Genomic DNA, 57,187 nt, shown 5'->3' with positions numbered 1-57,187 from the left:
TGGTTATCTATTTGAGTGTCTATATCTGTTATAAATAACAATTGAGCATCATGGTCAGATAATCCGTTATATAAAGGAGAAACATTGTATTTTGTAAATTTTTGCTTATCTATAAATATATTATCTATTGCTGTACTTGTGTGATTATGAACTCTGGTAGGGAAATTCACTGTTGCCCTTAGGTTATAGGATAATAATAGAGCATCTAATTGCCTTCTCCTGTCACTGACTATGAGATAGTCAGTGTTTATATCCCCACATATAACCAAATTCATTTCAACTTTATAGATTGACTTAATAATATTATCTAGTCCTTTAAGAAATGAAATAAAGTTGCCACATGGTGCTCTGTAAACTGTGATTATATATATGATAACTGTAGATAGTTTTAGTTTTAGTGCACAAGTCTCGATCTCTTGTTCATTACAATGTTTGTTTACATCCAATGGTCAGAGAACTGTGATAAAATAGCCATTTCCTGGACCAGTGTACAGAAGACAAAGAAAATAGCTCTTGGGGGCCAATGCAGAAGAATATTGTATTGAGAGGAAGTAACTGTGGGGTGTTATGTCAAGAAGCATGGCTTCAATCTACAGGATGGTGCATGATGAGCCAGTATTTTATTTAGTGTTAATTATTGAACCATGCAGTGAACAATGTTTTGTAAGATAGTAACACAATAGATCACAGAAATTAATTCTTACTCTTCCCGACTATGCTAGTGTCACACTCTTCGTGCTCATGTGCCAGTTTACACAAGGTGACTGACAAATGAAGACTGTCTATAGAATAGTGCATAAAAACAGTATTGTTCTTTACTGAAATAAGAAGTGTTGTGGTCACACAGAGGCGGTTTTGTGCCCATTTTCAAACACGATGAGCACCTTCATTCAGAACAATTCATGAACTTTATAATCATGTAAGATTTGAGGTTTTCACAGCAGTGACTATGAAGAATGCCGTCTTCTGGGATGTGGCACCATGTAGATTTTGTGTGAACTGACATTCAAGAGGAATGTATCACCTCCGTCTTCAGGCAGTCTGCAGCCACCTGCTCACACTGGTTCCTCGCTCGCAGATTTCTCTACCATGAGAATGGAGGCAATATGTTCCTCCTAAACGGTGGTTCACACAAGATCTACACAGCGCCACATCCCAGAAAACAGCATTCCTCAACTTTATAACCAGTTTAATAATGATGGTTCACCCTTGGAGAGGAAATATTGCTGGCTTTCATCTAAGCATTCTCTGGAGAACCTTGGCGCTGTTAGAGTGGCGGTGCAAAGAAGCCCCAGTAAATCAATAAGGAAGGCTGTAGCACAACTAGGGATATACAGACTATCAGTACAACAAATATTGAAGGGTGATTTGAATTTGTGTCCATACAAAATGACAGTGTTTCCTAAATTTACAGTGAATTTACAGCGAACAGTGATCTATATATAAGCATGTTGTGCAATACTTCTGTGCCTCGCCTTCTTGCTACAGGTTTGCCATTACAGACTCAGTGGTTCATGCAGGATGGAGCCAGGCCACACACATCGAATGTTGTTTTGGACTTCCTGTATGACACTTTTGACTTGCTTGTCATCTCAAACCAATTTCCTAATCGTTTCGCATGTGGAGAGAACTGGCCTTGATTTAAACCAATGTGACTACTTTTATGGGGGATTCCTTAAAGAAAAGGTTTTTCAGAATAGGCTGCAAACAATACTGGAATTGAGCGCACTAATCATTGAGGCCTGCAGCGAGATAACTGAGGATATATGCTGTCGAGTAATCAACATCACAGTTCCTGTTGAAGAAGTTTCCAGCTGTAATGGTGGTCATATTGAACACTTGATTCAAAGGATAAATCTCCATGCAGTGGTCCTTCTTTTTGTATGTTAGATTCTAGTATTATAATTGAAATAAAGATTTTATTAATAAATGAAATACTGAATCATTTTGTGCACTACCCCTTATATGCAGGACCACATCATAAGGGAAGCAAAAGACACTGAGTGCTACACAAACAACTTGAACAGAGAAGGAGGTTTCTCCCTCAGTAGGTCATGGAAGCCTTTTATCCACATCCTGAAGGGATGGAAGGTTCTCTACACAGAAAAAACAATGACTTTCTCTGTGCTGCTCTAAGAAGCGCTGTTTTCTTACTTTCCTGTCTGCAGCGGCCCTGAAAACTGTTTTTTTTTCTGATTCCTGTTCACCATTCTTAATGATCACATAACTGGCAACATTCTGACTCCTTTCACTTTTGTCCTGAAGATGGAGGCAGTAATTTCCTACCTACTAGATTTAAGTCTCATAATCCAGAAGACTATAATTGGTATAGCACAAACATGTGAAAAACATAAGTGCTATTTTTGTTGTTTCTGAGATTTTGTCTTGGGGCAGTAATGTAATATCACTGCAGTCACGGTGCAAGGGCCAAGAAGGCCCACCCCTCATACTTTCAGCTACTATTATTTTCATGTTATAAGAATAGCATTCTGTTTTTGATGTGTTTTATGGAAAGGTAGTGTAGTAAAACCTCTGTAACATTCCTAGATACAGTTTTACGTTTCTGCTCTTATAAATACTATTATGTTTTCTGAAATGGAAGTAATTTATATTTTGGTATTTGAATGTAAAGACATTTAACTCATTTGCTGCTGCTAACAGTGCATCGCTATAATCCTGCCTTGTGGTTTGTAAGAGCACTGAGATTTTGTGGACTTTGCCCTCTTTTGTTTTTCTTTCCCTTTTCTTCTCCTCCTCCATGATCATAATCATCTTTAGTCTTGCATGCACTGTAACTTTCTTACAACATTAGAAGCTTTTGCCATGTGCAGAAATAGTTTGTAACTGCTACCACCTAACATAATTTAAATAGTTTCTACACTGAACTGTAATTATATTGGATAGTGCATCAACTGTTTACATACTATTATAAGGTTGTAAATACACTGATGAAAATCTAAAATATTTCCAGAAAAGAACACACTGTCTATGCATTTCAGATGGTGTCTATTCATTGTATTTTGTACTTTAGTACTATTTCATTCATTCACAGAGCTGAGCCCTTCTTGAGAAGCCACCAATTATGCAGTTACTCAAAAACTTCCCAGCATTTTATGGAACCTTGAAGGTTCATTACCGTGTTCACAAAACCTGTCCACTGGTCCCTACCCTGAGCCAGGTCGATCCAGTCCACACCATCCCATCCTCTCTCTCCTAGATTCATTTTAATGTCTTCCTAGTGGTCTCTTTCCTTCTGGCTTTCTTACCAGTACCCTACATGCATTCCTCTTCGCCCCCATTCGTGCTACATGTCCTGCTCATCTCATCCTCCTTCACTTGATCATTATAATTAGACTTGAAGAGTACAAGTTATGAAGCTCCTCATTATGCAGTTTTCTCCAGTCTTCCATCACTTCTTTCTTCAGTTCAAATATTCCTCAGCATCCTGTTCCCGAACATACTCAATCTGTGTTCCTCCATTAATGTCAGAGACCAAGTTTCACACCCATACAGAACCACAGACAAAACTGTAGTTTTGTATGTTTTTAGACAGCAAACAAGAAGACAAATGCTTGTGGGCTAAATGGTAGGAAGCATTACCCAAAGTCAGTCTCCTCCTAATTTCCTCCTGAATCAAATTTTGATTTGTTACTGTTGTTCCTAAAATTTTAAATGTGCCATATTTTGAAGCATCTGTTATCTATCTTTATGTCGTGATTCTGCCCTGCATACTTTTCTGTTTACTTCTAGACGTTCTAAACCAACCTCCTCTCTAGCATCAATTAAAGTTTCTGTGTTTTTCCCATAAAGTGACATACACTCGATGCACTCGACTAAACAAACTTTGTGGGAACATGCATACTAATGGGGCACATAAGAGTAAAAATAACAATAACATCATGCCGATATTCATGTGGCTGAACAAAACAACACAGAAAACACGGACAGCGCAAGAAAGGTTTAAGATTTAAGTTCTCAAGCAAATGTATTTTATTGTGAACAACGAAAATGCAATAAATCTGGAATATGTTGGCTTAATACAGTGTAGCGGTTTCAGCAAATTAAAAGTTTCTTGAGAAAGGCCAAGACCGAAACATATGGCAGTTTAATTTTAATTTAAACATTTTAAATTAAGGAGAAATTGGAAACAAGGTTGCATTAAAGACGGAAGTAAATGTGTAGGATGGGTAAGTGTGTTGATCCTTGAGTGGGGCAAGCCCACGAGAAAAATATATAGTTGGAACTCGCCGCGCGTTACAACGATAAACCCCACAATGCACTATACTGATTATACCAATCCACACGTTTGGCTTCATTTTATGTTCAAAGACGGCCTTCGTATTTTATTCATACAAACCAGTGAGTTGAAATTAAAACAAAATTGCACAGCAACAATTCTTTTCCCAGAAGAACCCTGTCAGGCCCTGGCCTTCTAGCAATGCGCAGTAACGATTTGCGCATTGAATATAAAAATAAATGGGTCGACATCTGTTAGCTTGATGTCGAATGAAGGTGTGTTGTAAGATACTTTTTTAATTTTTCGGTTAGTTTGATTTTGATCGAAGATGTTGAGTTTATGTCAGCAGAGACTGATGTGCAACATCCAAAGGTAAGTACATTTGTTGTTCCTTCTTCTTGGTATGATAGTAGTAACAACATAATACAGATAAGCGAGTGTTTGTGTTTTTATACAAATTTAATCACCCCCATAGTTGACCTCACGTCCATCGTGATAAGATAGAACGAAAGACGGATTTGGTAGTTTGTCTTATTACAGATAGCCTTTTGCACTTATCATGAGGTCATATGTCATGGGGTGAACAAATCGTGCAGTCACAGTGTGTGGAATAATGGCCTTGATTTCATTTCCGAATAAGTATGTTGCATTTTGAGTTATACGGATATAAGCATTAGATCGTGTTAGTAATAACTTGCGAAAACGTTTTACTCATTGGCAGTGAAGTAATCAAAATGCACTCTTTGTTGAAGTTACAGTCGCTATTAAGTGTATTTTCGATAGGCCTTTTTTAACATAAATTTTGCACTCGTTTTGTAAAGTAGAACATCATTTAATTTCTCGTACTGTAGGCACTCACCCAGTAAAAATTGTTTCCTTTATGAATACTGTTGAGTGCAGACCATTGAAAAGAAATAATAACTGGATTACAGGAGGAATAGAAATACCTTGTAAATGTAAAAGGAGACTTTATGTTGACAACGTGAATGATAGGTATCCAAAAACGAAAGCATTTCATATGAATACAAGAATTCAGACAGTTATAAAAGGCTAAGAGGTAGAGGTGGACCCTGAAGCTGGAGCCAGCAAGTTCCTCCAAAACATTAGTAGCTACCTACCAGACTAAGTGTTTATAATAGCACAGAAGACCACAATCTAAACCTGCACTGCCATGAAAACTTAAGATCTCGTATAAGAAAAGGAACAGTTTGTAAATACAGTGGTCACGCACTTAGCTGCTTTGGCATACATCTGTATGACATTGTCTGTCAACAGACTTGTTGGAAAATTAAAATTGTTTCACTTTGCTTACTAGACGCAATGTATAGAAAACATACGTGTGTGAAAATAGCCGTGTTTTTTTCGTCGCTCTCACTGCAGTACTTTAATAATGCAATATTATCGAGTTATGCACACTATCCCCCTCCACTCGTCATTACGTTAATACAACATGTTTCAGTTTTCATATGAACACCATCAGGTACATCCATGCAATGTGCAAGGCAGTATACAGTACAAGGTAGTGGTAGTTATCAGTAGAGTTAAACTATCTTTCTTTTGTTTCAGTTATAGGTAAAAATGAAGTTACAATTATAATTAAAATGTAAATCAAGATTAAACTGATTCCCTGCTGGTGGTATTCACATCATTTAGGTCTGGTTGTTTTTGTTAATGGATAAGAATGGAAGGAAACAGTACAGTTTGTAATATAATGCAATGGGATGCTTCAGTACAGGATTATACATAAACTTGTTATCTTGTCACCAGTTTTAGATTTATTGGAGTGTGTGCCACATGGGTTTGTTTGCATGTGGTTTTTTTTATGATGCTGTCAGTAGCAAGACTGTATAAAATTCAGTGGTAAGGTTAGTAGATTGATAATTTGGAATAAAGTGGTCGTAAACCTAATTGAGGTACTGTCATTGCATTTGCATAGAGGGACTAAGGAAAACCATGAAAATCCTCAGCCTGATAGGTGGTGTCCTGGCCAGGGTTCAAACAGAATATCTCCCAAATATGAGTGAACAGTGTTAGCGCTATGCCAACCCATTCGGTTCATGGTATCACAACCCAGATGACATCAGTCTGTACTTTCATTTTCTTGATACATAACTGTTTTAGAATTGTTTGATGGTTGATTAGTTCGAACATCTGACAAGTCAACAGGACACTGCTGTGTACTGAATGCTACTTATGCTTGGTATCAGGGGTTCTGCAATTTAAATTTTTAATGAGGGATTTGTTGTAATTAAATGATGTATCTTTACAATATGATTAGTTTACATATGTATTTACATAATGCAGTAAACTCCATGTTATCCATCATCCAAACATCCATAATTTTCGCAAAACTGGCAAAATATGTCAAAGAAAATTTACCACATCTGTGAAGTTGCTTCAGAAACAAAGTTGCAGTGTACACATGTTCACCTGCTATGGGCACCACCAGCAGTGTTGCCTGTGGTCTTCACACTATAGGTCCGATTACAGTTGTAGTCATCTGTGATTACAGTAGAGGCCAGTTGAATATGTGAATGAATACATTACTGTGCCACTGGAGAAGACTCCTACAAAAGAACCAAAGCAGAAATATGTTGCTTTGCGCTTAAATGTGAATGGGTTGAAGGTAGACTTCCAGCTCCTTAAACCATAACTTCTCATGATGGAACATGAATGAATGAATGAATGTATGTATGAGGGGTAGGCCTCCTCAGCCCTTACATTGTGACCTACAGTGGTCTATTGTGCTTCCCCTTTTGATTATCCCCTCAGCAATCCTGCACTTTGAATGAAGCACAGGATTTTACATGGGGCATCAAGATAGTCACTTGGTTCCATAAAGTATTGACCCAAGTGATGTAATCTTAAATAAGCTAAGGCCTCACATTCACACAGGATATGTGAGGCTGTCTCGTTTTCTTCTTGACATCTCACAAGTGGGACTATCACTTAGTCCCAGTTTGAAGAGGTGTCCTTTAAGGTGACAGTGTCCTGTAAGTAGTCCCGCCACCCATCATAGCTGGTTCCTGTTTAACTTCAACAGTTCCTTCGCTCTTTTAGCTGAGGTCCTCGTATGAGTCCCTTTGCTTGCCCGAGTCCAGTCAAGGATCCCCAGTATTTCTTGTGTTTCATATTTGTCCAGTCCCTGATTGCACAGGCCGCTTCAGGTCCTATGAACGGATGTTCAGCTCCAATCTTAGCTAATTGGTCTGCTGTTTCATTTCCAGCAATACCCTCATGTCCCGGCACCCATATCAGTTATACCCTGTTATGTTTGGCCAGTTCCATGAGGGTTTGGTGGCAATCCCAGACCAATTTTGAGTTGATCTGGTGTGTGTCAAGCGCTTTAAGTGCAGCTTGGCTGTCAGATAGAATGTAGATGTTCCTATTTCTATAGTTCCTATGTAAATGCTCCATAATACATGCCTTAATTGCATATACTTCTGCCTGGAATACTGTCTTGTACTGCCCAAGGCTGAAACTAAGTTTCCGCCTCGTGCCGTAGCAGTATACACCAGCTCCAGCACCCTCATTTATCTTGGAACCATCTGTATACCAGATCAGTCCCCTTTTTCTGTTGGGCCGAAACCCGTCTTCCCATTCACTCCTGTCAGGCAATCTGACTATGAAGGGTTTTTCATATACATGTCTCAGTATCATCTTGTCAGACCCCATTTGTAATATGGGTTCTTTTTTCATGTCCTGAGTTATGTATGCATGGCCAAAACCATTGGATCTAGACTCCAAGCGGAAAATTCTGGTTGTCCAGGATTCAGATTTTCTTCTTAACACATTCATAGTCATGAAAACATAAAAAAATTATACACTGTACTTTTGCATTATGTTGTGGTATCACAGGCTTTATATTGCACCATTGTCATGCAGCAGTTAGTGTTGTACTTATGTTTAGTGAAGCTGCATGCAGTATTTGTCATATATAGGTGATATGTTTTGATCAGAGTTGGTTATCATGAGGCCATACATTTCATTAACCCATGAAATACTCATCATAGGTACATCAAACTGTATTATGTCTAAGAAGTACTTATGGTGTCATTTTTTAGGATAAGGGAATATAAGGCTTGTTGATGTCTGTATATCGAAACATGTAGACTGTAAGTGTGAATAGGCCTACTGTATGTAGCTTTAGTAAGGTTTATGTATGTACAGTATTGATTGATATGTGGAAATGGTGCAGTATGAAGCCTTTTATTAAGGTACGTTTTCTTGTACAAGGGATGTTAGACCTTGATACTTAACTTATCAAAGCATTGGTCAGAAGGAACTGAAAGAAACTTATGCTGTGGGCCTATAATGTTGACTTTGTATAGTAATTAGTAGGTGTGAAGTTATTAAGTGATATCTAGCCTATCAGATTTTGAAAATTGTAAAGCATGAATATTTGCGTGAAACAAAATGAATGAAAGATCGCAAAGGTTTGAAAATAAACTGCTTACTATGGTAGTGGTTTCATGTATTAATTCCTTATATTGTTATGTTTCTAGGTTTAATTACCGACTTCTTAGTTCAGTTGTGCCAGAGGTGAAGATTGACGATTTCCATGTTAAAAATGAACCCATTTTATGTAAGTTTCAATATATGGTGTACAAAATCTATCATCTTATGCAGATTACTGAAAATTGTGTATCTTTATTATTTGTGTAAAGTAACTAATTGATATTTTTATTCTCATTATAGCAGAGTTACCATTATTTGATTTTAGTTTTCAGTACAGAACTTCTTTTTAATAAAGTTACTGTTGTAGGCAGTACTCGTAACGCCAGACTTTCACTCTAATTAGTATTCTCTGATGTGTACTTCTTTCTTCTGCTGTGCACGTAGACAACTCAGTCCTTTCAGTCTTCACAGTGCAAACATCATTTATTTACATCTGAGCTATCAGCATGGACTTTTGACCTTGCAGAGAAGATAGTAGTATGCTCAAGAGTAGACATTAAAGAGAGTGGAAGGTCCAAGTTCTGGGAAGGAAAATAACCATTGGGAACAGCAAGAATTTGGGGGAGGAGCGACCATGATCACATCAAACCACATGCTTTCTGATTCATCATTCAGTGGTCTCAAAGTGCCTCATACACATTGATATGAGTGGCAACATCATCTGTTGCCATACATCTTGTGAGACATATACATATCTGTGTAGGGCACACACATGCTGATAAAGAATGACACAGTGAAGCCATGAGTAGCTAGCGCATTCCATCACAATTCTATATCAATAATAGAAGTGTACCTGTCTCGCAAGAATTTCTGGATTTATACCTCTTAAATTATCTGAATGCGCATTCATAGTGCTTTGAGTCTGACAGCATGTTTGAAAAAGAAGAGGGAACCGAAAGTATGTTGCATTTACTATGATCAAGACTGAAAAGAAAATAGTGCCATGAAGGATGGTGTAAGTTTGGAAGAAGACTTTTTATGCCATTAGAAAATAGCTATAAAACTTGAAATTTTTTGCTGCTAACTAATCTTAGTTACTGGCTTAAATTGTACGTGAACCATGTGCTTCTATTTATAAGGAACTTTACAGACAAGTTTGCAGGTAATACCAATTTTACTTGGATCTCAATTAATTAGGGGTTAGAAATGTTTTGAAAATCTGGTAGCCAGACAGATGCTTTGGTCACCATAAAAAGGTGAATCGTTATTTTCCTACAACCTGCTGCGGCTCTCACTTATGACTGTTGTGCGAGATGCATTTTTTCCTTTTGTACTGTTTGCCCTAAACACATGTAGGCTAGGCATGACATAAGGAAAAGAGCAAAATTTAAAAGGGAAATTAATTATTATGGCTTACCATTTATATTGGTCTTAACTTCTTTGGATGTGGTTTTACATTTCTGCTGTGCTGTAAATAACCAAGTGGCATTACCTGAATTCTAAAAGCAAACTGAATGTGGAATAGGAAAATTAATTGCCAGCCAACATTTTTTTGTTGCCACTGGCTACCAGCTGTTGTTGAAGTAAGTTCTAAACTAGTAGTTTGGTGAAAAGTACTGCCCACATGTATGCAGAAGTATGAGTTTGTGAATAACTGAACCTTGGATGAAATTCATTTCTGTCATGCCCTGGATTCAGGGCTGGAATCCAGTTGTCCATGCAACTAGAAGCTAGTTGAATCTAAGAATTCTGATTTCAGTTTTTAAGTTTTCCATGATAAACTTCATTGCTTAGAATTTCTTCCACAATTACTCATTGTCTTAGGTTACATGTGGATTGTTTGCCTGCCATGCCAAATTTAGCTTGCATGTTGTTCTCTGATGGAGGTGAACAATTTTTTTTTTTGCTGTGACACCAGCAAGGTTGGTTAGTTCATTCAAGTTTGAAGAAGAGAGTCCTTTGTTTTGGAGCTCGGTGTTTCTGAGGAAAGTGGATGCATGCTTCCTGGAGAACCAACATGTAAAAAGTAAAAAAAGTAAAGCTATCCCTGTACCAGGCCGTGAAGACCCATAGGGTTGTGAGACGTTGAGGGTCCCACATTATCTAGATAATCAGCTCAAAGATGGTGGTAAGATTGTCAGCCTTACGCCCCGGCTGTGCATTACTCCCCAGGAAAATTATTTAATTAATTCCTGGTACACATTTCTGTTAGAGGCAGAATGAACCCCAGGGCCATAGTGCAGCTGGAAGGGTCAGGTCAATTGAAAAAATCCAATAACCTCATCGGGACTTGAACCCGCGACCTTCCGGCTTGTAGCATAGCCCCTCAACCGACTAAGCTACCGTGTGCATCATTGCTAATACTGTTGTGGTTTTCAGGGCTTTCCTGAAGTCAGATATGTAAATAAAAAATGAAGAACACCACCTTTAGGACTACATACTGTAGGATGTTGAGATGGTATAGTCTGGTGAAACCACTGCCAGCACTACCTTAATCTTCACTGCCATGAAAACTGCAAATGTTTGATAAAAAATTTATGTTTCAGGCATGAAAAGTGAACACAAAAATAACATGATAACCATGCACATATGCATAAAACCACACGAGGATGATTGGTAGATTGAAACATGTCATAGTGAGAGTAACAGTAAAGTTAATATTGTCATTGTCTTAATCTCATTAAATTTATATCCATTTGTTGCATAGACTGGTAGCCATACCACAATTCTCTCATTTGCCACTAAATCAAATTCATGTATGTTTTTTTTTTTTGCGGGGGGGGCTATTTTCAAATTGTCGGTAAAGTTCAATGGGGCATAGTGCAATGAAGTGTACTTATGTCTGTATGTATCCTTTGCAGATGTTTTGTACTGTCATTCTGCCCACCCCCTCCCAATCATAAAACTGCACTGAAACCCATGACCACTTCTTTCTACAAGTGTTTGTTTGAATGTTCTTTACAATTCAATTGTAAATTCCTCCTAGAATTCTCAGTCACTTAATATAGTCCTGCTTCAGTAGCTATATGGTACATTTTGGCAAGTTGGCAGAGGTACAGGCAAGTTTCACAACAGTAAGGTGAAAGTTGAGACATGTTTTGGTTTTGGTTTCCGTTTCTAGGTTTCATGGTGTCCTGTCCATGACAGGACACTGATACATGCATCACATCTGACACTGAAACTTTTCACATGAAGCATCCCCACACAGTCTGCATCTTGACACACGTATTGCAACATGTATCAGTCTGCAGGATGCCCTAAATATATGACAATATGTATCTTATGTAGTGCACAGAGCATCACTAAATGATTTATGACTTGCTACTATGTGTATGTGCATCTTTTGTAGTTCACTATGCAGTCATTCTCATCACATTTTGGTCTATGTGAGCTCAAAAATTGATATACCATCATTAAATAATCTGCAGATATATAAAAAAATTAATAATCTTGTTTCTGTAATGAATAATTTATGATGGGGTATTATACAACAGATTTTCAAGTACTGATAATTGTAATTCTTAATGCCTAATGGTTTATTTATTAAGCTTACCTGAACGGGAGCAGGGAACGTAAAGAATTGGTGGCAGCATTGCAAGAAACTGCTGCTACTTGTGAGGATGTGCCCATTGTTATCGGAGATGAAGAAATTCGAACAAATGATGTCAGATATCAAGTTATGGTGAGTTAAATGTTTGATGATATCATTAATTAAAATTAGGTTTCAGTAGAACTTAACTGTGTTAATGGAAAACTGAATTGTTTTTGTCATTCGTTTTATAATGTGTAGAATGTTAGTTGATTGAACTTATTGAGTGTGATGGTGGTGTGTTCCCATTATCGTTACATATTAGCGGGAGTAAAAATCAGGAAGTGAGTAGCTATTTCAAATAATGTTAAACATGTGTATACAGTTTTTGATGTTTAGACTTGTGATTCTCAAATTTATTCTGTGCTTGATCATTTTTGCATGATAGAAATCCCAAATGTCCAATGTCGTACTCTCTAAAATAATGTTGGAAATAGTGATAGGAATTATCTGTGCCGTAGCTAAGGCTGTTAGACACCAGTTTATCATCGTGAAAATGTGGATTCAGATCAAAGGCAGCCTGTTTGGGTATATGATAAACAGAGTGTCCAGCACTGGTGTAGGTTTCTCTGTGAATACTTTGGTTTTCTCCTTCCAGGAAGCATTTCATCCGTGTCCCATATCTCTGTCATTATCATCATATTGGGCTGGTGCAGAGGCTGATGCATAGTTAGGTAATAGTAAGGTGGTTGGTCTAGAGGTAGATGCAGAGAGGACTGAGCGTATGTTCATGCAAACAGAATGTAAGATAAAATCATCATAGAGATGGGGAATTAGTGTCTCCAAAATGTTGCAGGGTGCAAATATTTGGGAGTGATGCTAGCTTGGTTGGGGCACTATGCTACAAGCCGGAAGGTCGTGGGATCGAATCCTGGTGAGGTCATTGGATTTTTTTCAATTTACCTAATTCTTCCAGGTGCACTCTGGCCCTGAGGTTGACTCAGCCTCTAACAGAAATGAGTACCAGGAATATTATTGGAATGTTCTTGGGGCTAAAGGCCCAGCCGGCTGGCATAGTGCTAACAACCTTACCATCTATGAGCTGATTGTCTAGAAAATGTGGGAACCTCAACGTCTCACAACCCTATGGGCCCCCACGCCCTGTTACAGGGATACCTTTACTTACTTGTACTTTGCTAGCAAAGCAAAATTTTATTGACCAAGAAATTAAGAGGAGATTGACTTTGAAGAATGCCTGCTACGAAGCAGATAGAAATGTTGTCTTCCAATGTCCTGTGTAAATGTGAAAATGAAAGTATACAAAACTGTAACTTTAATCTGTTTAGTGTTGGTGTGAAACTTTCTTTTTCACTATAATAGGAGGACATAGGTTATGGGTGTTTGAGGACAAGATGCTGAGGAGAATATTTTGGTATAATAAAGGGGTAGTGACAGAAGATTTGAGAAAGTTGCATAATGAGGAGATTCATAATATATACTCTTCACCAAATATTACAATCTTCGAAAAAGGGAGAATATGAATAGGAACTATAGCACACATGTGAGAGATGAGATTGTGTACCAGATTTTAGTTGAAAACCCAGAAAATCACTTGGAATTGAAATATTAAAATGGATCTTTGATGAATCATGTATGTGTGGACTTTAGTCATCATGCTCAGAATAGAGTGTAGTAATAGATTTTTGTGATTGCAGTAGTGAACTTTAAGTTACATGAAAGATGGAAAATTGCTTGACTAACAGAGCATTGTGCTTGATGGAGTTTTAAGTACAGTGGTTGCATTGTGAAATATATAGGGAACTTAAGTAGTTGGACATACAAAGAATGAATGCTTACTGTAGTCAGAATTTACAGAAAATGAAATTTTACCATTTTTTCTAAACTTCACAACACCCTACATCTTATTATGTTGAACTTTTTTGTGTTATTAATGAAAATATCTGCATTTTGGTGGAATCTTTTACATTACTAAAGTTCAGAGTTAGGTGAGTTTAAAGGTATGTGAAAATAAAATAGTGGGTGATTGTTAAATGTACATGGAACTTAATAGAGAATGAAGGGTTCTCTTAAGATACCTGCCACTAGGCAAAAAATTTTAGAGCATCGAGTTCATATGGAATGTAAAAATAAAATTTGGTTTGGAATGGGAAATTGAAAAGAAAGGTTTGGTTGAATTTTGCATATTCATTTGATGATATTTCTGTTTTATGTTTCCAGCCTCACAGTCATCAGAAGAAAATAGCTAAATTCTACTATGCTACATCGGTGAGTACCGTTATGTAAACATTTGCTTTTGAACATACAGAGCTTCAAATTAAATAACAGTGAAAGGTGCTTTGTTAGATAAGGTATAACTTTAGAAGTTTTCTGTAAATCTGTAAAGATGTTTAACCAGTAGCAACATTTATGTGATCTTGGTGATTACTCTCTTGAAAGAAATCAACAATGTCCAGGCATATGTTTATAAAATGTGTGTAATTGGGATATTTAGTTTACTTTTCCAGCCATACTTCTGACTTCCCGTTCATTTATTCATATGAAAGTTTATATTTTGTGTTACCAATAGCAACTTATTATGTTGACTTTGCAACAAGCAGATGCTTGGAACACTTCATAATACAAAAATTTCCACTTCAGAATATCCTGATCATTTGACAATTATTTGAAAGTTCACAACACTGCATTTATGTAGTTGTGTTTATATGTGGTATGTATGAGGAATACGAGAAGGACGTGTAAAATGAAGATTATTGTTTTTCTTAAGGTTACTTTTGTCCGGAATGTGATGCTATGTAGCCCTTCAGAAAAGACTGACATTTCAAAGTAACCTGCTCCCTTCATCTCCAGATTGCATGGCATCACATCCTGTAAGACAGTACAAGAGAGCATAGGTTGCCTTATGAACTTCTGTTTCAAATGAAATGAGATAAATGGAATCTTATTGAAATAGGAAGGATAAGGTGCTGGATTCTCAGTCCAGAGGACTTTAATTTAAGACGAGCTGTTTCCATTGCAGATTTTTCTGCATGACTTAACCATCTGCTATCCATCACAAAGCCTGAATTTGAGAAATATAAGATGCTCCCAGGCAGACATAGACCAGAATTGACAAAAACATGTATGGCATGTAGCGCACATGGAAGAAACAAAAACGAATTCAGAAATTTTGTGGGAAAATAATATAAAGTGGTCACTTGCTAGACCTGATTGTAAATTGGAGGATAATATGTAATTATGTTGTGTGGGAGGTAAATTTGACTGAACTAGATCAAAGTAATAGCCAGTTTTGAGTCTTGTGATGCTGAACCTTTGGGTTTCATAACAAGGAATTTGTTGAGGACCTAAAACCCATCAGCTGGTAAAGGGACACTGTGTTTCAGGAAGTGGTATAGTTTGGCGGCATGATTTCATTTGGTTACAATTTCTTAAAGGTTGGGAAAGTATATTATTATTTCTTCCTTATTCCATTACATCTGTAGTAGGCTATAGCCTTAGATACAGAATTGTGTCAATTTATCTTGCTAATTCTATCAAGCAATTGTCAAAAAGACTTATAACATATGACAGTGTTTGTTTACATCATAATACAATTACTCTCTGGTACAATACACTCAAAATTATCATTTAAAATAGAAATTTAAGATAAAAGTTTCCGTCAAAAGTAACGGATATTTTGGTCATATGGCTTTAACATATACAACAAATCCAACATATAAAAACATTCAGTTATAAGTATGGTTATCGTACATTCATGATACAGTATAGTTAGCCATGTTTTAACTTAAGAAATGACTGCACATGAATTTAAGGGTGCACTCTGTGAATTTCCAGTGTTATGCTTACAATATCAGATTCCAAATGTGTTTTGCCTAAGAACTTGATAAGAGTGCAAGTTATTTCTTTAGTTAATCTGTGTAGTTTATACCTGTATGTTTCATATGCACTGTTCTAATTTTTGGGATAGGGAGCAATAGATTCTTTATATTTTGACCCCATTATCTTTGGGGATTTTGACTTTATTGCAGTTGCATTATGAACTGAGGTTGATGCTGCCAGCACTGTATGCAGAATTCACACTTTTTTGCATGTATAGCTTTGTATCCAAAATATGATCTATAGCTCAACAGAAATTTATTTAAGTCCCAATTTACTGCGGAGTCTGTCAGTGAGAGAATTGAATATATTTGCCCTGAAGGATATCAATTTGCAATATTGTGGGACTAAAATATGGCAGTTTCATCCAGGCACCACTTACTTTATTCCATTTCTCTTACTATGGTAAACAGACAAGTTTTATAGCTCAGATTATGCATGAACACAAGTGTATTCCTTAAGAATACGATCATCGGGATTGTAACGCCATGTAGTGAGGCAGAATTCTACTGAACTACATGGCGTTAAACCAACAAGATTACCCTATGTATAGTCACTGGCAAGAGAACTTCAAATTCGACAAGCATGTTATGGTTTACATTGTTACATTATGTAATGAGCAGTTTTCTGTGTAACCTTTTAATTGCAGTTTTAATTTGCTCATATAAAATGCATTTGGACAGAGCTTGTTGAACATCCAGGAGAGTAGAACATGTACTTTCAGTGTGTACAAGAAACCACCAGTGGATGGTGAGCATATAGAAATGGATTTCTTGAAGATGCGAAAACTGTTAGGCTTTTGTTATAGGCAGTGTAGGTCTGTATACAGTACGAGGGGCATTCAGGTTCTAAGGTCTCCAATTTATTTTCTCAGGACTGGGAGCAGATAGACACATGTGGTCTAGTTTAAAATACGCGTGCACGCTTTGTGAATGCATGACAGAGATGGCAGCACTGTATGGCACACAGAACTCTAGTGGTGGCGGCGAGAGTGAGGAGTGTTTTTGATACCTAAAATTGTGATGTTTTCGTTACAAGAACAGCGAGTAATCATTCGTTTTCTCCACTTGCGTGGTGTGACACCCATTGAAATTCATCTCCAGTTGAGTGAGACACTTGGTGATGGTGTCATGAATGTGAAAAATGTGCGTTCATGGGTGCAACAGCTCAAAGAAGGCCGAACATCATGTGGCAACGAACCAAAACAATCTCGGCATCGCATCAGCCGGTCTGACAGCATGGTCGAGCAAGTTGAGAAAATTGTTTTGGAGGATCACCGATTGAGTGTGGAAAACATTGCCTCCAAAGTTGGCATTTCTGTGGAATCTGTGCACACAATCCTGCATGAAGACCTGTGAATGCGGAAAATGTCCTCCAGGTTGGTGCCAAGCATGCTGGTGGATGACCACAAGGCTGCGCGCATGACAGTTTGCCAGGCGATGTTGACACGTGATGAAGGCATGAATGGGACTTTCTTTTCATCAATTGTGACAATGAATGAGACATGGAAGCCGTTTCTCAATCCTGAAACATAGCGCCAGTCAGCTCAATGGAAGCGCACAGACTCACTGCCATCAAAAAAAATTTTGGGTAAGCACCAGTGCTGAAAAAATGATGGTGGCCATGTTTTGGGACAGTGATGGCGTAATCCTTACGCATTGCATTCCAAAGGTAACTACGGTGACAGGTGCATCCTACCAAGATGTTTTGAAGAACAAGCTCCTTCCAGCACTGCGAGAAAAACGGCCGGAAAAGGCTGCATGTGTGCTCTTTCACCAGGACAATGCACCAGCGCATTGGACGTATGCAACGCAGCAGTTTCTTCGTGAAAACAACCTTGAAGTGGTTTCTTATGCTCCCTACTCACCTGACCTGGCTCATAGCGATTTTTGGCTTTTCCCAACGATGAAAGACACTCTCCGTGGTCGAACATTCACCAGTGCATCAGTGATTTTCCAGTGGTCAAAACAGACTCCTACAAAAGCGTTCGCAGTGGCCATGGAATCATGGCGTCCACGTTTTGAAAAATGTGTATGGCTGCAGGGAGATTACATTGAAAAGTGACAGAAGTTTAAAATTTTTTGTTTGATTATTGTGTGAGAAAAAAATCGGAGACCTTAGAACTTGAACACACAACGTATTACAGATTTGTACCAGGGCCAAGATATCAGTTTTACAGACAAGTTTTCTAATATTCTTATCTCATGGAAAGAAGCATAATATACGAGTATAAGCATAGAAGTGGGTTACGCACTTTCATGACTTTAAGAAAGAAGTTCTATCTACATCTGTTTTCAGATTTTATGATGAGGGAGAATTTCTCACTGCAAAGAAACTTTCTTATAAATTTTGATACAGAATGTATTATAGTGGTTTTAAATCATCAGTATACAAAATTTTGAAAAGCACTGGGTTCAGGTAGGGGAAAACCATTGGTTAACGTAATATTGTGGCTGCTCAAACTGTTCCTAGGATAGTTCACAACCTCAGAATTTCAGGATATGAGCATCCTATACTCTATTTAGACAGTAGGTTCCTGACTTTTTTTTTTGCAAGTGTCCCAATTTTGGTTTTCACCCCCTTCCCCATTTTTGATTCAAATAAATTTATTTGTATGTTTTATAATATTTTTATGATATAAATTTGTAGTATGTTTTTACTATATTATTGTTCACAATCATATTATTTCTATAAAACACATGAGCCATCACACTTTTTTAACAAATTAATAAGTATCATGGTCCATTGGGTGCAACAATTTAATATTTAGTAAGGCCTTTATATGTTTTGGCTACTGTTGGCCATTATTATAAGGCAAACCAGCACTATAAAGGCAACACTTTACATGTATGATAAGCACATGTACCATTATAAATCAGGATATATTAAAATACTAATGCTATTAAAACAAAGTTCCAAATCTCAGTTCTCAATTGCAAGGTGTTTATGTAAATTCAAAATCACGTAGTTTAGTGTAGTAAAACAAATGAATAGAAGAGCTAATTACAATATGACATGAGCCTATTTTTAAAGAAAACTGTTTACAAGCTTGTAAAAAAAAAAGTAAAGCTATGGCTGTACCACGCCATGAAGGCCCATAGGGTTGTGAGACATTGAGGGTCCCACACTATCTAGACAATTGGCTCAAAGATGGCGATAAGGTTGTCAGCCTTACGCGCCGGCTGCACTTTACTCCCCAGGAAAATTATTTAATTAATTCCTGGTACCCATTCTGTTAGAGGCTGAGTAAACCCCAGGGCCTAGTGCGGCTGGAAGGATTAGGTCAACTGAAAAAAAATCCAATGACCTTATTGGGACTTGAACCCGCGACCTTCCGGCCCCTCAGCCAACTACTGGAAATAATATATACCAGTCTGCTTCTGGCTCACAGGCCATATAGATTGTACATGCCAATGCTGTGATGTCTGAAATTACAGTAGTTTATAGAGANTTTATACTCTAGTTTTATATATATATGTGTGTGTGTGTGTGTTTGTCAGCCGTTAGAGGATATGATTTTTCTTATCAGTTTGGGCAAGAGGACAGATTCAAATTTCAAATGCTGTTTTATTTTGTTTACATATAGCATATCGTTTAGTTTAAAATCACCACTACCGTACATATCTCATAAAGAGATGAGATGTAATATTGAAATCTTGCAAATCAGCTGTACTGGGGATACAATTTCAGGTACATCATGTAACAAGAAATGTTCGTTTTATATATATGCATAATACGGTCTTGTAGATGCAACACTTCATAGATTGTTAGTTAAAACACTGCATGGGCCATGTTTATGACAGGTTTTGCCCATATGGGGCTATATATGATATACATGATGATTCATAGGAATTGCTACATGGTATTCTAATACTTCATGGCATGCAGGTTGTGTAAGTCTAAAAGTTTATTAAAAAAAAACAAGTTTGATTTTTGTTAAAATAATTTAAAGTGATATATTGTATGTTTTTCTATATTTTGTCTTATGTTCTTTTTTAATGTTGCTGGCAGCAGTGTGTGTGTTTCAAGGATGTCTTCAGTTTCATATGCTGTGGTGGCAGGTGTGTGTGGTAGTAATAAATACATCATGGCACACACTAGTTCTAGTCCGCAAGTGAACTATGCTGACTGAGAAACCAACACTTGTCAGTGAAGTTAGTGCCAGCTTTGGCGGATGGAGGGTGTCGCGTGGTCAGCACAGTGAATCCCCAGGACTTCATGGCACACAAGACATGGAAATTTTGTTTGTTTTTAAAAATCTTTTAGACTTACACATCTTGCATGCCATGAACTATTAGAATATGGTGTGGCAATTTATATGAACCAATATCATCATTGCATATATCCATGTGGCCGAAAGTTGTTGTCAACGTGGACTAAGTGGTATTTTAACCAACAGTCCATGAAGTGTTGCATTTACAACACACTATTACACATTTATGTCAAGTGCTCAACTAATGCAAGAGGATGCTCAAATCCAATAGAAGATCATACAATACTTGCAATGAAATATAAAATTGTACATCAGTTGCCAAACATTATTATATAAATATAAACATAGATTGAACAGTTTGAATAAAACCACATATTTAGAATGCTGGCATTTAAAAAATGATAGGGAATTTAAAGGCAGAGATGGCCACATTAAGATTAATAGTTGCAGAGGTAAGCAACAATAAATTTGTTACAAAATTCATACACATTTACTTAGCTGAACAGTTATAATTGTATACTTCTATTTTAACTTACAGTGGAACTACATAGCTGGTCTTATCAGCATGTCAGATAACGTATTTCATAAACAATACGTGAAGAAGTTGAAATGTGGCATTTACCATTATTCACTTCTGAACCCAAGGAGATATTTGAAGGGGCTCTGAAAATTAGAGATAACTGTATCTCTCTAATGATGTACCAGCTTTCTGTCTTAGTTTAGCCATTGGTAAGTAGGTTCAATTTAAAGTCATACCTTTAAAAGTAACACTTTTAATGTATTCCTTCATAACACTAGGGGGCACGTCAAAAACTGATGTAAATCATTTGTTCTGAAAATTGAACTGGTTTAAATAGCTCTTGTTGAGAGGGTCCAAGAATTGATTACCTGACTGGCTGTCCTCACTGAGGCTTTACATGGTTTTCTTTAGTCATTCAAAAATCTTACCTATAGTAACTGACTTCTGTGATGTATTGTCTAGATCTGTCTACAATAAGAGTGATTGTAGATTTCATATGTGTGCTTCCATGAGGCTCCTTAGGTTAGTTATTGACGGTCTTATTAGATAAACTTGTGACATTGTAATAAATTGTTACATAAAATAAATTATTTTCCCAACACAGCTAGCCAGCTATTTGTAGGCCTCAAATTAATTCATTTTCATCTCTTGGGATATATACTAAAAGTTGTTAGGTGAATTTAGTTTGGTATTTACCTGTAGTTATAATCTCTAATTTGTATGATGCCAAAATTGAACTTCTGTCAAGTTTGTTGTGGTATCAAAAGATTTTACCGTTGCCTAAATTATTTTTCCACTCACAAGGATGAGTCTGGTTATATTACAGGAGCCATCATTAAATTAGGTTCTTCAGGGTTATGGCAAATTTGTGCAGTGTCTGCATGTTCACAGCGGATCCTGGGCCATTTCGGTAGAGTTGAGCATTTTGTGGGAATTCTCAATCCAACCTGCCGTAACATTTTCATTTTTAATAGGATCATTTAGATGTTTTGACCACTTCATTCTTCTGGGCTTTGTTAATGTAATCAAACCTTTTGTAATATATTTGCTTTAGCTTATTATTTTAATAAATAAAACATATTTCTCTGCATTTTGAATTATTACTCACTGTATTCAGTCTGCACAGTAGAGCTGGTAGTGCTGCACTGTGAGTGTGTAAACAGATTGGGGGGGAGGGTGCTCATTTCTTGGTATTCAAGCATGATAATTTTATAATTGCTACTGTAGGAACAGTGTCATGAAGAATGTTAACTGTCTGGTTTCTCATTTCTCCTCACGGGAGAATCTAGTTGATTGGTTAAAATAACACGAGGGATAAATGTCCAGCAGTAATATTATATTTCAGAATGGAACTGAGCAGTAGCTTTCTGGGCTTGTATTTAGGAGGTACCCAGTTAGAATTTTTGTGGGTTACAGCATATCCATACAGAGGTTTGTTATGATTTCCATGATGTGTCTTCAGCTGAGTACTGGGTTAGTGCCTTAAAAGTGGCCTCCGTAGTCTAGAGGTAACGTTCCCACCTCATGACTCGTGGTATGCGGGTTCAAACCTGGTGGAGGTCGTGGAATTTTTAAGGGCGAAAAAATTCAGGGAACAAGTCCTCCAGGAGGGACTTTAAGCCATGGGTTCGGTGTCAAAGCTTTACAGCACGTAAAAGAACCTCATATCTCCAAAGGAGGTCACTAAGCTAAATTCAAGGACATTTCCCGCCCAACAGTAGTCTCTAACGCCTCTGATAGATAGGGGAAGCATTATAGATACCGACAAGCCAGTAGAGGCCGAACTCGCTGGCTCGGGCGGGACTGATGATACACACCAATATCAGTAGGGTATAGAGACTGATAGAATATCATAGAGGGAAGCACAATGGACCAATACTGGTCGTCTCAGTGCATGGGGAAACCCACCCTCTCCAATAACTAACTAACTAGTGCCTTAAAATAGACTGCCTCAAATCCAAATTTCATTCATGATCATCTTGCCATCATGATTGATGCTTCCAACCTCTCTGTTTTAAGTACGTTATTAAATGGTCTAGGAATTCATAATTTTACATACAAAAATGGCTGTAATATTTGATAGTAAATAATGATAAGCTATTAAGATGTTCTGATGAAATTGATTTCATTGGAATTAAATACATAACACTGAAACTTTGAAACTATTTAAAGGAAGATATTATGTACCTGCTAATAAATCTGGGGCCTTGTGAACTCTGATATTGAGATCAAATAAAGTTTTACTAGTTATCAGTTCTTATGTTCTTGAAATGTTTATTATTTGTATCAGTTGTGTATTCATATCATTTTGTGTAAGTAATTTCACTGCACTTTATATTTGGGTGGGTGCCAGAACTTCATAAATCGTAATTCAGAGTACTTCCTGAGAAGTTGCTAGATATTCAGTTGTTCAGCAAATTCCGTGTTGTTATGGAACTTGAAGGTTCATCAGTGTCTCTACAAACCCCTGTCACACATTTTTGTGAATTGCCACAACCCATTTTCCTAAGTTTTGTTTTAATATTATCCTGCCAGTTTCATCTCATTCTCTTAGGCCCTGGAATGTGATATAAGTTTCAAATACTGATAATTTCTAATACCCGTTTTATCAGTTTGTAGTTTTATACACAGTCTTATTCAGGTGGGTGGTGTAGTAGAATATGACCAACAAGTTATGGCCTTCACGTCTGGAGTGCTAGTGTGCCTTTAGCATAGTCAAGGCCTGAATGGAAGTATAACTGCTCTCTGTAAGCCACGGCTGCTATTGTTGCTTTTGTTGGCAGTGTTATTTGCTGTGTGTTTTTTTATCCTTAATATTTGTGGATACTTGTATATTATCCAAACCAAATGTTTTAAGACTAAGCTTAAGCTATGGAAAATATGAGGAACTTGAAAAGGCTTTGTGTTTGCTGAAGAAAATGCTGAAAAGTAAAGCCTTGCTTTTTCTCCTAAGGAAGAAACACTTGTTGCAGTGTGAACTAAAGTGCGGTCATTCATACTTTACCACGCACTTGTGTGAAGTTTTGTTATTCTGACACTAGAGGTTTCTGAATTACAGCTGTAAGAATGGCACACTGCAATGAGATTTTGTCAATGCAAAATAAAACCTATCTTCAGTGATTTAATTTAAACATTACATCAGTTGGCATTCCTAAGCCACAATCTCCATGCCATGATCACCATCACCATTACAGCAAACACCACCATAATATGACTGTTATAACCATCGTCACTTTCGCCACAACCATCATCATCAATATGACTGTCATCACAACAATCACCACCTCAGTTACTTCTTACCAGGCATTTGAGTGATGAATATAGGGCTCTGTCCACAAGATGTTGAGTTCTATTATGATGGACTCGTGAAACTACTGTCTTGGTGCAAGTGTGGACTGTAAATGTCATTGTGATGAGGAAGCTATGGATTTCAAAGAGTGCAAGAAAAGTGATTAATTCCTTTGAATTCAAATGAAGGCGCTGTGAAGATTGCCAGAAATTAATAGGCATGATAGAAGAATGATACATGTATCCCTTCGTAGAACTATTGCCAGATGTAAGAAGGAAGGCAATTTATATTGATGAGACACAGTCCAGACTTTGCACACTGTGTCCGTAAAGTGTAGACTAGTGCAGTGAGGACCATAAGACCCATGAAGGCCACATGACATGTTGAGAGTGGAGCCGTGACACTATTAAACAATACAAGGATCAGCATGAACATTATCCAGTAGACAGGATTCTACCATACAGATCTCAGTTAAAAATAAAGGACTGCACTAATAAATAAGTAATAAATATAGTTATCCTGTAACAGGCTGTGAAGGCCCATAGCGTTGCGAGATGTTGAGGCTCCAATATTTTCTAGACAGTCAGCTCATAGGTGGTGGTGAGGTTGTCAGCCCTATGCGCCAGCCGCCCTTTACCTCTGGAAGAATCCTGGTACTCATTTCTATTAGAGACTGAGTTTACCCCAGGGCCATATGCGGCTGGAAGGATTAGGTCAATTGAAAAATCCAGTGACCTCATCAGGAATCGAACCCATGGCCTTCTGGGACTTCATAACTCAAACATCAATTTTGATGGCAGTATGTCTTGTAACAGAGACAGTCAGATGGATAAAATATCCCAGATGACATGGGAAAAGTTTCCTGTCATGTGAAAGTGAAGGAGGATGCACATTTTACAAGTGATTGCATTCTTGATGATATACGTGTAAATGAATGACTCATGGTAAATCCTTATTTAATCGAGAGTGAAATTAGTATGTGTGAACCACTTAATGATTTAGGATGTCCTCCAGTGAAGAAATATATTGAATTTTTATAAATGAAATAATAATTTGCATTCTTTTTAATTATGATTATTATGATCTGTTATTTGCAGTTGTACACACTGTTTGATTTTGTTGTTCATCTTTTTGTGTAAATAGAGTATGATGTAAGTGAATGAATTGTGAAATCTTCAGTAATACCATGCTGTATGCTACTTTTGTTCAGGCACAAATACTGTCACGTAGTTGTGGCGTTACATTTTATTTAATATTTGAACTTTGAATCAAATATGTTGAGGGAGCCACAATGGCTACAATTGGGTGGGTTACATTTTTAATATAAATTACTAGAGTTTTCAGTAGAGAGATACCGACTCCCATTTCTATTGCATATGGACCATAACTTGTTTGTTTTGCTTTAAGACAAGTAAATTTAACAGTGAATTATGCTAGATGATTTGTGACTCAATATGTTGACTTTGGGAGCTTGTACTTGAGGTCGTTCCCAGTCAGAATTGTTATATAAACATAGGACAGATTCTCAATGGTTACAGAGCAGTGGGTGTTCGAAATTCGAGGACATTTTGGATGTAAGTCACAGTAATCTCATGTTTGCAGAAATGCATGATGTCATGTGCATGGGCAGTCTTGAACAGAACCCTCATATTTTCACAATTACAGTTGCACATAATTGTATAATTGTATTGTTAATTTTCCAGTATTTAAAAAAAATCTCATTAGTTACTGTATAGCTTTTTATTGGTGTGCTTGTTTACTGTAGGATATTGTGCAAAGAGCAATAGAAGTGGCCACTGCAGCCCAGGCAACATGGGATCGGGTTCCTCTGGAGCAAAGGCTGCAGATTTGGCATCGGGCTGCTGATCTGATGGCAAACAAGTACCGAATGAAACTGAATGCGACAACTATGCTGGGCCAAGCAAAGACAGCAATTCAGGCAGAAATTGATTCAGCAGCTGAACTAATAGATTTCTTCAGGTAACTCATCTCTGTATGTTGATAAGCAAAGAAAGATGTAATAACTCTGTGGTCTTAGTCTGCAAGTGAACTATACCGACCAAGCGACGGCCGTTTGTTGGCGAAGTTAGCGCCAACTTTAGCAGATAGAGAGAGGGTGTTGCGTGGTCAGTGCAACAAATCCCCACGGCCGTTAATTTCGGTTTTCTAGACTGGAGCTGCTATTTCCTTGAAGTAGCTGCTCAATTATCCTCACAAGGCTAAGTGGACCCCATTTCAGACCCACTTCTCAGAAAATCTGGTAGCGCTGGGAATCGAACCCAGACCTCTGGATCTGTAGCCAGGAACTCTGACCGCTAGACCACAGAGGCGGTCAGAAAGATGTAATAACATTTAATAAATAATAAATTTCTACAGAATTATTACCTGTACATGGTAGGATTTCAGCCAGGTCCAAAGAAGTTTGTCTTCCATACTTTAGAACTCCATAAACTCCTTTTATTGGACTTTCTTGGATGGGTAAGTAAGGTCTAGTAGGACTGGGCACAGATGCAACTCCCAGTATGACGAAGCATTAATGGACTACCAACAGGTTTGAGAAATGTTTTAAAGTATGTAGTTCCTGTGCACTGTATTGCACGTAAGCTACAACTGTGCATTGAGATCTGTACAAAATGTTCCTTATCTTTCACAAGTGGATGACTTTGTGATTGCAGTTTACAAGTTTTATAGTTCTTACAGATGACTGGGTGAAGTAAGGAATACTTATATATTGTGTCTGCCAAGATTGTAAAAGTAGATCATGTTCATCATGTTCAATGGATGACTAGTTAAGTTGGGACTCTTACAGCATTTGTCACAGACTGAAACTCGTGTTTTTAAATAAAAATCTCATGCAAGTTCACGAAATTCAGTTGAATGAAATCAATGTTTGGGGCTAAAGAACTACAATTTCATTCTTTGTTGAAATTACCCATTATCCCTTAGAGAAGCTGGAAGATGCTGTAGGACCATTAGAGGAAAACATTCTTTAGAGTATTTCAGTGTTAGGAGAACTTCAAGACATTTAGCTGACTGGAATAACAGAGGCAAAAGCAAAATTTGAGACGGGTAGAAGGATGTTCATTAAATCAAGAATAAAAGTCTTGAAATGAAAGGTTTCTCCTTTTGTATCACCAACTGTGGAGCAGCTGTTGCACCTTCTATATTTGACACTGTATCATGGCTGACTGGTGATGAGATGAGATGGTTTTTGGCTTGGAAATAAAGGCTTTCATTTACCACTTTCTTTCATATCTTCACTTGAGGGGGTTGTGGCTGATATCCTCATGAGGTAGTATGAGGCCAAGGCAGTGTGCCAGAGAATAAAGCTTGAGGGTTTACTGATATCTGTTTTGTCTCAAGGAAAGGGATTCATATTCCACAGCAAGATAGTATCAGTAATTGCTGTCCTTGCAACTTCTACAGCATCTTGTGAAAGATGATTTAATAAGATGTAACGAATAAGCTTCAGTCGCTGTTGCATAATGGTAGTTTAGCAGACTACTAGTGATAAAAGTAAGTGATCCACCACCAATTTCAACCATAGTGTGCAGTTGACTGCGAGTACTTAGGAAATTGGATTGTATGAGAAGAATTACTGAACTTTGTATTGGGAAGTAGGTTCTTGAAAAATTGTTCAACTCCTGTTTATTATGTTCACAAAAGCCTGTGATATACCTTATATTGATCCAGCTGAATCCAGTTAATATCCTGGGAACCTGTCATGGTATTATGCACTTTTTCTGCATAGATCTCTCTCAACTGGCCCCTTCCCTTCAGGTTTTGCAGCTATCATTTTGTCAGCATCTTTTTTTCCCCCCTGTGTAAGTTGCTATAATTGTAGTTCATAAAATTTGCTGTATTGAAACTGAGGTTAGCTGTTATTATCCTTTTGTGAGTTTGATCTATAACAAAATAGAAATTATTTAAAGTTGAAAGTTGGCCATATGCTTTCTAATGCAGTTTTCTGTGTATAAGTATCTTAAGTTCAAATACAGTTACAACATTATGATCACAGTAATGATCTTTATGAGTGATGATATCTGTGCTACAGGTTTAATGCATATTCTGCAAAGGAGATAACTAAATACCAACCAATTAGTGAGGAACCGTCAGTAACATTGAACTCCATGAGATACCGAGGGATTGGTGGTTTCATTGCTGCAGTGTCACCATTTAATTTCACAGCTATTGGTGGCAACTTAGCCTACACACCAGCTCTTATGGTATGTTTATTGCAATTAGAAATGGTTTAACTCCTCCCATAGTGCAAAAATTTTTCAAAATTCCTAAGTACTTCTAATTTTTTCAGCCAAAATGATTTATTTTTATGCATTTTTAGGCACATTTGCAACCTTGCATAGTGCATATTAATTTCCTCTGTTTGGCTAGCTGGCTGTCTGTGTGCCAGCAAGTATGAAACAACTTGAAAACTTCTGAATGGATTTACATGGAATTTCATAGTGGAGAATTTCACAAAAAAAAATTGTGCCATTTCAGTTTTCATTTAGATCTGACAATTTTATGCCCATTGTACATGAAGATCCCACATTTATGTGGGTATCTCAGGTGTAACTCATTAACTGTTTATCAGGGAGAAAAAGTGTTTCAAGCAAAAGTTGTAGGAAAAAAAATGAAGCACGTATTTTATATCTAGTATACTTTTCTGAGAGTCCTATGATTTTTTAGATTGCTATGTGTACATTTTTTAAATTGCATGTACAGTGATCAGTAGTGGCCTCCTGAACACAATCACAATTGAGAAAAAATATAAGAAGGTTTCATAGAAATTATTTTTCCATAGAACTCAGATTTATTGTATTTGTTAATGTGATGATCCACTGAAGCATGATTTGAAACATATATTAAACAATTTATGTATATTTAATTTTCTTTTAATATATTTAGTAATGTGGAGCTTGGTTAGCTCATTCAGTATAGCAACAGGCTACAGGTTGGATATCTGGTGTTCAATTCCCAGCAGAGACTAGACATTTTTCTCTACTCCACTGCATCTAGACTGGCCCTGGAGTCCACCCAGCCTCCTACCCAATGGGTACAAGGGACTGTTTCCCTTAGGAGTAAAGCAGCCAGGCCATGAAGCTGACCACTCACCTCCATCTAATGCCATTATCAAGAATGCTGAGCTTTGCCTTCACTCTGCCATATCTCTTCATGGTGTGGTCTTAGGCAGATTAAGTACAGGAACACTTTTACCTTTATGTGTAATAACAGTGAACTGTAGAATGTAATTTAGTTAATGTGCTGGAAAACTTGATACTAACCCTTTCAAAAGTGAATATTGAAGTTAATAATGAAATGCATTCCATGTTATAGGGCAATGGCGTATTATGGAAACCCTCAGATTCAGCATTACTTTCCAATTATACTGTCTTTAAGATTGTTCGTGAAGCAGGATTGCCACCAGGTGTGGTAAACTTTGTGCCTGCAGATGGCCCCATTTTTGGAGATTCTGTTACCTCTTCCCCGCATCTTGGTGGAATTAATTTCACAGGATCTGTGGCGTAAGTTTGCCGTGTCTTTTGTTCTTACAGATTTTATTGAATAGCACATGGTAGTTTCACTTAATCATACTTGAAGAAAATTCATTTCATTGAGGAAGTTCTGTCCATTTTCATTCATTTGATCCTACCTTTATTCACTTGCTATCATCCATATAATGATCATTATAGCATTTTAATAACTGGCATAGCTTAGTTAAATAAATATAAATATTGGCATGCAAGGTAATTAACATTCTTTCAGATTACAGACTTTCCAGATTTTGTAGACCAAGTTCCTTTTTATCACTTTTACTATATTGAAATCATATTCCTCACAGCATTGTTTATCTCTTTTCTGGTAACATGTTTCAGGAAATATAAGGAAAAGAACGCTGAATTTTGAAATATAAGTAGTCATTTCTAAAATCCATATCCATAGTGTCATGTGAAAATGACTATGACATGGAGTCTTTTAGGAAACAGACTTATTTGGCACTGTCTTACTTTATCTTTAAGTGTTTACAAATATTTGCAGGTGTTTATATCCAGCTGTTCCACTCCTCTTACTTGCATTTTGTCATCCTTATAGTCTGCTTCAAGCATCCTGTTCTTAATTCATTATTGCATCTTAGTCAGGCTTGAATGGTGATTCATCTGGCATACTTCTTTATGTAGCTGCGTAGCGGACAGCCTAGGTGGTGCCATTCTGGACAGTACCTCAGCTGTTGATACTGCACCTCTTAAGATTCCCATGCTTGTGGATTTACTGTCTCCTGTCTCAGTATGTTATAACAAGCCTGGGGAAGTCTCAAGGTTTTCACAGCTTTGAAGGCCCATATTAAAGTCTTCTGGGTTTAACACCATGTTGTAGTCTTGTATGTGAGCACCAACATTTGGGCAAGACATACTGAATCCAGAAAGGTGCCCGAGTTAGGATCATTGCTAGTCAGGGTGACCATCACAGGAGAATTGAGAGACATACAAATCTGCCAATCACTGTAGATTTTCTGCCTGAATGTAACTTTGAGGAACTCCAGTTCCTTGTGTGGTCATGTCTGCATTGGCCATTCAGTTGACACAAGGGTGAAGGAATATCATGTGCATATCCATCTAGATCATTCAGATGGTTTGGTCATGGCAGGGCACAGCATCACATTGGGACACCGCATCCAGCTCCAAAACACCATGATTATCTCCACCAAATCCAGATTCATGGACTGTGTTTTCAGGGAGGCAGTTGAGATTAAGGTTCATCCCAGCAGCATGAATAGGAAGGTTGGCTTCTGTCTGAGCAAGTCATGGAAACCTCTGATCTTCCAAAAATTGTAGGGAACCCCCTTCATATCATTCTTGTGAAGGGTTCTGAACCAGACCATTTGGCATGGGCATACTGCCCTTATCTTTACACAGTTTCTGCACTTTTGAGGTTGACCTCCTGCTGAGTATTCCTTGCTGCTCTTATACGGCAACTTTTTCCCTCTTCCTTTTCCCAGTCTTCCTTCTGCTGCCTCTTGTTCCTTCTTATCCCTGTGCCATTTGTGTACTACTGTTACTTCTACTATACTTCTGCTGCAGCTACTACCACCACCACTACTGCTACTAGCAGTAGTAGTAATACCAGTAGTAGCAGCTGCAATAGTAGTAACAATAAGATGATGATAATAGCAACAGTAATGATAACAAGAGCCAGGATAGTTCAGCAGGCTACCGCTCAGACATCTGATGATTGTGCTTAATTAGGCACAGAGATAACTTTACCTTTATCTTTACAGTAACAATGTGTAACATTTACAGGTTTGAGCCATACATAATCTTTATTTGTGAGATTCACTTCTGTGACCATCCACACAGGACCCAGCATGCTGACCCATTCACAGTACACAAATATTGCATTAATAGCACAACATTTATAGGACTATGCATAGCTGCTTGTTAATAACATGGTTATGTTTGTAGAACATTTAATCGGCTTTGGAAACAAGTTGGACAAAACATAAACTCCTACCGTAGCTATCCAAGACTTATTGGAGAATGTGGTGGTAAGAACTACCATTTTGTCCATCCATCAGCAGATGTCACCAGTGTTGTTATGGGTACCATTAGATCAGCATTTGAATTCTGTGGTCAGAAATGTTCAGCCTGCTCTCGAATGTATGTGCCACAGTCGTTATGGCCGAAGGTAGGTAGTTCTGTATATTGAGCAAACTGAAACAAAATAATTTTTCATTAGGCAGTATGTCTTTTGCAATAAAATATAAACATTAGTGTAGAAATACATCTAAATTGCTGTTTTATTTTCTATACCTACAGTTCATTAATTCTTCCCTGTTATAGATGCAGTTGTCTGCTTAAGATTAGTAGCAACAACATATCTCGTAATTGTTTGTGAAAGAAGCCATGTGGAGGTTGTGGTAACATAATCATCTTTTTATGTGAATTTTAAAAAAAGGGCCATTTCTCCATATGAGGTGTGTTCAAAAATTCTCAAAATTATGGTGCAGAAGCAGTAGTGCATTGGACATGTTAGGTGTTGTTTGAGTGACCTTGCATCCTGACCACTAGTTTTGCAAGTCATTTTGTTCTAAGTAGATCAGACATTCTGTTTAGTTTTTATAACCAGTTTGGTGGTCTAGTGTGTTGTTGTCTTGTTGCATTCAGTGTGGAGTCAGTAAACGAGCAAGGAATTTATGTTAAATTCTAATTCATAGTAGGGAAAACCACTGCAGAAACGTACAGCATGTTGCCTGAAGCTGATGGTGATGATGCCTCAAGTCAAACGATGACATATGAAAGATTCAGGCGTTTTAAAAATGGAAGTACTGCAACATAATGAGAAGTCTGGCAGACCTTTGACTTCAGGATCCAAACATCTGATTGCCCAAGTGAAAAAAATATCCATGGAAATTGTCACCTGACTATCCAAGAAGTTGCAGAAGAGATTGGAATATCCACTTGTTCGTGCCACACAATTTTAACAAGATTTAGGAATGCATAGAGTCTCAGCAACATATGTGCCAAGACTCTTGACTGAAGATTAGAAACTCCAACAATTTTCCATCTGTGAAAATCTCCCCCCAAGACCAAATGACAAAAATCTTTTGAAAAATGTCATTGCCAGTAATGAGACTTGGGTTTACAGTTATGATGTTGAACCAGACAACAACCCTTACACTGGAAGAGTACTGCTTTGCCTCACCCCAAGAAAGCATGACAGGTGCTTTCACAAGTAAAAGCAGTGCTGCTTGTTTTTTTGATCATCGAAGCATTGTGCATTATGAATTCCTGAAGGTCAGTTAATCAGGAATTTTATCTGGTAGTTCTGAGACATCTGCATGATGTGCTATTAAGATAGTGACCTGGAATTTGGACTGTGGGAAGCTGGCTCCTCCATCACAATAATGCGCCTGTTCACGCAACATTGTCAGACATTTCTTGGGAAGACCTTCAGTTCCTACACTTCCCACCTGTTCACCTGACCTCTCCCATCCTTACTTTTTTCTACTTCCTAAACTCAGAATTACCATCAAAGGATGAAGATTTCAGACAATGAAAGACATAATCACTAATGCGATGAAAGACTTGAAGGTGATACTACAGTCATCCTTTGAACAGTGCCTTCAGAAGTGGGAGAGGTGTATTGCTGCAGAAGGGGATAATATTCAATAAGCTCTAGGTAGAGAAATATATTATTACAGGCAAATTTTGGGAACTTTTTGAACACACATCTGTCTTTATGTGGATGGATGGAAGGGGCCCCAACTATTTGATAATTTTTATGATACTCAGTGTGTAGATCGATACAAAATTGCCTGGTGTTTCATTCACTTTTTTATAAACTGCATACAGCAATATTGGGATGTGTAAGTTATGTTTGCTAAAGTGAACTTTCCAGTCGTGTAACAGATTTTTATTTTGATTATGTTGTAGGATTATTGCCCTATGTGCGTTTTCAAGCATTTTAATTTGTTTTAAGACTGATATTATTCTTGGACAAAATGCATTTTTGGATTCATTTCACTAAGTATTGTGTTTACCAAAGTGTTTACTTTTATAATTGTTCACAGGTAGTGAGTGACTTGTCTTGCCTTTTTGAATAAAAAAGAATGCATACAAAATAAAATAATTTTCTGAGAGAACAGGCATATCAGTAACTGTATGGTATCTTGAAAATTGCATATCCATAGAGTATTGTATAAGTATACAAATATTTTAGTAAATGTAATTGTTAGATTTTCAGTACGGCTATATTTGCATGCAATTTGTCCTGTTCAGAACATATTTTTTAGCCCTGCCTTTGCTTTTGATGTTCATGTTTGACATGACATTCATCAGTTGTGAATCAATATGTCCATAGTCTTTGCTGTCACTTAACCAAACAGGATGGTGATGAATCAGAAATATTCTTTGAAAATAGTTTAATTTTTTCTCTCTCTCTTTATATGTGTGAGTATTGAAATATGACATGGTTGTTCATGTCACTTTTTTTGTGAATAAATGTTCATAAATGATTTATGGAGCTGGAATAACTCAGTCAGTATAGCGATGGGCTGCTCAGTACCCACAGTAGTTGCATACAACTTGGTGACTATGGGAATCATTTAAGTATAATAATTGCACACAGATATGCACTATTAGTATTTACCAACTTACAGTCACTTTGCTGTGTATAGGCCATGCCTTCTCAGTTTAAAGCACATTGCATATACATAGGCAGCAGAAATATATTATGTGTTATTGAAAGATATATTTATAATGGCATGCTACGGCTGTATATGACGGTGTATGATAAAAGCTTGCATAACCACTACTCTTGTCACCTGGTTTAATGGACTACTAATATAGTTTCCTTCATAATCTTAATGTTTTAAAGAAATTGCCACCTGTATGTAGAGTAGCGTAACATGGATTTTATCAGAACTTTGCTTTAAAATTTCAAATTCATAAGTTTCATGCATAATTTTCTGTAACAAAAGTATGTTTTCTTCTGCTTAAATCTAGTGAAGTGCAAAACTAGTAGTAGTGGGTATTTTTGTTATGATAGAATGTTTATTTGATGATTTTAAGTGGTGAAATGTTGTGGTGCAGAAGTGATGTCAAGAACATCAGGCAGCCAATAATGGGATTGTCTGGTATTTTGTAATTTTTTTACAGATCAAGGCAGGTCTTCTATCGGAGCGGTCTAAGCTAAAAGTTGGTGATCCAACAGAATTTGACAGCTTCACCTCTGCTGTCATTGATGGCAAGGCATTTCAACGAATTACATCGTATATTGAACATGCAAATAGCTCAAAAAATTTAACAGTGATTGGAGGTGGCAAGTATGACAGCAGGTGGGTTGCTTATTCAAAACATTAAATTTTTAAGGAAAAGCTCATTTGGTATATGTAACGGTAGTAGTACAGTCCAAAGTAAGGACTTAATGTCGTTATAGAAGATGATGATAATAATATATTCACACTGTCACGTTACTGAGAAAATGGAGTAATGCATTGAAAGAGAAGTTCAGTGAAAGAAATAGTTCAGCCTGCTTTTCATTCTGTGCCTGTAATGAAATGCAGTGGGCACCTCCTATTGTAATCATGGATAATGTTATCATTTATATAATGTCATAACTTTTATGAAGTCATGATCAGACATATACTAATACACAGAAAAAAAGATGTTTATTGTAATCAGTGCTTCGGTTTTTGTTTTCACTTTTTTGTCTTAATGCAGCTGTGATGCATGTGAAGTGGAAGTGATTACATAACATCCTGGTTTGTTTTGAGCCCTGATGTGAGTATGAATGTTTCATTAATGACCTCACAGAAGACAATAGACAAGCTACTATAAAAGAATTGTTTTATTTCTTGATTTTAACGTTTTCTTTATTTGTTTTTAATGGTGTGTATGGATTTCAAGAACCTTGAAATTTTCTTTCCATCTCTTTCCACCTTTTTATTTCCACTCTGCATCAGTAAGCAATGCTGAACAGCTGCATTCTTGTTTCATTGTTTATTGTTATTGGTTGAGCTGTCTCCTGAAGTTGTCACAGTAAGTGGCATCCACTGTAGTAACTCCATGGAGCTGAGTTTATCTTCAGCATCTTGGCCACTCAAGAAGTTCCCAATATTTTATGGAACTTGAAGTTTCATTACCGTGCTCACAAGAGCCCACCACTGGTCCCTGTCCTGAGCCAGATTAATCCAGTTCATGTCATGCCGACCTATTTCTTTAAGAAAGATTTTAATATTATCTTGTGTACATCTAGGTCATCTTAATGGTCTCTTTCCTTCAGGCCTTCCTGCGATAGCCCTGTCTGCATTCTTCTTAGTCTCTCCCATATGTGCTACATCCCCTTCCCATCTCATTCTCCTTGACTTTATTCTGATTATGTTTGGTGAAAAGTATAAGTTATAAAGCTTGTCATTATGCAGTTTTCTGAAGTGTTCTGTTATTTCATCCCTTCTGAGTCCAGATACTCCCCTTAGCACTCTGTTCTCAATACAACTACAAATACAAATAATTGTATTTATTTGCATAGAAACAATTTCTGTAACTACTTATATAGAGAAGGAGCTGGGATACTGCAGTCGATATAGTGACTCGCTATGGGCTGTATGGCCAAAGGGTCAGAGTTCCAGGCCCCATGGGGGCAAGGTTTCCTCCTCTCCATGTTGTCCAGACTGGTTCTGGGGCCCCCTCAGCCTTCTATCCGATGGGTACTTGGGGCTGTTTCCCCGGGGTAAAGTGGTTGGGGCATGAAGCTGACCACTGACCTCCAGCTAGGGCCGAGGTCAAGAATACATCAACTCCCCCATGCGTCTTCATGGCGTAGTGGTTAATTAGTTAAGCACAGGGACAACATTACCTACCTAACTTACATAGAGAAGTTATTCTACCAGTAAGTCTTATGGGCAAATGAAGAGTTTCTTGACGTATTTTTGCGTAACCCCATTTAGTGAAAACCTTGATACAGTGTAAAAAATCTGTTTTCTGAGTGATTCTTTAATTGGGTATTTCACATTATCTTGAATCCAGACACTTGAATATGTGATTAGTTGCTCAAAAAGAAAGTCAACATAAATATATGAAATTTTGACTTGCCTTGAATTTTGATTCCATGCATGTTGTGATGATTTTTCAGAAGTGAACTTGTAGGTAGCTTCATGTTTGTTTGGATGTATGCTCCACTTCAGTACAGCTACCAATTTCAGAGGCAGTGGCCAGTTATTTGTTATAAATGTGATATAAATTTTTATTATGTTAATATTGTCTTATAATCTTTAGGAAAATATCAACATTAATTTGTTGCCATATGCACACTTTGCATTTTTTAATAACCTGAAGTTATTGTTTTACAGCAAGGGTTACTTCATTGAACCCACAATTGTGGAAACAGTTGATCCTGAAGATCGAATCATGGTGGAGGAGATATTTGGCCCTGTCTTGTCTGTATATGTTTACCGGGAAAAGGATCTTGACTCAACCCTGAGATTAGTGGGTGAGTCAACACCCTATGCCTTGACAGGAGCTGTATTTGGTACGGACCAGTAAGTACCTAAATTTAATTCCTTTGTTGATTGGTGTTAATAAAGTATACCTTGCTTTTCATTTGTAAAATAAAGATCCACAATGAAATTGTTCATCTGTAGATGGGCACAGAACAAAAATTATAAATTTTCTTCAGAAGTCCAACTTTAGAATAAGTACTTTGTGCTTTTAAGACACTATGTGTATTTCTGTGATGTGAAAATCAGACATTATTATTGCCAAGCTGAATGCATCCAAATGTATGTTAAAGTAGTCTTTTGTCATATATTTTTAGATATTATCTGTGGCAGAGGAATATAATTTTGGGCTTGTCTAAAACAAAAGAATTAGTCTATATAAACGGCTAAAATGAATGCCATGATATATATTTTTTTTAACATATTATCAGTGAAAGTTTGAGGCTGTGAAATCAAAGGAGTAACAGATTTTGGAAATGCAACTGTGGCAGGAGTTTGCAGAGGCTGGTAGTCTCTTCAAAATTTGATTCTCTGTGTTAGATTTTAGGTTAGAAAAATTACAGCTGCATGCTATTGAAGAAAACATAAATTGTGTGAGATGGAAGGCACAAAATTGATTCTTTCAAATATGAGTTATACTGTATTTTCTTGAATACCCCATGTTCTCGAATAAGCTGTGCACCCCAGTTTTTAAAATGAAAAAATATAAAGAACTATTTTTAAAAGAAGTTCAAGTTTTAAAACAAACTAAACATAAAATATTAATAAAAATATCAGTAATAAACATACCATATTGTGACAGAATATGAAATTAAATCCAGGATTGCCATGGCAAAAGCTGCATTTAGCAAGAAGAAGAATCTTTTTACCAGCAAATTGGACTTAACTTTGAGGAAGAAACTAGTGAAATGCTACATTTGGAGCATAGCTCTGTATGGGGCTGAAACATGGACACTTAGGGCAGTAGATCAGAAACATCTGGAAAGTTTCGAAATGTGGTGTTAGAAGGATGGAGAAGATCAGTTGGACCGATTATGTGAGAAATGAAGAAGTGTTAATTAGAGTCAGTGAGCAGAGGAATATCCTACACGAAATAAGAAAACGGAAGGCTAATTGGATTGGTCATGTTTTACGCAGAAACTGCCTTCTAAAAGAAGTTATTGAAGGAAAGATAGAGTTGCGGATAGAAGTGACAAGAAGACGAAGAAGAAGACGTAAGAAGATGCTGGATGACCTTGGGGACAGAAGAGGATACTGTCATTTGAAGGAGAAAGCTCTAGATCGCATTAAGTGGAGGAATTGTTTTGGAAGAGACTGTGGACCTGTCGTCTGATAGATTACTGCTGCTGCTGCTGCTGCTGCTGCTGATGATGATGATGATGACCATTTACTAGACAACAGCTGTCATGAATCTGAGAGTAGTAGAGATCAGTCTGAGATTAATGAGAGATTCTTCAGAGACATTCTTCATAGAGCATTCATCATACAGGAGTTGTAATTCATTTGTAAGAGAATGCCTAAGGAGTTATAATTGTTATAATTGACTGTATTATTATTATTATTATTATTATTATTATTATTATTTCCTTATTCCATTACATCTATAGTAGGCTAAAGCCTTAGATACAGAATTGTGTCAATTTATCTTGCTAATACTATCAAGCAATAGTCAAAAAGACTAATTATATATAACAGTGTTTGTTTACATCATAATACAATTACTCTCTAGCACAATACACTCAAAATTATCATTTAAAGTAAAATTTTAAGATAAAAGTTTCCGTCAAAAGTAACAGAATATTTTTGTCATATAGCTTTAACATATACAACAAATCCAGCATATAAAAAAATTCAATTATAAATATGGTTATCATACATTCACAGTGATTATTCATTTACTGTATTACTCAACTGTAATTATAAAGAAGTGCCAGTAAACTCAATCATCAAATCCAGAACCCATTATTATTAGTCACTAACCAGTTTTCATGTATTAGCATGACTGATAATAATAGGTTCTGGATTTGATGACTGGATTTATTGGTACTTATTTATTGTAACAGCTCACATATTGAACTCCTTCTGAATGCCATATGAAGAATCTCACTGATTTTGGACTGATCTCTACTACTCCTGAATTCACGAATGCACTGCCTTTTATAACTGTCATGTGGCCGGGATAGAAGTCACCATGTCAAACAGTTCATCTGTTCTTTTTGTGTTGTCATGAGAATGACTTCCGCTTCTGTTATTATTTCTGCTTTTAGGTAGTGTTTACCTAACCGTTGCCTAGCAAGTGGTCATATTCTGTACATATAAAAGAACACTTCTGTGTTATTTCCAGTGCTGCTGCATTCACAGTTCCCAAGACCTAATGTTCTGCAACATGAAAATGACGCAGTATTAGCGTTTGTTGTGGTACTTCTACTTCATTCTGTTGCAGCTTTGTCACATATAACTTGCTAATCAGAAACAGTGATTATATACCTACAGCACTTTATTCTCCAGTCATTTTGTCATCATCATCAGCAGCAGCAGCAGCAGCAGCAAAGCTCACGAGGTCGTCGTCACTGTACCAAATGAAATTGTCATGTTTGAGATGCTGCACTTTTTTAAATTCTTCTTTACCACCCTAGTCACTCAAATATGTTCCCACACATCCTTTATCTTTTATCTTTAATTTTTCACTCACCGTGAAATACTGTAATTGCATACCCTTCATTCAGGGAGATTATTACCTTTGTTGGTCAGTTCATGGTTATGCACTTCATGGTGACCAGTGCACTGCTGGCTGTGAGCGCATACTAATTTTGCAGATGAATAAACATGTCTGTTGTCTGATAACGTTCAGTATGAAGTAGTTACAATTCATAGATTACAAGAGGTATTGAAAATGCTATCCTACTACATGTAGACATATTTTTTAACATATTTCTGTATGTTTGAAACATTTACTTATGTGTCTGTGGTGATCATTATTGCTAATTTAACATAAGACAGTAGAATCTTCATGAATATACAAATACAGCAGGGCAATCCAGTATGTAAGATGTTTGATTTGGGGGGGCACTAACAATAACAAAACAGTTTTATGACAGCTTACACTCCTAAATCTGTCTTCAGCTTCCTGGAAGTGCCACCTGTGTTCAGCAACTGGGATCAGTCTCAATGAGACTGAAGAGTAATATAATTAAAGATAAAAGCATGCTGAAACTGACAACCACTCCTGGTCAGAAATGGGGATAGGATTCATGTGTAAATTGACCTGTGATATCTTGCATCATCAGTGCACTTTCATTTTTGGGCACAGTCCATTTACTCATACAATTGATGAAACATTTGTTGATGAGGTTACAGCCTTTTTTTGCACTGCTAAACTATGGTGGAGTTCCAGTATAGTCAAGGTGAAGAATATACCACAGTAACAATTTACAGTCAATGGTCTTCATCCCACAGGCATACTTGACTGGTTGCTAGTCACTCAGTCTGTTCCCTAATCTTGGCCTGTCTTTAAGTACGATCAACAAAGGTAGCGATATTAATAGAGAGTGAATGCAGAAGGATGGCCAGTGCATAGCAACAGCTTTATCTTTATTGAAGGTTTATAGGTTTGTGTAAAAATCTCATGGGCTCAAAGCAGTTTCATGCTTATATAAAAATCAGACAAAACCTAAATATTTTAAATCTGTGTTCCCATTCTCAAGGGAGAGCCTAGTGTTTATTTTGACCTTAATTTGGCAGTCCTTAGTACTGACATCATCTGCAGTGCACACAATAACAACAGCAGCAGCAGAAGATGTATGAATGCCATGGATTGTGATTTCTTCCAGAGTGTTTGCCTTGTGGCCTGTCCCTCTTTCTTGTCTTTACTAACTGCCAATGCTTGGGTACCTGTGGAAGGACATCGGTAGGTTCCCATGCTGATGAATCCTAAATGCTTGTTTGCATTTCAGCACTATATGTTTTGTGTGCATGCATGCATGCATAGCCCCTAAAAGAAATTGTAAAATAACGTTTTATATGGGATCCACTTATAGAGTAAACAGATATGAACGTGTTAAAGGAGGTTTGAGGTGATGGCAACATTTTAACTTTTTACGTTGGAAAACTTCATACATGGGTAAGTCTTATGTGAGTTTTACTGTGCTTGAAGTAGTCAGTCAATAATCTGTTGCAATTTGTTATGTATTTCAGACACTTCCTGCAGTATGCACTGGAAGAACTGAAGCAAACAGCTGGTAACTTTTACATCAATGACAAATCCACAGGTTCAGTGGTCGGGCAGCAGCCATTTGGTGGAAGTCGTATGTCAGGTGAGTTTGGCAGAGCATATTTTAACCAACTTTACTCCATTTATGTGTGTACTGATGGTTATCCAAGAGATTGAGCAAGAAGACAGATACAAACACAGACTTTGAGCATGTTCAGAAAGATTCTTAAAAATCTGTTACACTATTATATTTAAGCATCCTGTTGCACTCCATACGATAAATGATATAAACTCCGTCTCAAGTGCAAACAAAATATACTGTTTGCACTTGAGACGGAGTTTATATCATTTAATCTGTTACACATCATCTATCTCTCTGTATGTAGGCACATGCCATGTTATCAGAGAACAAACATTCCACTAAATTGGACAACAACAAAAATTAGCTTTGAGTTGAAGATTCCAGAGCAAAAGAGTTGGTATATAAAATGCTGTTATAAATGGATAATCTAAAAAAGAGAAATTATGTTACAAGCATCAGAGTTACCAGCCAAAGTTAGTGATCATCTGCCCAGTACCGAATAAGATTTCTAAAGCCAAAATATTAGTTAAATTGTATTTACTCGTATACATAATTTGCATGGCGCTCAGATCAAACTTTTGTTACTGAACAAAACATTTATACATTATGTAAGATATGAATCTTATTAATATGTAGAACTTTTATTTGAAATACTTTTCAGTATGGTAAATGTTTCACATAATTTAAAGGGAAACAATTTCTGGCCAGCATGTTACATCTGTAATATAGGCTTTGCAACAGCAGACTTTTATCTGCAAAAGATGAAAGTCATTACCATTGAGGTATGCAAATTTACAAAGAAAATATTTAAAATCCAAATTGAAGAACAATTTTCCACTCATGTTTACAAATCAGGGACATAAATCATACACTTTGTTGTTAACATTTATGTCTGCATTGGTTGCACTCAAATTGTAGGTGGGGGGGGGGACAAGTCTCTCTCTCTCNCACACACACACACACACACACACTAAGCACTGTGTGTTAATCCAATATAGAGCATGAACATGTGACAGATTGGATAAGGTATGATGTTAAAGTGCCTGGAAAAGTAAAAAATTGTATGTATATACATATTGTGACATGTTGAGCTATGGATGATGCCCCCCCCCCGCCAGCCGTGATGCGCCAAGCGAAGCCGAAGATAGCCGAGTCCTAGCATCCTGGTCGCTATGCAACGCGAGTCAACAGCGATGACGTCACCAAGGGTACCGCGGGTTGCTAGGCAGCGCGGGTAACCACGATTGCGAGAGACGACGGTAGTAACAGCGGTACAGTGGTTACTACTGCTAGCGTTGCTAGCAACACAGCGCCAGGCAACAAGGGTGCTTATTACGTGGCCGTTTTCTGTATTGTCCGATCGAGGCTACATGAGGAGCAGCGAAGGCTATTCACAGTTAGTCCTCGAGCTACCTCCGAGTTAGTTCCGAGTTAGCCAGCAACCAGTCAGTTGTATTCTGGCATTTGGAGTGTAGTGTTTGTGATACTGCAGATAGCAGTAATTGTGAATCTGTAATTTGGGTGATTGTAAGAGCGAATGTGAAATAAAATTCGCTATATCAAATACGGCGTGAAGTTATTTGTCGTGTATACACCCAATACGCGACAGTATATATATTGGTTTTTACTGTCTACACCACAAATATACCAATAATTCGCTCTCACTTTTATCATGTTAATTGTGCGTTTATTTGGGTTAAAATACAATTTGTTTTGGCTTTTCATGAAACCATCTTCAGGTGATACATTCTGCAAACTAAAATTATTGCATTTGTAATTTGTGTATGGATCCATATATTATAATTGTGTCCATTAGTATGATCAATTCCTAATGCTTTTATGAACAGTATCATTATTATTCTCACGTGTTGGGTGTATAACGCGACAGATAATTTCACGCCTTATTGGATATAGCGAATTTTATTCCACACTCGCTCATACAGTCACACAGTTTACAATCTCACAACTACTGCTATCTACAGTATTTCAATTACTTGGCCTCTGAAGGCTAGACTACAACTGACTGGGTGACTGACTCACTGCCTTTTAACTCGTAACTAACTGAATAGTCTTTGCTGCTCCTTATTTAGCTCCGTTATGGACAACACAGAAAACAGTTACGTAATAGGCACCACTGTTGTCTGATGCCGTGTTTGCCGATAGCCTAGCAACGCTGTTGGGAGTTGTTTACGGCTACGTAGCAACTGCGGCGTTCCGTGTTATGTAATGGGTACCACTGGCGTTCCGTGTTATGTAATGGGTACCACTGTTTACTCACTTTGCATAGCGACCAGCGTGCTTGGACTCGGCTCACTTCAGCTCCGCTCGGCATGTCACCACTCACGGGTGGGGGTGTCCTCCATAGCGCAGCACATCACATTATTTTGCTGTGTAGGGCTGTATCGATTAAATAAAATATCTTAATAGTAACTAAGATTAGTTAAAAATAAACTAATTAAAATGTAATGTGACTATAAATTAATGTAAATGTTTCTATACATCATTGTGTTATGCAAATTTTCTACTTGAATGCATTATGTTGTTCATAGCATTGCATTGTTTGTTGTGTGTGGCATCATTAGAATGATTAGTCCTAGTTTGTTATGTCTTCCTGTTGCTACCATGGTACTTTATCCTGTTTATGTGTATAATGGGCGCTGACTGTGTTTATTCTCATCTGCGGATCTGTTGAATTGATGTTCCTTGTATTATTTATTATATTATGCTTAGTTTTTCCTTATTCTCTGTATTTGTATGTTGACTGATTATTGTCATAGATCCCTATTTCTGTCGTTAGACAATGAAAGCTGACATGGGGATTGTGAGTGACTTGTAGATTTGTTGTGTCAATGGTAAAAATAAATATATATATATATTTATTGCTAGCGGGGTGGGACTAAGTCCCCTGTACTGTGGCCACTTCTGGCCTATTGTACCAGCCCCAGATGATAGGTGAGGGTGATTGTAGAGCAATTGGTGTAATGAAGATTGGCAGGGGAAACTGAAGTACTTGGAGAAAACCTGCCCCAGCGCCACTTTGTCCACCAGAAATCCCACTTGACCAGACCCAAGATCAAACCCGGGCCACCGTGATGGGAAGCCAGTGACTAACCGCTTGCACTATGGCGCAACCTATATATATATATATAGAGAGAGAGAGAGAGAGAGTGAGTGAGTGATAACACAACAGTATGCACTCCTTGAAGAAAGTAAATTAATTCTTTATAAAACAACCATCACCATACTCGTATGTGTGTGTGTGTGTGTGTGTGTGTGTGTGTGTGTAAAAGTTCAGTTTTTTGTATAAATAGCTTAATTTTGGAGTCCTGACCAGTATCATTCCAATTCTGAAAGTTTGGTTTCTGTTATTTGTCTTTTAAACAGGAACAAATGACAAAGCTGGTGGCCCACACTATGTGCTTCGTTGGGCTTCGCCACAGGCCATCAAGGAAACATTTGTGCCACTTAAAGAATGGAAGTACCCATACATGTCTGATTAATACAGACAACGGTGGGCTCTTGTTCAGCCAGTATGAAGGTGTCCTGACCATAAACTGACCAATAGCATGATGCTGGCAGTACTGTGATAGCGCCAACATACATGAGGAAGTTGGTGTATTACAGGTATATTAAGAATGATAATAATAAAAGTAATGATGATATTAATCCACATGGATTCTGAAGAATTTCTTGATGATACTTGTTTCTTTGGATTTGTGACATCTATCAGTTACAAGACTGGAAGCGTAGTATTTGTTGAGAATGGGAAGAAATTCCAGGATACAAGTAATTCACCCAATTACTTAATAGTTTCTGCATTTGAAGTTCTGTGTGATAAACCAAAGATAAGCTGTGGATGATTTATTTCTTTCTCCCCAGCCGGTGTTGGGATAACTGAAAGCAATATTGTGGCCAATTACAGTATTGTTGTTTTAACAACTGCACATTTACAGTATTAATGCCACAGTTAACCTTTATTTCAAGCCATAATGAACTACTTAACTACAAAACTCTTATATTTCTAGCAAGTGTACATGTTTTGAAACTTAGATATTGTTGGTGACAAAGTTACATCTCCCACCCCAAGGTTTTATTTTATTAATTATTGTGAGTATTATTCTGTCAAATAGTACCATTTTTCTGATCATTGGTATTATTTCCGTGTAATCTTTTTCTCACATTGTTTTGTACATATATAAAATTTGTTCTCTGCATTAGATTCATGTAATTTAAACAAATATTTAAGTCTTGCAGTAATAATTGTTAATAAACTTGGTTATTGTTGGTGACAAAGATACATCTTCCACCCCAAGGTTTTATTTTATTAATTATTGTGAGTATTATTCTGCAGCAGGTATAATTATATGTCAAATAGTACCATTTTTCTGATCATTGGTATTATTTTTGTGTAATATTTTTATCACATTGTTTTGTACATATATAAAATTTGTTCACTGTATTAGATTCATGTAATTTAAACAAATATTTAAGTCTTGCAGTAATAATTGTTATATTTATAACGTTAGATAATGGAACAGCTTTCAACATTTGATTATCCCAACACTGTTTCCATCTTTTGTTCATCAGGTTAAGTAATCCATACATACAGTTACATAAATTAATTTATATGCCCACATATAGAGTGAAAATAATATGTATCAAGATTATCAGAGATCACAGTTGTATGGTGCGGGAAACCATTACTTTTTAAAACAAAATCTAAAATTGGATGGCTTTTCAGATTTGAGTGAAACTCATATAAGCTTTGTAGAACATACTGAAATATATGACCAAAAGGATTAGTCTGTTCAATTGATTTGTTATACATAAAATTATTTTGAATGTTAAAAGTAGGAATTTTGTTTATAATTCCTTCCTTCCCCTCGGCGCTAGAGCTCAGGGTGAGCTTTGACCTCCTGAACAGTCAGCCTCCATTTCATGCTGTTCTTCACCCCTTCAGACAATGAAACATCAAATGTTAAGAGTGAAGAAGTATGAAAAGTGTGGATGGAAGAGGTTGTGGCCCACTTATTTCTGCTCGCTGATTTTCCTCCATCCATCCAATGCTGATATCTGGTTTCTAAACAATATAATTTTTACGGTTGGAGGTTGTTAGCCTCACGCCCAACCCCCAACCTGGAGGACCGGGGTATCCCTCTTTGTCTGGCTCCTACCCTTTGACCTGTCTGGCATGGGTGCCCCTACCAGTAGCTGTGCTACTGCCAGCATAGTTCTCAGGGTCTCAGGAGCACTTAAATCCCACCACCACGATAAGGTGGAGACACCGTTGGTGGGATGTTTATAAGTAAGTCACAATTTATACTGGAATTAATGTTGAATGCGAGATTTACCATTTTCTTGGGTTGTGGCTCTAACCAATCTGATCAGATATTGGCTTTTAATATGAGGGGGGTGGGGCATATTTTCAGTTCTTTGTTGCAGTAACTTTAAAGGACTGAAGCAGTTCTTTATAGTTTTTGTAAACAAACTGTTTAAGTTTGCTCCAAATATGGCAACCTAACATTTAAACCTGGAGAATTTGGAGGCCTTAATGTAATTTGATCAGTTTCTTTCTAGTGTTAGACCAGGTGATATGAATGTAAAAATGCCTAATTTGACANCTGCTTCCCCTTGGCATGTTCACTCTTCACAATTTTCACGAGGGCATGTTTCCGCATATCACCCGAGAGTCGCCCAGGGGGGTCAAAATGAGGCCTGCGTGGGGTGGGAGTAGATGGCCCCGGTCGTACTAAGAGTGTGTCTGCCGCCACCGTGTGGTCTGTAGCCCAGGCTTTTGCCACATTCAGCAGAAATGCCTTGCATTTCAATTTTGAATGAGGATTTAGATTTTTGAAAACCAAAAATGAATTGAAAATGGCACAATGTAAGATTATCTAGGTTAATTTGTCGCAACGTGATTTTGCCCATGATCAGGTTTTATGGAATTGGGACAGTGTATAAGTGTAGCAATGGGGTCAAGTTTTCATAAAGATCACGTGGGTTTTGGTGGCCACAAACTTTACTGACTATAATCTATTTCTTAGGTCTCCCAACAAAGTACTCACTGCTTTAATGTGAAACTTTTATACACACGACACAGACGCACTGTTTTTATGCCATTCCTGCTTACACTGGTAACAAATGTATCCTTTGCTTACCCCTGGATTTCCAGTAAACTGTCCCAAAGCAGGCGTTTTGTCTACTTTTCCCCATGTGGCTCTCCCCGCAGTGTTGCTACCCACACTTTCCTTGGAGCTACCGTCACTTTCACTTTCACTGTCTGGCCACAATTTTTTGTTCGCCCCTGCCACACTCACTATCAGATTGTGAGTCGCTATCACTAGCAGACTCACAAGGTACGTCAGATAGCTCATCGGAGAACAAGTCAGATATTTCTTGTTCTCCGCGAAAACGCTTCAACCTCAACTTCTTCCGACCTTGATCCATTTTGCACTAGTAACCTCCTGCCTGGTGCATGCAGCTGGAAGATGAACAAAGGCATTTTCTTTTGGAGTGAGAAAGGAAAACAGTTGGCTCGTAAACAGCGGGGTCATGTTACTGACTACGAAGCAAACATTCAAGAGGTCTGTCACGCACCAGTCATGCGTCTGCCTGGCGCCATTACAAGGTATAGTGTTTCAACATAACGTGTCCTAAAGCCATAATAATATGCCACTGGTCCGCCACATTTAAAAGCGCTGGCCATAAAAATATGCCACCGGTCTGCAAAGCGTTAAAATGGAAAATATTTTTCTGCATATTGGATCAGCTCAACTGAATAAACTGTTAAGTCAAATCTGAAGAGCTGTTCATTCTTTTTAACTGTGTGTAGTATATATATATTCAGTAATTGGAGATTGTGTTTGTATCCATTCCCATATCCTTTTGAAGCTCATTGCAAGCTCTGATCTGTAATCTTAAAAGTATGCATCCTGTTGTGTGTTATATGTAGTATATGTGTGTATAATGGGGGCAGTCTGCACAACTATTCGTGAAAAATAAAATAGACACTATTGTATCAGCATCTGTTACACCAGATAAGCATATTTATTACAAAATGTATCATTTCTCTACAACTCTAATGTTAATTTTTAAGTCTTAATTTTTAATTTTAAATTATACTGCCTAAGTATTTATGTTTTAACTGAAAATTCAATTTATGCATTTAAAACTCAGAAGAGCGCAATATGGATCCATACTGAAATTAGACGCAATTCCAGAACTAGGACTAGCATCAGTGTACTCCTGATGATTGCTCAATATAAGGGCTGAAACATGTAGTGTCAACAGCAAAATAAAACAAATGTTGATACAATAGTGTGTATTTTATTTTTCATGAATATTGTTGTGTAGATTGCCCCCATTATACGCATATATCCTACGTCTGATCTGTACCCACCAGTGCTGATAGAATGATGATAAATATGTTAATCCTAGAGCTAAGTATTCTGAAAGGTCCAGTATTAAGTTACCCTTGTTGCTGTGAATTTTGACTTCAGTTCTTGTCCACTTTAGTTTATTAGCATACTAATTGGCTTTTTTACTTAACCAAAACATTGATTGTGTTTAGAGTCGAGATTTTCACAGTGAAGATTCATATTGTCATTTTCTGAATTATGGCACTCTTAGTCTGGTAGGTGGTTGCCAACTTTCTGGAGGAATGTAGTGCCTCCATCATCAGGGTTCTACCCTTTAGAATGTTGGTAACCATCTGTGAAGGTTCATAATGTCATATTACACAGAGGCCACAGTATGAATTGGTGCTTCTGGTTATTGTATAACTGCTTATGCAGGTTAAGACAAGGCTTTTCTTTTCACTGCTGATAGGAACTATGCTTCAGATTAGAATACAAGATTGGATTTGGAATTGAAGTCCGGTGATCAATATAGAATTTTTCATGGTGTATTATTTTAATTTTTTCCTGTTGATTGAAAAATTTAAATTGTGTATGTTTATGCCTGTAATGTGGATAATCATTTTAATCTGTGGTTAATTTGTTAAGCTTGAAAATAATGAATATTATTTTTAAAGAATGGCAAGACTTAGGAAGCCAAACTGCAGCATAGCAAAATGTATACATATAATGACAAGATTGTATTTGTTACAAATATCAGGTAGCATATTGTATAATATACTACTTAACAGTGTAACTGTAACCTAGGAGTCTTAAATCCTGCAGTCCCTTTTAGTAGATACCATACTTGAACTTAAACATCAGTAATGGCAATAGAGAAGGCAGTGATGTCTAGTCCCAAACAGGAAACAAGGTAACTGAAGTGCAGGGAAGGGACTGATTGTGAATTGTCTAAATACGCAGACATTTCAGATGTAATGAATTTAGGTTTCATTTTACTATCATGTGTGGCATGATGTATGTAGAGACCAAATCTTGTTAAGTTATTGACTGTAAATAAACATTTTATTACATTATTATAATCAACACAATATCATGTATTTTATGTAAGAAAAGTACCTTTTTAATTCTGTTGATTTACATATGTTGTGTCAGCAATAATATATATGTTATAGAAAACTCTACTTCAGAAACTGTGTGATCAGTGAAAATATCAGTGTACAAATGTGTAAAATATAACAGGATGGTAGAACTTAACGTTATATTTGTCTAAGCAGCTTACAGACTGAGGTCATCATGAGTTGTCGGTGTTATTTCATGTCCTCTGCTGAAAACTGTTAACTAATCAAAGCATATTTTATGTTGATGCATTTTACAGTATAATTCAGCAGCTTGGATACTTGCTAATAATTAAACGCATGGAAGTTGACAACTCATGCTGTAGATTATACTTCACCAAAGGAACATGAGTATAGAGCCTGAGCATTGATTTACCCAGTGGAAACTTTGAATCTCGTCTTGAATGAGGAACAATTTTCTGCGAAATCTGTCAAATTCAAAGTGCCCACAACTTCACTATTTGTTGAATATCAAAATTGTAATTTTGACTCCAAGTTACTCTAGAATAGAGCATTATTTGCTAGGAATTTCAAATTTGTCAGAGCTTCTCCACTGGAGATATGAGATGTTAAAAATGGTAAATTTTGGGCACAGAGCAAAGTTTGAAAACTCCTGGAAAATTCTGGAAACTAGATACGGCGTTCAGCCTACATCATTATATTCCCCATGTAGGTAAAAAGAAAGGGTAGAAACCACAGATCTGATACTTTCCCCCTCCCATTGGTTTCTGAAGGTGAAAAATAGTGTTTATCCCAAAATCGATAGGTAAGTCCTAGCAGCAGGTCTATATGCCATGATATCTTAAGGGGTATTTTAATGTATTGCTAGTGTTAAGCATGCAGTTTTAATATTTGTCCTGTACTATACATAGTAGAGCTCCAGAATTGAGAAAATTTTTAAAAAACATACCGCATGTATAGCTGCTCAATTAGATTTGCATTACTTTGTGATGTGTGGAGACTGGCTGAGAAACCAGCTGGTAGTGTCTAAGAGAGATTCTGCAAGAAATTCTGAGTTTAATATTTAGATCTGAGATGCTTATTCAGTCTTCTAAGAAAAGAGTTTGAAGTCTAAAAATAATCGGCAGATTTTGCTACACACAGCAATATGGCAATGTATGTGCATTGCTGAAAATTAGTGAATCTACAGTTACTTTCTCTACATGCAAGTACATGTCTGAAGTGCACCAAATTTAATGTTTTCGCAGAAATTAAGGTTAACCAACCCTAAACATATTGTAACACAATGGCTAGAAGCCAGAATAACGGAGCCAGGAGAATAGGCTGTTGCTAGATAACAGACGGGAAGTTCCTGGCGACAGGTACATTATCCATTGCTAGACAATGTCACAGTAAACAAGTGGGCCATTGCTAGATAATGCAGCCACCTGCTCATGCTGGTTTCTCACTCGCGGATTTTTTCTACCCTGAAGATGGAGGTGATATGTTCCTCTGAAACGTTGGTTCACACAAGACCTACACGGCGCTACATTCCAGAAGACAGCATTCTTCATAGTGACTGCTGTGAAAACCTCAAATCTTACAGAATAACTAAAGATATTGTTCATGTTTGTGAAGGCCATTCATCTGTACCATGCACCAGAGAAGAATATTGATGGTTTATGAACACAGTCTTTTATGGGAACTCTTCATACTGGAATAATGTTAGCATTGTAAACAGAAATGACACATGTTCTGTGATGAGGAAAGAGATGGTTGGGGTGTGAGATTTGATGTAAGTGGTTGCTAGTATTTTCATTACACAGTAATGACTCAGCAGTAGAACAAATGAGCTTATTGTATGTAGATCAGAGCAATTAAAAGAACTTTAGCAATGGTGAACAGATGGTACTAATAATGGATTTCCCAAGAGAACATAATGTCATCTGGAGTTGTTTACAAAAAATGTAGCACATGTGTTCAAATTCTCTGTAAAAAGATTTATAGGCTGGCAGATGTTTACCAAACAATATCAGAACTGCAGAATTAAAGTTTGATATTAGATAAATATTATCTCCAAGCAGAATAACAAGATTATTCCCAATCCAAGTAATGCAGTATGTTAAAATAATTTCATAACACTGTTGCATAATGCATTTACATTGGCCCCACATACCCATTGTCATCTACTGAGAAAAGAATAACCCAATATGTCTGAATTTCCCACTAGCATATGAGTTCTGGAAGTATGTTGAAAACAAAATCTACCAACTCTTAAATGATTTCAAGTCACTAACTGGTGATGTGTGCTGTTTGTCCTGTGGCAAAACTTTAACTCCGGTTATATAACTGATGCATTAATTTATGACAGTAGGAACAGGAAGATCCTATTCCAGACTTTGATCTGGAGGGATGTAAGTAAAAAAAGAAAAAAAAAAAAATTGTCCCTGTAACAGGCCGTTTGTGAGACGTTGAGGGTCCCACATTATCTAGACAGTTGGATCAAAGATGGCGGTAAAGTTGTCAGCCTTATGCGCCGGCCGTGCTTTACTCCGCAGGAAAATTATTTAATTCATTCCTGGTACACATTTCTGTTAAGAGTCTGAGTCGACCCCAGGGCCATAGTGCGGCCAGAAGGATTGTGTCAATTGAAAAAATCCAATGATGTCATCGGGACTTGAACCTGCGACCTTCCAGCTTGTAGCATAATGCCTCAACCAACTATGCTACCGTGCCATTTGGAGGGATGTGATGAGAGAAAATTTTAGAGTTAATGGATTTCAGAACTCTGGAAAAAGCATAAGGAATTGGGTGACTGTTTTCTTACTAATTTTTGTGAAACCTTTCCTAGAGATTATAAGATATGCCAATTGTTATGCTGAATAATATCAAAGTTCTTCATTGGGATGCCTGTCTGCATGCTGAGAAATTGTTACATTGCAGACATCGGTGACAAAAGGGCATAAATGTTGCATTGTGGTTTATTATTAATATAATGAGTGCAATTAAGACCACTCATATTTCATGATAAGAGAGGGTTCTTCTATCAGTGCTAGGCTTTGGTGATATAATTGCAAGAGGGTGCCCAGGATTTATATATAAATTCCATAATTTCATCAATAATGGCAGAAGTGGTACATGCCATCAATCACCTAAGCTTTTAATTTTGGAACCTGTTATGCTAAACGAAGACACGAGGGTAATGTAAAGTACGAAAAGTAATGACTCCAAATTTTCCCACCTTTCCAATTCTCCTTCAAAAAATGGATGAACTTGGCGGTGTGATTTGACAGCACTATGGCCCTGGGGTTGGCTCAGCCTCTTACAGAAATGAGTACTAGGAATCAGGAGTAAAGGGCGACCGGGGCTAAGGCTGACAACCCCACTGCCATCTGTCAGCCGATTGTCTTGAAAATTTTGGAGTCTCGACGTCTTACAACACTATGGGCTTCCACGGTCTGCTACAAGGCTAGATTTACCTTTCTAACCGAATCAACTACAGATTTCTTTCTTGCTCTAACGGGGCATCGTTCAATTGAGGTTGCGTTCATAAATGGCAGGAATGTCCGATGTGATGTGAAGATTATTGACCCGTGGAGTCATGTAGTTTGCTGGATAGGTACCTGCGTTTCAAAGGAACATGCTGCCCCTTCCCTCACAGTACTATTTGTTCATTCTTAGCTCGACACTCCTCTACCCTTTCAATATCACTGACCCATTCCCGACTGGGCTTAGTTCTGTACCCTGAAAATGAAGGCAGCAGTTTCCTCCGAATCACTGACGCCCACATAACAAATGCACGTCATAATATCCCAGAGAAATTCATCATCGTTATGGCACATATTTCCATGTTTCCTACCAACAGATCCAAATCTGCAGTTCTGATCCGTGGTCACCAGCTCAACTACCACGGATTGTAGATATGATGGTACGGCTAATCTGGCAACATTCCCATAAGTATTCGTAAAGATCCGTGCTACATGTGTTAAAACATGCAGTGATCCATGATATGAGGGTATGGTTGCTTGTGCGGTATGTGTTTCCTAGAAATGGCGTTGCTGTGGGGTGATGCGCTTTTTTCGAGTTTTCTCTGCCATTAACTTCGTATTTTGGTTAAAGCCGAGTATTTATGCCTGGCGATAAATTATTTGGAAATGGCTTTGTATATGAGTAATATATGTCGTCTTTGTATGTCACGAAAAGATGTATTAACCCCACTCTTCGGTAATGACAACCGGGGTCAAACTCTGTCACTGCCGGATAAAATAATGAATTTTGTGCCTGTAATAAAGGTATATTACAGAATATTCATCGCACATATCATATTTGGTCATGTGAATACAACGAACGTTCTACAGAAATGGGAAGTTTGTAATTCTTCATTTCAGTTTGTGATTTATTTCCAGCTTTTTGTTGGTGATGGGTTGCCAGCTCAGATTTGTGAACCATGTGTTCGCCTTGTGAACACTTCCTACAGGTTTAAGGTGCAATGTGAAACAACAGATACAGCATTACGTCAATACCTGAGTACTCATTCGCTTCAAGTAGCTGCAAGGAATTTGGTAAATTGAATTTCGTCGTCCATGTATTACAAGGTTATGGAATTCTTTCTTGAGATATGCTTGCATGTACCTAAAGTATCTGGATATTTATTGTCATTATTTTGAATTAGTAAGGAAATGAGCAATAATACGCTTTCAGTACAGATTGGACACAATTCCATGTTTGGCTAACTTACAGCACCACTTTTGTATTACCAGTTTCCCTTGGTACTGCTATGATAATTTGAAACTTGAACAGAAGATGAGGTGTGGTTATAAGATAAAGGTAATGTTGTCATTGTGCTTAATGAATCAGCACACCATGAAGTTGTGTGTGGGAGTTAAGACATTACTTCACACATTCTTAACTACAGCATTAAGTTGAAGTAAGCGGTCAGCTTCACCCCCTCTGATCACTGTACTGTCGGAGGAGGCCCAGTACCCATGAGACAAGATGTCAGTTTCGCCCCATGATCTGTCTTGATGCGGTAGAGAAGAGAATCAAACACCAGTTCCTTAGTCATCCAACATTTAGCTAACAAATATTCCAAAAATATGACTTAACCAGTCAAGTGGTTCTTTTCCATGTTCTTATCTTTCCTGCAGTGGCACATTAAATTCTCCTGGGCATTTAAATTTGTCACTGCAGCATTTAATTTTATAATTTTTCACCCTGTTTAAAACAGTATGCATCTCAGTCATGTCTCATCATAAAATTATGAAACAAAAAGCCTCTGAAAGGCCATATATCAGGCTTCACGTACCTTTATTTTCATTCCTATAACCATTACATTGAAATTTATATATATTTTTAGTAAAATTCCATACTCTTGCTTTATTCTCAAAAATCCACCACTGTCGCCACTAACTTTCTTTTCCGTTCAGACTGCGCAGTCTCATAGTATACCTGAGTCATTCACATTCTGTATATATGGTCTTGACTGGCCTGTGATGTTTAGAAATGAAACATGATCACAGTAGTCCCCTGACAGATCTGTCTTGCAAAAACACACACACACACACACTCCCAACTTTGCCTATTTTGACACTGTGGATCCCTCATTGATAAACACACTTTCTTATTGCTGTGTGGACAAGCACTCCCACATTTTCTCAAGACAGTTGGCTCACAGATGGCAGTAGGGTTGTCAGCCTTACATACCAGTTGCCCTTTACCCCCCAGGAAGATTCCTGGTACTTATTTCTGTTAGAGGCTTAGTCAATCCCAGGGCCATAGTGCGGCTGGAAGGATTAGGTAAATTAAAAAAAAAATACCTAATTGGGACTTGAACCCACAACTTTCTAGCTTGTAGAATAGTGCCTCAACCAACTATACTACTGCATGTCCCATTAATTCTCTTGTAACAGTTCATAAAACACTTTCTCATGACTTACATACATCTTCTTACTAGGACCTGCCATAATGTTTACTTGAGAGAACTCAAACCCAGGACATCTGTCAACCAGTCATCAACTTCCTGTCACATTTTGAAGTAGCTGGAACATCTTGCAAGCACAACACACAAGTTTCCATTGCTGACTGAAATTATATGTACAGTGGAGTAGTTAGAAACATGTGTGATGCCTGAGGACATTGTGGCTACTATAATAAATTGTACTGCGTGACGTCTGTAGACGTCATAACCACTTGACTGGTTAATAGCATGTCAAGTAATGTTCTCATGTTGTATATAGATGATTAACTTGAAACTGTTTTGCTGCAAGGGATGATATTTCATTAATAGTCGCAGGAAGGTGTTCATGGAAGTCATACGCCATGGGGAGGAACTGGAATGTTGATTGCGTGATATGTTATCTGATTTTTGGTAGTGATAGATATGAAGGTAGGAAGTATCATCTGTGCATTATCACCATGCAGATCATTTTGAGGTAAAAGTCAACAGATGGTTGGTGACAGAAGGCATAAAATATAAAATTTTACTTGTTCAGAAATACCGCATCATATAGATGTATAGGAGGCAAATACGTGAAACTCTGCACATTCTACATCTAGATGAAGTTTAATGGTCAGCTTCATGCCACAGCCATTCTACCCCAGGGAGAATACCTCTGGTGCCTACTGGATGTAAAGTTAAGTATCCTACAGAGGTGGTTGGAACAGGGTGGTGAAAAGAAGCATAAGGTATATAACCTATGAGGATTCACCACAGAATGAAAATTATTTATAGTGAACTGCAAAATCACACCTCTCATTCAGCAAGTACACTGCCATCACTGTTACTTGCATCACAGATTGAGAAGCTCTTAATCAAGACTTTTGGGTAACTCAGTGTGTTTCTGTTTTGGCACTGAATGTGGGCAGTAGTTTTACATGCTGTCTGGTCCATGGAGAGCCTGGTTTCAATATCTGGTGGGTAGTGGGTGCCACACAGTTTGATTCCTGAGATAATACATGTACCAGTCAACACATTTACTATCACACATTCACCATGTGAACTTCTTCACATGGTTGTGAACTTGGGATAAGCATATCTGGCCACTTTCAATTTTCAGTTTATGCTGGTATTGAGTGTAAAGTTCTCAAAATTATATTCACCTCTCTCATCTCTAAATTTGTGTGTAAGTTGGCTTGCACTCTAATTTTGAAATCAGACAAAATGAGAGGAGTTGCGTGGAAATGGATGAACTCACTGGAAGACCTTGAGTATGTTGATAACATACGTCTTCGTTCACGCAGATATGACCATAGACAGACTCCGTGGCCTGTAGTCCGCAAGCAAACTGTACCGACCCAGCGACCGCCACTTGTCAGCAAAGTTAGTGCCAACTTTAGTAGATGGAGGATGTTGTGTGGTCAGCACAACAGATCCTCACGGCCGTTAATCTCAGTTTTCTAGACTGGAGTC

At 37.4% G+C, this 57,187-nt stretch overlaps 2 protein-coding genes across 4 annotated transcripts in view; both read left to right on the top strand.

Annotated features, from left to right (window-relative positions):
* Positions 1-4,463: 4,463 nt before the first annotated feature.
* LOC111868895 (delta-1-pyrroline-5-carboxylate dehydrogenase, mitochondrial) lies at positions 4,464-45,515 on the top strand. Of its 3 annotated transcripts, XM_023859970.2 has the most exons (12): positions 4,464-4,609; positions 8,743-8,822; positions 12,184-12,317; positions 14,403-14,450; positions 25,846-26,060; positions 28,135-28,306; positions 29,418-29,605; positions 31,541-31,763; positions 34,736-34,914; positions 36,928-37,116; positions 41,269-41,387; positions 44,751-45,515. In XM_023859970.2, exons 1-12 carry the CDS (start codon positions 4,566-4,568, stop codon positions 44,864-44,866), a joined length of 1,707 nt encoding a protein of 568 aa, XP_023715738.1. In that variant the 5' UTR covers positions 4,464-4,565; the 3' UTR covers positions 44,867-45,515. The 3 variants fall into 3 exon arrangements, with proteins under 3 accessions (XP_023715738.1, XP_023715740.1, XP_023715741.1); XM_023859972.2 differs by lacking the exons at positions 4,464-4,609; positions 8,743-8,822 and adding an exon at positions 9,275-9,650; XM_023859973.2 differs by lacking the exons at positions 4,464-4,609; positions 8,743-8,822 and adding an exon at positions 9,719-9,797.
* Positions 45,516-53,777: 8,262 nt separating this feature from the next.
* The window catches only part of LOC111868908 (zinc finger protein 37 homolog), a 15,101-nt gene continuing 11,691 nt past the window's right edge, over positions 53,778-57,187 (top strand). The window contains exons 1-2 of the mRNA XM_023859999.2: positions 53,778-54,071; positions 54,186-54,341. Coding sequence (XP_023715767.1) covers positions 53,934-54,071; positions 54,186-54,341 — 294 coding nt within the window. The 5' untranslated portion in view covers positions 53,778-53,933. The remainder of the gene's footprint in view (positions 54,072-54,185; positions 54,342-57,187) is intronic.

This window comes from Cryptotermes secundus, unplaced genomic scaffold (assembly GCF_002891405.2).
Source record: "Cryptotermes secundus unplaced genomic scaffold, Csec_1.0 scaffold685, whole genome shotgun sequence".
In the NCBI taxonomy this organism is placed as follows: Eukaryota; Metazoa; Arthropoda; class Insecta; order Blattodea; family Kalotermitidae; genus Cryptotermes; species Cryptotermes secundus.
Note: the sequence above shows the minus strand (reverse complement) of the source record. Positions and strands in the feature narration are given on the sequence as shown.

What these genes read in the sequence shown, in the direction of transcription:
- LOC111868895 (XM_023859970.2), top strand. Translation starts at nt 4,566, where the DNA reads ATGTTGAGTTTATGTCAGCAGAGACTGATGTGCAACATCCAAAG. An exon ending in CACAGTCGTTATGGCCGAAG is followed by an intron (nt 31,764 to 34,735) that starts GTAGGTAGTTCT and finishes ATTTTTTTACAG; the next exon opens with ATCAAGGCAGGTCTTCTATC. An exon ending in GCTGTATTTGGTACGGACCA is followed by an intron (nt 37,117 to 41,268) that starts GTAAGTACCTAA and finishes TATGTATTTCAG; the next exon opens with ACACTTCCTGCAGTATGCAC.